Below are 72,089 nucleotides of genomic sequence, written 5' to 3'. Positions count from 1 at the left end.
TGTCCAGTGTGCAATGTGAGTCAGTACAAGAGGAATGATGATTGTGAGGACGAAGATGCTTCCGCCAACGTGAAGAAGAAGAAGAGTAATGCTGGTCGTGACGAAGAAGACACTTCTTCCAACGCGGAGAAGAAGAGAAGAAGTCATGCGATGGTAATGTCGTACCTACCAGTGATCTCCCGCTTGCAGCGTTTGTACTCGAACCCTAGGGACTCTGAACTGATGCGTTGGCATTTTGATAGGTGCAAGAAGGATGGAACTAAGCTTTGACACCTCGCTGATGCTAGCCAATGGAGAAAGTTCGATGCCATGTATCCAGAGTTCACTGAAGAACCAAGGAATGTAAGGTTCGTGTTGAGTACCGATGGAATGAATCCTTTCGGTGACATGAGCACCTCACATAGCAATTGGCCAGTGGTCCTCACCATCTACAACCTTCCTCCATGGCTATTCATGAAGTGGAATTACCTTATGCTGTCCATTCTTATCTATGGATCGAAGCAACCTGGCAATGATATAGATGTGTTTCTGGAACCATTGATGGAAGATATGGCGAAATATGGCACGAGGGGGTTCGGGTGTGGGATGAATTCAGACGATAGTACTTTACGCTGAGAGCCATGATTTTCGTTACCATTAATGATTATCCTGCCCTTTTTTCCCTATCAGAATAGGTTAAAGAGAAGCAAGGATGTGCAGTGTGCTTGAATGAAACCACGTCTGTGTACCTTCTGTACTCACAGAATGTAGTGTACACGCGACATCGACGGTTCTTACTTAGAACTCACAGATACCGCAAGATGAAGAAATATTTTGACAACACGGTTGAGGAAGATACTGGCCTGAAATCTCGCAGCAGGGCACTAGTGTTTCAAATGGTCAGTAGCATCAAGGTTGTTTTTTGGAAGCCGCCGAAGGGTAAAAAGAGGAAGAAATGTGAGACGCCGACCAGCATGCTGTGGGAGAAGATGCCGATTTTCTTTAAGTATTTGCCCTACTGGAAGGACTTGGACGTTCGTCACAGCATCAATGTCATTCACGTTGAGAAGAATGTGTGTGATAGCATCCTTGGACTCTTACTGGACATACCAGGCAAGACAAAGGATGGAATCAAGTCACATAAGGACTTGGTGTATTTTGAAATCAGGCTAGAGCTACACCCTGAAGACAGACCAAATGGGAAACATTATCTTCCCCAGGCTAGCTACTCTCTGACACCTGAGGAGAAAAAGGCACTGTGCAAGTGCTTACGTGGGGTGAGAGTCCCGACTGGCTACTCATCCAATATTAAGAACCTAGTCTCGATGAAAGATTTGAAGCTAATCGGCATGAAGTCTCACGATTGTCATGTGATGATGATGCAGATGCTCCCTATTGCAATCAGGGGTATCAAGCCAAGATACATAAAGGTGGTCATCACACAGTTGTGTCACTTCTTCAACGCAATTGCTCAGAAGGTGATCGATGCTGAAAAACTGGGTGCTCTACATAGTTACTTGGTAGAGACTCTATACCAACTTGAGATGTGCTTCCCTCCATCCTTTTTCGATATCATGGTACACCTCTTGGTTCACATCGTGAATGTGATAATTGCGTTGGGCCCTGTATTCTTGCATCAGATGTATGCGTTTGAGCGGTACATGGGCATTTTCAAGGGCTATGTACGGAATTGTGCTCACCCAAAGTGTTCCATGATCGAGGGCTACAGTACCGAGGAAGTCGTTGAGTGTTGCATTGATTACATAAAAGATTCTAATCCGATTGGTGTACCTGTATCTCAACGTGAGGGGAGGTTGTCTGGGAGAGAGACCAATGGAAAGAAAAGATTCATCGATCATGATTACAAAGCAGTGGAAGAAGCACATTTCACCATCTTGCAGCAGCTCCAGTTAGTGGCGTTGTACGTCGAGCAACACCTGGATGAGCAACACACAAAAAATCAAGACCGCTCATATGATTGGATCTTGAAAGAGCACAAGCGTCGCTTCACCACATGATTCAAGAACCAAAATCTTCCGGATGGTGAATCTGTAGATTAAAAAAATATAAAAATATTGGCTTGTGGCCCATCAAGTTTAGTTATGTCATGGCCAGCGTATGATATTAATGGGTACACATTTTATACCAAAGCAAAAGACAAGAAGAGCACGACCCAAGATAGCGGCGTTCGAACAAAAGCCTATAACACAACAGGGGAAAATGTCACCTACTATGGGTTCATAGATGAAATCTGGGAACTCAACTATGGAGTGAATCTGCAGATCCTCGTCTTTCGGTGCAAATGGGTCAAACACCCAAATGACGTGGCGGTGGACAACTACAGGTTCACAACTGTCGACCTCAGCCTTATAGGGCACAAAGATGACCTGTGGGTACTCGCTGATCACGTCGCACAGGTTTTCTATATAATCGACCCCGCGAATGAAAAGAAGCACATAGTTGTTGCCGGAAAATAAAGAATTGTCGGAGTCGAGAATGTGAAGGATGAGGAAGAATACAATCAGTTCGACGACGTACCATCTTTCGGAGATCCATAAAAGATCAAACTTGTAGAAGCAACCCTAGATAGATCTGTGATGCCCTACATACGTCTTGATGGTGTAGGGAAAATAGTTCAAGATAAATAGTGCGATGTTATGTAACTTATGAAAACTTTACTGTTTCTGAAAATGTCATTGTGGGCCTCCTTTGACCAAACAAGTTGATGTTTTGCGTTATTCTACTCGAAATGTATCCACAGTCAAGGACTTTGTATGCAATATGTAAGATTATGCTTTAATTTATTTCAAGTCATGTATGGAGTAAATAATATGCTTTAGGGCATATTAACAAGTTGGTGTTTTGCCAAAAATAAAAATAAAAAATCATTTTCACAGGCGGTTGACATAAATTTGCCCGTGCGCCGTTAAGCTGCCCTCTTCCCTCGCCGCGCTCCTCCGCGACTCCGGCCACGTGCTCTCCTCGACTCCAGCTGACTTCGCCGTCTCCCCGATGCCGCCACCCCCTCGCCGCCGCTCTCCACATCTGCGACGAAGAGGCGCCTCCCTGCGACGCCACCGCCCCTGACGAGGAGGTTCCACCCGTGACGCCTCACTGCGCTCCTCCCGACTTCGGCGACCTCCTCCCCGGCTCGCGCTCCCTCTTGACTCCGGCCACCTCCTCTCCGGCACGCGCTCCTCCCGACTCTGGCCGCATCCCCCCCCCCCCACGACGACGACCGCTACCAAAGCCGTACGTGGTGAGTAGCTCCATCCCACTCCCAGCCGAGCCGTCGTAGCCGGTGCTCTGGCCGGCTGTGTGATGCCCTTCTTCTCTTTGTGATGCCGGCCATCGTGTCGTTGTGATGCCGGGAGAGTAGGGTTGTAATGCCGGCCATCGTGATGAAGCAAATAGATTAAGAAGCTTTGTAAATTCAGTTGTGAATGCCATATGTTCGATGAAATGCCACATGCAAAACAAGTGGTCACCCAAGTGAAGTTTTGGTTAATACTGCATGTATGGAAGTTTTGGTTAATCAATGTATGTATGCTATTGCCATCCATATAGGAATAACTAGTTAACCAAAAGTATTATGGACATAAAATATCATGTATATAATACATATACACAAGAATAATATGTGCTGTTTAAGATACTGTAAATGCAATTGGCGTCAGATAAATGCATAACACCTCGCCAAAAAGGGGACAAATATATAGCACATAAAAAAAATTAGGATGAACTTACTTTAGTAGCCTTTGCCAAAAGCATCTTTTCCCTTGCAGTAGCAAACCAGGTTCGCTTTGGACGTGAATATATCTCTTCCTTATGAGCTATCATATTTTCTGCCTGATAGATTCAAATATGTAATGGCAAAGAAAGGTGTAAATATATATATAGCCATCCAGAATGTTTAAACTAATTTCTGATAAACTAAAATGGGACTTTTAGAAGATTAACCTTTGTGACTTCCATTTCAGCTTTCCGTATATCTCTTTCCTCCCTAAAATTCGAAGGATGTAAATTATTCACATAGTTCGAACAAAAGTCTACCACGAAACGGCTAGAAGCTAACCTTTCTTCTTGAATGATTGTAGAAATTTGATTTTCCAATTCTTCAATAAGTCTTGCACACTCAACCACAGGTTTCTCTGCAACAATGCGGCTTTTCAGCTGCGACCCAGCTTTCTTTGCTTGAAAGGTATTTCAGATAAAACCAATGAGCAAAAACCAAAATACTGCCAAAAAAACAGCATGTCTCAAGTAGAGTAATTCTCTATCTTTTTTGTTGCTGTACGCGTTGTTCTGTAATTTCAGTGCATGTAATCATGATTAATGATCCACTCTCATTGAGTTAGTGCGACGAATTAAAAGAATAAGAGTATTAGCACTCCTTGATTTGGTTCTCTTACATTGATATATATAGCTCTCACAAAATTATCTCTTGAACTATTTTGAAAATTATTTATGGTACCCATCTATTGTTATGTGTGTTTATTGTCTTAAGAACGGTGTGCAACAATAACTACCTCTGACATCATGTTTGTCATGCTTGATGGAAACTTCATGTTTGTGCAAACTTAAATCATTCTTCATTGAATTATTGCTTCAAAAATGTCATTAGAATTTATCAACAATTTGCTTAAAAAAATGTAGCCTAAGAAAAGCGAAATAGTTAGTTGAATTAAGTATGGCTCAATAATAATGCCACTTGATTCCTTTTCTTTCCTGTACAAAAGTTTAAAACACATACATTGATCCCTTTTCTTTCCACTAAAATAATATTATTGCATATTTCTATGTAACAATAATCCAGTTATCGAGTAAGTACCATAGAGCCTAAGAGGTCGCTCCCAGTAGAGGGTGCCCTGGCACAGAGACCGCTTCTAATAGAGGACACCCCGACACAAGATGGGGCGGATACAAGTAGGAGGTCAAATAGGAGCCCAAGCCCGCATCAGCCGCCCTCCTCCAACAGCAGCGAAAACTCGGGCTCATATCATAGCTCGAGCCCTGTTCCGTGCTATCAGAAGATCCGACGTCGGGAAAGTGACAACGACTAAGATCCCGCCGAAGAGGTATTTAGTTAAGTCAATGCATTTTATAATTCTTAAATGGAGGAATATCTTCTGTTCATGTCAACTCTCCTTTTTTTTCTCTAAAGGGTGAGGGTGCAAAGATCTTCGCATCAATCATCTGCGCCACAACCCACCGCTACCTATGTGCCCGAAACTTCAAGTCCCTCTAGGCCTACGCTGAAACGAAGAAGGGGCAAGTGTAGCAGAAATAAGTTGCCGTCTGACATTTATACAATAACACAGGTCGGTGTTGACGGGGAGCCTGTTACACCTCGCGAGGCCTGCGCCAAATTATAGTGATTGGGACGTACTTCATTCTGTGGCCCAGACGGAATATCATCTTCAGCCGTCAGAAGTCACAATCGCCAGCATCAATGCCGCCCCTGCGCCCCAGGGCCAAGCCTCTCCGCCTCAGGCATCTTCGCATCTTGGTTCACCGTCTGCGACTCTAGCACCTTTGCCTCCAGCGTCTGCGACTCCGGCATCTCCACCTCTAGCGTCTGCGCCTCCACCACATTCACCTCAGCATCGGAGAGTCCCTGTCATGGTTACCCCATACGAAAAGACTCTACCTGATCTGGTGAAGAGGTGGCTTCTGACCTCATCAAAAGCAAAGGCATCATCCACTTAGGAATCTCCAGCGAAGGGCGATCTCGCAAAAGAAATCGATAAAACATTAAGTACCTCTCAGATGGATTTCTTACTTACACTGGATATTCCTGAGAAATATGAGCATGGCAAGCCATTTCAGCCATCGTTTCAACTCCAAGAAGGTCCATGGGAGATGAGAAAATTCCATGAATGGTACATGAGGGAATGTCGCGCAGGGTTCTCCATAATCACTGCTTCTGTCCCTGCTAATGTTTATCTAAGCGGAGACTCCTATCTCATGGTGGATTTTAAGAACATGCACACTTTGTTGCACCATAAAAAATTCGACGTCAATTTCATAAGCGTTTGGTGCCTGTAAGTGCCTATAATCTATCCCTATGTTCATATATCTACCAATGTATGCTATAGAAGTAACGACTAGTGACTTGTTCTGTAGGATGCAATTTAGCCATGCGGAAAAGTTGAAGAGGCCCGTCGGATTCATTAACCCGCAATGAATTTCCTAGCCCAACATGGTCGTTATCGGAGGATTAACTCCAGTCGCAGGGATCCCGAGAGACTCCTTTTTAGAGATTCGGCCAGGGGGATGATCCTGAATAAGTTTGTCGGAGAAATAAATAGGAGTGAATGCAACGGCCGGTGGTGGGGGTGTTGACCTAGTGCAAGAAGAAGTAAATGCACCAGAATTTAGACAGGTTCGGGCCGCACGGGGGCATAATATCCTACTCCTGTATGGATGCTATAACTGTCCTGAGGAAGTCCCTCAAGGATGTTGCTAGTTACAAGAATATTGATCTATCTAAGAGCTTGGGGCTCCTTGCTCTTCGGCTGGAACTGGGCTCAGCCTTCCTCACGGTGTTCTCTTGCGCTGTGTTCTTCGTGTCTGCTCTTGGTCTCTGTTGGGCTATTCTTTGTCTCTTGTTCTGTCTCTCTTTTTTCGTCGCTCGTCCCTGCTTCTGTGCTGCCGGTTGTTTTAAGTACTCGCCGGCCGTGACATGCCCCGAATGGAAGGAGGGGGGCTCGAGTTCCGAGATGCCATAAATGGAAAAGGCGTCATCATTTCCACTGAACAAAGTGACCGGGGTGGAAAATACGTCGCACGCCCGGTCACCCGTCACCATAAATGCCCTGGCAACGGGCACCGTGGAGAGGGCCCACCGGGCAGTCGCAGAGCAACCCGGCGTGCTCGCCCTGTCTTGTTCCCCTGCCACAGCAGTGCGGCAGACCGAACGCCTTGATCCTTACGACGTTATCCCGAGACAAGCCGGATGGCACGGGACGGGACCCGTGCAATTAATGACCCCATGCCTCTCTGCCAAAACATGGCAGGGACTGACGCCGAGCGCGGCGGGAGCAGTTGGAGGCGTCAGGCCACGCACGCTCATTAAATGCAGCCTCGGGCCTTTGGCTGATCAACACCTCACCGGTAGGCCCCTTGGGGGTCTCTCTGGGTCGTCGGGGTACCGAGTACTTGGGGTACTGTTCACCTCCCCGAGCACTCTCTCGAGAGAATGCCTTTCCTTGTCCTCGGGGGACTGAGTGCTCAGGGGCACTGTTCACCTCCCCGAGCACTCTCTCCAGAGCACTCTTGTACGGACCTTCGGGGAACCGAGTGCTCGGGGGCTGCTGCACGCAGCCCCGAGCACTCTCTCCTAGCACTCTTGTACGGACCCTCGGGGAACCAAGTGGTCGGGGGCTGCTGCACGCAGCCCCGAGCGCCTTCTCCCAGGACTTAATCTTTTCTCATCTTGCAGGAGAGATCCCGCGGATGGCACCATGTGGCGGATGGATGGCTCGGCCTCGGGATTCGGGGACCCCCGGTTCCTGATACACCGACAGTAGCCCCCGGGCCCATCGGTAGGCAATGTTCCAGAGCTGTGGATGGGCCCTTCATCGCGAACGAGGCCGAAGCCGGCACGGACGCCACGTGGCGAGTCTTCAGAAGGTGGTCCTTTTGGTCCGGGCCTTCGGTACGGCCCAACGGGGAGCCGAATGGACGCGTGTCCACACAACTCCCGAAGGGTTTATTTTGATGATATCTTGATTTACAGCACATGTTTATCTAAACATCTTGATCATCTACGTGCTGTTTTTGATGCTTTGCGAGCCGCGCGCTTATTTGGTAACCTCGAGAAGTGCACCTTTTGCACCGAACGAGTCTCGTTTCTTGGCTATGTTGTGACTCCACAGGGCATTGAGGTGGATGAGGCCAAGGTGCATGCCATTCAGAGTTGGCCAACGCCTTCGACGGTGACACAAGTGCGGAGTTTCCTTGGACTTGCAGGATTTTATCGCCGTTTTGTGAAGGATTTCAGCACCATCGCTGCCCCTTTACATGAGCTAACCAAGAAGGGTGTTTCATTCCATTGGGGGCAGCCACATGAGGATTCTTTTGCTCTTTTGAAAGACAAGCTTACTCACGCGCCGCTACTCCAACTTCCTGATTTTGGTAAGACTTTTGAGCTTGAATGCGATGCAAGTGGAGTTGGCATTGGTGCTGTTTTGATGCAAGGAAGTAAACCCGTTGCTTACTTTAGTGAGAAATTGCATGGGCCTGTTCTTAATTATTCCACGTATGATAAAGAATTGTATGCTCTCATTCGTTCTTTAGAAACGTGGCAACATTATTTATGGCCTAAGGAATTTGTTATTCATTCGGATCATGAATCACTTAAACATCTTCGTTGCCAAACGAATCTGAATCGTAGACATGCTAAGTGGGTGGAATTTCTTGAATCGTTTCCCTACATCATTAAACACAAGAAGGGGAATGATAATGTGATTGCGGATGCTTTGTCTCGACGCTATGCCATGTTGTCTCAACTTGATTATCGTATTTTTGGACTTGAAACGATTAAGGGACAATATGCTCGAGATGATGATTTTAAAGATGTGCTTTTGAATTGCAAAGAGGGACGTACATGGAATAAATTTGTGCTTAATGATGGATACTTGTTTAGAGCTAACCGTCTATGCATTCCAGTTGGATCCGTTCGTCACTTGTTGTTGCAGGAAGCACATGGCGGTGGTTTGATGGGCCACTTTGGTGCTAAGAAGACGGAGGATGTGCTGTCCACACACTTCTTTTGGCCTAGGATGCGGCGTGATGTCGAGCGCTTTGTTTCTCGATGCACTACGTGTCAAAAGGCTAAGTCCCGATTGAATCCACAGGGTTTGTATATGCCTCTTCCTATTCCTTCGGTTCCGTGGGCTGATATTTCTATGGACTTTGTTTTGGGATTGCCTCGGACAAAGAGGGGGAGCGATAGTATTTTTGTTGTAGTCGATCGCTTTTCTAAGATGGCACATTTTCTTCCTTGTCATAAAACGGATGATGCCGTTCATATTGCTAACCTCTTCTTCAAAGAGATTGTTCGCTTGCATGGTATGCCTTCTACTATTGTTTCAGATCGTGATGCAAAATTCTTGAGTCACTTTTGGCGTACGCTATGGAACAAATTGGGTACAAAGCTGCTGTTTTCTACAACATGTCATCCACAAACTGATGGTCAGACAGAGGTTGTAAATAGAACATTGTCTACAATGCTGCGAGCGATATTGAAGCAAAATTTGAAGCTGTGGGAAGAGTGTTTACCTCATGTTGAGTTTGCATATAATCGGGCGGCTCACTCCACCACCAAGGTAAGTCCTTTTCAGGTAGTGTATGGCTTTAACCCTCGTGCTCCCATTGATCTTTTGCCTCTACCTACTTCTGAGCGAGTACATAGTGATGCTACGGAGCGTGCTGATTTTATTTTGAAATTGCATGCTTCAATTAAAGAGAACATAGAAAAGATGACTGAAAAGTATAGAATTGCTGGTAGTCAAGGTAGAAAGGAAGTTCAACTTGAACCAGGTGATTTAGTGTGGTTGCATTTGAGAAAAGATAGATTTCCAGATTTGCGAAAGTCTAAATTGATGCCACGTGCTGCTGGTCCATATAAAATTTTGGCAAAGCTTAATGACAATGCATATAAGCTTGAGTTGCCTCCCGAGTTTCGGGTTAGTCCCACTTTTAACATTTTAGATTTGAAGCCATATTTGGGAGAAGAAGATGAGCTTGAGTCGAGGACGACTCCTTTTCAAGAGGGGGAGGATGATGAGGACATCCCTCCTACGGATGCAAACAAAACTCCTCAAGTTGCTGTGCAAGGTCCAATTACTCGCGCTCGCGCTCGACTCTTAAATTTACAGGTGAACTCGTTCCTAAGCAATTCTTTTTGTGAGTTTGAGAATAAATTGCTACCTAATGATTTAATTGTACTTAGGAATACAGGAGAGGACCAGCAAGGGCGTGGAGAAGGCCTTCGAGGCGTGGAGGGCCAGCGCGGACGTCCGGTTCAAGATGGAGGCCCAAACCGATTCGATTTCGTTTCTGTTTCGGACTCCAGAAACAGCCCGCACTAAAACGGACGCCCAGGTTGCATACGGAGTCGGATTTGGGCGTACTATAGATGGATGGAAAGATAATTTCAAGACGCTTCCAATGGCACCAGTATCAGGCTCAAATTCATCTGGAGTTAACGGGAATCGTCCGAACAAGTTGACGTCCAGAATCTGTCTCGGCGATGCGACATCGTATTTTGTTCTTTGGGCCTTGTATCGTGTTGGAGCCCAATAGGGGCGCGTCCAGAGGGTCTTGCGCGACCCTAGAGTCTCCATAAACAGCCGTCGTGCCGTCATTTAGGGGTGGGTTTTGCTTAAGTTAATCTGTCAAGAACAGTTCGCCGCTAGATCGGTTTGTGAGACCCCAACTTGTGAGCTTAATCAATTCATCTGCAATTTTCCAGATTGTGTTCTTCTTGGTTCTTGCTTGTGTCTTCGATTCGCAGGCAAGGATTAGCCTTCATGGCGAGGTCAATCGCGCAGCGCACGGTTGATAACCCGAGGAGAAGTGGTGCTGCGATTGCGGGGTTCGAATCTTATTGATTGGAAGCCGGATCGTTTGTGTCAAATCTCCACCAAATCGATAGATATCCCCACCTGACGGAAGATCGGGACCCCCTGTTCCCATCAGGCGGCGCGATTGGTTCTACATCGACGTCGACCCCCACGACCGTCTCACCCTGCCGGAGGTGGCGGCGGAGCCCCAGAAGGCGACCTGGGAGGTACCTCCGCCGTCGGATGCGCGGCTGGAGCCGATCTTCGAGCGCATCGGGTTCCTGCGCGACGCCGGGCTCACCTCGGTGATGGTGGTGGCGGACTTCCTGCGCCGCCGCTGGGCGCCCCTGCGGGAGCGGGCCTGGCCCTGCTGGCTCTACACCGGGCTTGAGGACATCACCCGGACCCAGATCGGCGCGGACTGGGACCTGGGCACGCCGGATTTGAGGGGCATGCTCCGAGTGGTGACCAGGGTGGATGAGATGAGCCGGGCGGAGCTCCCGTGGAAAGAAATGGCGCCCTCCGCCAATCCTGAGTGGGTGGCGATCCAGGCGAAGCTGCCGGAGTTCGACGCCCAGGGGTTGGTCGACCGGCCGAGGAGCCAGAGTCCCGAGGCCGCTGAGATCCCCGGGTTGGATGAGGCGGCCGGTGAGGGGGCCGTAAGCGGTCCGGCGTGGACTGGTGGCCCGGGCGCCGCTAGCAGCGAGCCGTAGGCCAGCAGTGGGGCCGCTGCGGGCAGCAGCTGCCACACCGGAAGAGGAGGCACCACCGGCAGCGGAGCGGCTGCAGTGTCGGAGGACCGGGGAAGCACCCCCAGCTCTTCACTCCTATGCCGGAGTCCCCGCCGTCACCATCGGCGGGGGCGGCATTCCCGGTTCTGGAGCTGCGCCTTGTTCGGCTTGGGCCCGATCCGGCGCCCGGAGACCATGCGGCGGCCCCGCAGAACCCCCGGTGGAAAAGGAGGAGGGAGGATTCTGGGCCGGCGCCATCGAGCCCGGAGTTCAGGATTCCGGCAGCACGATGGCAGTACCGAAGACCCACAACCACGTAAGTCTTGTGCTTCATTCTTTCTTGGGCGTGCTTCGCCCGAACTAAGTTCTGGATTTCGATTTTGATCTTTGTCCTTCTCCTGCAGGCCGCCAACGGGTGCCGCTGAGGGCCAGGGGCGGCCGGAGGCACCGAGGCCGGCGCCAGCCCCCGAGCCGAGCGCGCCCAAGCCGAGCGCACCGGTGGAGCCAGGGCTGGCAAGCGCGGCGGCGGAGCCGGGGCCAGCGGACGCGGCGGCGGAGATAGGGCCGACGAACGCGACGGCGGTGCTAGGGCCGGCGGACGCGACGGCCGTGTTAGGGCCGGTGGACACGGCGACCGAGAGGGGGCCGGCAGACGCGGCGGCCAAGACAGAGACGCAGTCGCCGCCCGAGCATCTGGCGCCGTCCGAGCCCACCCCAAGCACGCCGAGCGCGGGCCTGGCGACCGCGTGGTAATTTTCGGGGACCCCGAGCCCCCCAGGGGAGGCTCGCAGGGGACCCAGCGCCGAGCCGCTGCCCAGCCAGCCCGCCGAACCTCTCCCGGTCGTGCTGGGGAGCTTCCGGGAGGTGATTGGGCGGCTGGAGGCGGCCGTGGCGGAGGAGATGGCGCGACGAGATGCGGAGCGCGCCGCTCTGGCCGCAGAAAGAGCGTGGCTCGCCGCGGCACGCGCCGCTAACGAGGACGAGCGGCGCGCCATGGAGGAGGGCTGGAAGGCCTTGGAGGAGGCCCGCGCGGAGGTCGCGTGGGAGCGGAAGGTTCTGGAGGACGCCAGCGCAGAGGTTGCGCTGGAGCGGGAAGACGCCACCTGCCTGGCCGAGGCATCGTGGCAGCAGGCTACCGAGGCCCTTGCCAGGGAGAGGCAGGCGCAGGAGCGGGAGGATGCGTTGCGGAACCGCGACAGGGCAGCGGAGGCCCTCCAGGCCGATCTAGCTCACCAGAAAAGCGAAGTCGACCAGACCCACGCCGAGCTCCAGCACTATGCGGTGGAACTCCAGGACGTCGATGGGGAGCTCCAACGCCGAGAGGAGGACATCGCGATCCAGGAGACCGACGCTGAGATAATGGTGGAGGAGTTGGGCGCCCGGGAGGATCTGCTGGCCCGCCGGGAGTCGGAGGCTGCCGAGGCAGCGGCGGCCACTGCTGCTAGGGAGGAGCGGATCGCCAAGTCCGAGGTGGAGCTGGCCGCCTGCGAGCAGGCCTTGTCCGTCCTGGCGGGGCAGGTAAAGCTGGCCGTCGGCCACGCACCCAGCGCCGGCTCTTCTGGCACGGTCGGGGGCCAGAGGCTCGAGGAACAGCTGCGGATCGCGAAGGACGAGCTCGAGGCCGCCTCGGTTGCGCGGTCCAGCCTGCAGCTGATGCTGGATGACATCCTCCGGCGGATGCAGCGGTCCGTGGTGGTGGCAGAACTCGGGCAACTTATCGTGGAGACGAAGGTGGGAGGCCCTGGCCGGTATGCCCTGGGCTTCCAACAGGTCTGCGAGCGCCTCGAGGCGCTGCCCTGGTCCGTCCAGGAACTCGCCGCCCGGGAGGGGCGTGGCTTGGCCTAGGCAGTGGCCGAACACGTCCTAGCTTGCTACCGGAGCCGAGACCCGAACTTCCCGCTGGAGCCGGCTCAGGAAGGGTTGGTTGAAGCCGAGGAGGAGGCCGCCTGGGAGGCAGTTCAGAGCACCGCCGCCGCGGTGGTGGCCGGTTTCAAGCGGGAGGTGCCGCCGCCCCTAGTCCCGAGGAGCGGCCACGAAGGCTCCAACTCCGACTTCGACTAGGCTTTTGTAGTAGCTTTTTCCTTCTTCTTTTCTTTTTGACTTGATGTAAACATAGGAGTGATCCCTCAGAAACGCTTGTCCTTCTTTTGTGAATATAATGGAAGCCTTTCTTTGGGTTCGCAACTCCGGTATTCTCCTGAGTGCTTGATGTTGTTTTTGATGTTTTCTATTGGTGCCCCGAGGAGTACTCAGTCGGACCGATCCCGACCTTTCCTTCCCCGAGAACGAAGTTGTCCCGATCGTCCTTCTCGGTGCGTTTAGCCCCCGAGCCCTCTCGAGTCCGCAACGGCTAAGTCAAAAGACAAAGGCACAAAGTTCCTTGCTCGGGAGATAGATCGATCTAGCACGGAGCACGCCGTGACCGGTAAACACTTTTCCACCTTGCGACCACTCAGCCGGCAGACTGGAGACACGCGCGAACGGGAATGCGACCAAGAGTCCCCACGGTTCGGTGGTGCCCGGGCTTAGGACGGACCAGACCGAGCACCAACAGCCCATCCCTAGGGCCTAGGCTCCGGACTACTCGAGCGGCTCGAGCGATAGGATTACCCAGGGCGCCTAGGGACTCGGTAGTGCTCGGGGCCCTAAAAGCGGACCGAACATCACGACCACCATGAAAGACTTCGATCGGACATCACCGCACGTACGGTACACCTTTCTACAAACTGTTCTGTCATTCTAGGAAAAAAGTGGACACGCGGCAGGGTTTTGTGCGCGAGGAGACCATCTTACCGGGCAGATTAGAATACGAGGCCCCCGAGGATGACTTGGGAACAAAATATTATTGAATGTAAATTCGTCTGAATTTAACCACTCACCGGACAGCTGTCAGCCTTTTGGCCAACCGATCCAGGAAGGGCATGCGCTCCGAGCTCGGGGTGCCCGGGAACTTGGTTCCCGCAGCCGGGGCGCCCGAGCACCAAGGGGCGCATGAGGAGCCCGGGGTCAGGCGATCTCGACCACTCAAGCCTGAGCGGTAGGACCACCCGAGGACCTTGAGGGCCGAGCAGCGACCTAGGCACCGAGGCCCTCGCGGTCGAGCTGCTTTTGCTTTTGATTGTCGATCTGTGACTTGAGAAAAAAATAGAGAAATTCTATGCTTGGTGCGCTCTGATAGTGTGGTACTCGTTATAGACTGCTCTCGTTTTTGATCCGAGACCTCTCGAATACCCAGACCGGCGGACAAGAGCTGGCAGAGGCATAACCCAGAAGTCCTATGGTTCGGTGGCGCCCGGGTATGACAGACCAGACCGAGCACCGACAGCCCACCCCTGGGGCCTAGGCTCCGGACTACTCGAGCAGCTCGGGCGATAGGATTACCTAGGGCGCCCAAGGACTCGGTAGTGCCCAGGAGCCTACCAAGACACCGAACACCACAGCCTACCACAACAGACGTAAGCCAGCGGCAACTGCCCGCGCGCATACCGATCAGGATTCTTTTGTCAGCGGGGAAAATGAGAGAGCGAACTTTTCTCGCACAATCGAGCATCTCACTAGACAGATTAAACATATGGAATCCAGAAAAATGAAATTTACACATGATTACACATTGATATACATACTGTATTGACAATTTTTTTACAAGGTTAGGTGACTTACCCAGTTAGTGGTAGCCCCCGGTCAACTTGGGCGGGGGGAAGCCCCTGGCCTGGTTGACCTGAGCTGCGAGCATGGCCATCTACGGGTACAACTTGTGCAGGTACTCGATGTTCCACAGGTTGGGGAGCGGTTGCCTGTCCTCTGCCGCCAACCGGAAAGAACCTTCTCGCGGGACAGCGATCACTGTGAAGGGACCTTCCCACATAGGGGACAGCTTCTTCCTTCCTTCGCGCGACTGGACGCGTCGGAGAACTAGATCCCCCACCTCGAGAGACCGGGCCCGGACGTGGCGCTAGTGGTAGCGCCGCAGGCTTTGCTGGTAGCGGGCTACTCGGACTGCGGCTCGCCGCCGGCGCTCTTCCAAGTAATCGACGTCATCGCGCCTCTGCTGCTCCTGCTCGCCCTCAGAGTAGGCATGCACCCGAGGGAAGCCTAGAGTGAGCTCGGAGGGGAGGACCGCCTCAGCACCGTACACGAGGAAGAAAAGAATCTCCCCGGTAGTGCGACTTAGCGTGGTTCGGTTGGCCCATAGCACGGCAGGTAACTCGTTGACCCATCCTTTCCCGTGCTTTGCGAGCACGTCGTAGGTCCGGGTTTTGAGCCCCTTCAGTATCTCCGCATTGGCACGCTCAACCTGCCCGTTACTCCGAGGATGAGCGACGGAGGCGAAGCAGAGCTTGATGCCGAGATCTTCGCAGTAGTCCCCGAACAGGGCACTTGTGAACTGAGTGCTGTTGTCGGTGATGATCCGGTTCAGGACACCAAAGCGACTGGTGATGCTGCGGATGAACTGGAGCGCCGTGTTCTTGGTTACCTTGACGACTGGGACCGCCTCCGGCCACTTGGTGAATTTGTCGATGGCAACGTAGAGGTACTCATAGCCCCCGACTACTCGGGGGAATGGACCCAGAATGTCCAGCCCCCAGACCGCGAAAGGCCATGATAGGGGGATGGTGTGGAGAGCCTGAGCTGGCTGGTGAATCTGCTTTGCGTGGAACTGGCACGCCCTGCAACGCCTAACCAGCTCGAAAGCATCCTGGAGGGCTGTAGGCCAGTAGAAACCTTGCCGGAAGGCCTTCCCGACCAGCGTGCGGAATGATGCATGGCCACCGCACTCGCCCTCGTGGATCTCAGCGAGAAGCTCACTGCTTTCTGCCCGGGTGATGCATTTCAGGAGGATGCCACCTGCGCTACGCCGTTAGAGATCCCCATCTACTATGGCATAGCGTTTGGACTGCCGAGCAACTCTTTCGGTAGACGCCTCATCCCCGGGAAGTGACTTTTCCTTCAAGTACCCTCGGATGTCGTCCATCCACGAGGCATCTTGAGAACAATCAGCAAGCGCAGCGCACTCACCGGACGGTGGCACCCTGATGAGGCTTCCCACTGAGGGCGCCGCCAGGGTCCCCTGAATTGAGTTAGAGGTTTCCCCTTCGTCCTGTTCGACAGGCAGGATGGAAAGGCCGTGTGAGTCTTTCTTCAAAGACTCTAGCAGGGACGCGCGCACGGGAGGAGGTCAGGCGGGAGAGGTCGTCGGCCAGAGCGTTGTCACAGCGCAGGATGTACCGCAGCTCCAGGCCATCGAAGCGCTTCTCCAGCTTCCTAACTGCCGCCACGTACGCCGCCATTTGAGGATCCGTAAACTGGTACTCTTTGGATACCTGGTTGACTACCAGCTGGGACTCTCCCTTGACTAGGAGGTGACGAATCCCGAGGCCCACTGTGGCTCGGAGGCCAGCGATGAGACCCTCATATTCCGCCATGTTGTTGGATGCGCGGAACTGTAGCTGCACGACGTACCGGAGTTCTTCACCTGTTGGGGAGGTGAGAACCACTCCGGCCCCCGCGCCTTTCAGTGAGAGGGAACAGTCGAAATGCATGATCCAGTACCCGAGCACATCGTGCCCGGGGTATGAAGTAATCTCTTATGGGACGACCTCAGGGACGGGTGTCCACTCTGCCACGAAGTCAGAGAGTGCCTGGCTTTTGATCGCCTGGCGGCTGACAAAGTGTAGGTCGAACTCCGCGAGCTCCAGCACCCACTTGACTACACGCCCAGTGCCTTCTCGGTTCCAGAGGATAGGTCCCAGTGGGTACGTGGTAACCACCGAGACCTTGTGCGCTTGGAAGTAGTGGCGCAGCTTCCGGGAAGCGACAAGCACGGTGTAGAGCAGCTTCTGAGCCTGGGGGTACCTTGTTTTTGCCTCACGGAGGACTTCGCTGATGAAGTACACCAGTCACTGTACCCGGTGGGCCCGGATTGCGGCCTCACCTGAGGGCCTGCTACAGCCCCCAGGCTTGGCGACGTGGTCGAGGCCAACCGGGTGCTCGGGCTCGACTCCGTGCTCGGGAGGAGCCAAGTGCTCGGGCTCAACCCCCTGCTCAGGGGGAGCGAAGTGCTCGGGCTCAACCCCCTGCTCAGGGGGAGCCGCGAGGACTGGGCAGTGCTCGGGGGCGGCTGGGAGTTGGGACCCAGCACCTAACCCCGTGCACTCATCGCGCTCCACCACCAGTACCATGCTTACGACCTGAGGGGTGGCCGATACGTAGAGTAGCAGTGGCTCGCCTTCGGACGGGGCCACCAGCACGGGTGGTGAGGTGAGATACTTCTTCAGATCGCGGAAGGCCTGCTCGGCCTTCGACATCCAGTCGAAACAACCAGTCTTCTTCAGAAGCTTGAAGAGGGGGAGCCCCCGCTCTCCAAGTTTGGAGATGAAGCGCCCGAGGGACGCCATGCAGCCAGCGAGACGCTGAACCTCCTTGAGCCGAGCCGGGGGTCGCATCTGCTCAATGGCCCGGATCTTCTCTGGATTGGCCTTAATTCCTCGGCTGGAAACCAAGAAACCGAGGAGCTTGCCCACGGGTACCCCAAAGACACACTTCTCATGGTTTTGCTTTAGGCGGGTAGTGCGGAGACTGTTGAAAGTCTCGGCAAGGTCTTCGAGCAGGGTGGCACGGTCTCAGGATTTGACCACGAGATCATCGATGTAGGCCTCGACGTTGCGGCCAACCTGCGAATCAAGGGTGATGCGCATAGCGCGCTGGAAAGAAGACCCAGCGTTGCGCAAACCAAAAGGCATCGACATATAACAATAAGTCCCCACCGGGGTGGTGAAAGTAGTTTTTTCTTCATCCTCTACGGCCATGCGAATCTAGTGATAACCAGAGTTTGCATCTAAAAAACACAGAAGATCACATCCCACGGTTGCATCTATAATTTGATCTATGTGGGGCAAAGGAAAAGGATCTTTAGGGCAAGCCTTGTTTAGATCGGTGTAGTCCACACACATGCGGAGCTTGCCGTTGGCCTTCGGGACGATAACTGGATTCGCCAGCCACTCGGGGTGGAGGACTTCTCGGATGAATCCAGCGTCAAGGAGTTTACTGACTTGCTCCCGGATGAACTCCTGGCGCTCAAGGGCCTGCCGTCGGACCTTCTGCTTCACCGGGCGTGCGTCCGAGCGCATAGCCAAGTGGTGCTCAATCACCTCCCTAGGGATCTCGGGCATGTCGGATGGCTGCCATGCAAACAAGTAGGCGTTAGCCCGGAGGAAGGTGACGAGCGCGCTTTCCTATTTGCCATCCAAGTCACCGTAGATTCGGATGACCTGGGAGGCGTCTTCGCCCACCACGACCTCCTTCGTAGGAACGGAGGTGTCGGCGGCGAGTCGGGGTTTGGATGAAGAGGGTCCCGGGCCCCCTTGGCAGCCTTCAACCTCGGCCTGAGCTGAGACCAAGGCCAGGTATGACTGCTCAGCACAGGAGACGGCACCGTCGGAGTCGGCGGTTACGAAGATGGGGCCTGCTGGGCCCAGCATCTTGACCGTGAGATACGCATAGTGTGCAGCCATCATGAACTTTGCGAGCCCTGGACGCCCAAGAATGGCGTTATAGGGGAGGGGGAGCTCCACGACGTCGAAGAGGACATTCTCCGTGTGGAAGTTATCCCAACTCCCGAAGGTCACGGGTAGCTCGACTTGCCCGTGGGGCAGGGAGTGCCCGGGTGTCACTCCGTAGAACGGAAGCAATGGCTTTAGGCGCCTGGAGGGCACCTGCAGCTTCTCGAAGGCCTCCTTGGAGAGGAGGTTGAGGCATGTGCCCCCGTCGATCAGTACCCTGCCGACCCTTACATTGCAGATGGTGGGGGACACTACCAAGGGTAGTCGCCCCACACCTGCAGTACTGGCGGGGTGATCGGCTATACTGAACGTGATCGGGGCGTCCGACCATCTCAGGGGCCTGGTGGCCTCTTCGCTCGGGGTTGCCGAGCATACTTCGCGCCGCATGGTCTGTATGCCGCGGCGCGAGGAAGGCGTGTAGGCGCCTCCGTCGATGAAGGCGACGGTATGCTCGGGTTCCTGAAAGCCGAGCTCTGTGTTGCCGGGGGCGGCCTCAGCGTCGCCTCTCCCGCGGGACTCGTCGCAATCCCTTTGGCGCTGCTCGACGAGGCCCTTGACCGTACAACACTCCGTGAGGTCATGCCATCTGGTCTGGTGGATTGGGCACCATTTGCCTGGCTCGGGCCCCGCAGGAGCGGGGGCCCTTGCTGGAGCGGGAGCCCGGGCGAGGGTCGAAGCCCTTGCGGGAGCCGGAGCCCTAGGAGGGGCCCTGGCCGGGGCTCTCGCAGGCGCAGGCCGTCTGTCAGCGGCCACCCGGCGTTCTTGCAGGCGGTCGGGCTCTTGGGCTAGCCTATGGGCGGGGCCCTGGGCCGGCTCGACAGGGGCGGCCTCGCGCCTCCTCCTCTTTTTCTTTTCCCGCCTGTCAGAGCGGGAAGAACTGGGTTGATCGGCGGCGGGGCGCTCGGGGCGCGGAGCATGCCAAGCCCGAGCTTCCTCCACCTTGGCGCACTTGTCGGCCAGCGCGAAAAGTTTCGCAGTGGTCTCGACCTCGTGCGTACCTAGCTTCTCGAGCATCCGCTCATCGCGGACGCCCTACCGGAAAGCAACGATGACAGCGTGGGGGGTTATCCGCGGGATGGTGTTGCGGATCTGGCTGAAGCGCTGGATAATGCGCCGCAGCGTCTCCCCCTCCTGTTGCTTGACGGCGTGGAGGTCGCACTCCAAGCCGGGGCGCGTGAACGTGCCCTGAAAATTAGCCACGAACTGGTGGCAAAGATCATCCCAGGAGCTAATGGATCCTGGGGGTAAGTTCATGAGCCAAGAACGGGCAGAGCCCCTCAAGGCAACATGAAAATAATTAGCCATCACCTTTTCGCTACCACCAGCCGCCTGGACAGCAGTGGTGTATATCTGGAGGAACTCGACGGGGTCGATGGACCCGTCGTACTTCTCCGGCAGCTTGGGGCAGAACTTGGAGGGCCATTTGACCCGGCGGAGCTCACTAGTAAAGGCACGGCAGCCGGTGTCTTACCCTGAGGCGCGGTTGGCGTTCTTGGGCAATGAACGCCGGGGAGTTGGGGAGCCACGGCGATCATAGGCCGGCAATGAGGAGGCCTGGTCCTCAGCTTCAGCCTCCTGCCGGATCTCCCGTTGGCGCTCGAGAGTGAAGCGGGCGTCTTCGAGGCCCCTCCGCTCGTTGAGATGCAAGCGGAGGTCTTGGGCTCCGGACGCGGCCGGGGGGGCGGCGCTCCGCCTGGATGCCCCCCCGGCCAGTGCGAACGTTACCCGTCGATGGGCCGGTTCTGGCGGCGCCACACTGGGTGGTGGCGCGAGAACTCTCGGCCAGCACCTAGCGGCGAGCAGTGCCGACCAGGGCGGCGACTTCTTGGAGCCAGCGGCCCTCCGGGGTTTCCGCCGTCACCTGGACAGGCGGATGCCTGAGGAGAGCGTGCGCCGCAAGCAGCGTGATCCCGGGGCTGGCCTCGCCGAAGGCGAGCCTACGCCGGAGAGGCGCCCGGCGCTGTCCAGATGCGGATCTGGCGGTAGGAGTTTCGACCACCGGCTGGGGGTCAGATGGTGCACCGGCGGAGGCGGCGGCAGCCCGGCTGGGCCCAGCATCCTGGTCCTCTTGGGAGGGGAACGCCGCGCGTGCAGATCGCGGCTGCTGCTGGGACGCAGCAGCGGCTGGGGCCTCCTGTGCGAGGGGTTGCATTTCCCCGCTGGAACTGAAGCTGGAACGCTGGAGGCAGTGACCACCGGCCATTTTTCCTGTGGAAGAAAACAAAACAAATGGATTCAGGGATGCTTCCCCCCTACCTGGCACGCCAGCTGTCGGAGGATTAACTCCAATCGCAGGGATCCCGAGAGACCCCTTTTTAGAGATTCGGCCGGGGGGATGATCCTGAATAAGTTCGTCGGAGAAATAAATGGGAGTGAATGCAACAGCCGGTGGTGAGGGTGTTGACCTAGTGCAAGAAGAAGTAAATGCACCAGAATTTAGACAGGTTCGGGCCGCACGGGGGCGTAATACCCTACTCCTGTATGGATGCTATAACTGTCCTAAGGAAGTCCCTCAAGGATGTTGCTAGTTACAAGAATATTGATATATCTAAGAGCTTGGGGCTCCTTGCTCTTCGGCTAGAACTGGGCTCAGCCTTCCTCACGGTGTTCTCTTGCGCTGTGTTCTTCGTGTCTGCTCTTGGTCTTTGTTGGGCTATTCTTTGTCTCTTGTTCTGTCTCTCTTTTTTCGTCGCTCATCCCTCCGTCCCTGCTTCTGTGCCGCCGGCTGTTTTAAGTACTCGCCGGCCGTGACATGCCCCGAACGGAAGGGGGGGGGGGCTCGAGTTCCGAGATGCCATAAATGGAAAAGGCGTCATCATTTCCTCTGAACGAAGTGACCGGGGTGGAAAATGCGTCGCACGCCCGGTCACCCGTCGCCATAAATGCCTTGGCAACGGGCGCCGTGGAGAGGGCCCACCGGGCAGCCGCAGAGCAACCCGGCATGCTCGCCCTGTCTTGTTCCCCTGCCACAGCAGTGCGGCAGACCGAACGCCTTGATCCTTACGACGTTATCCCGAGACAAGCCGGATGGCACGGGACGGGACCCGTGCAATTAATGACCCCATGCCTCTCTGCCAAAACATGGCAGGGACTGACACCGAGCGCGGCGGGAGCAGTTGGAGGCGTCAGGCCACGCACGCTCATTAAATGCAGCCTCGGGCCTTTGGCTGGTCGACACCTCACCGGTAGGCCCCTCGGGGGTCTCTCTGGGTCGTCGGGGTACCGAGTGCTTGGGGGTACTATTCACCTCCCTGAGCACTCTCTCCCGAGAATGCCTTTCCTTGTCCTCGGGGGACCGAGTGCTCGGGGGCACTGTTCACCTCCCTGAGCACTCTCTCCCGAGCACTCTCTCCGAGCACTCTTGTACGGACCCTCGGGGAACCGAGTGCTCGAGGGTTGCCGCACGCAGCCCCGAGCACTCTCTCCCGGAACTTATCTCTTCTGGTCGTCGGGATACTAGGATGCTCAGGGGTGACCGTACACCTCTCCGAGCACTTTTTTCCCGGTACTTGGATTCCGTGGATCATCGGGGAACTAGGGTGCTCGGGGACCACCGACTATGGCCTCGAGCGCCTTCTCCCGGGACTTAATCTTTTCTCATCTTGCCGGAGAGATCCCGCGGATGGCGCCATGTGGAGGATGGCTAGCTCGGCCTCGGGATTCGGGGACCCCCGGTTCCTGATACACCGACAGTCGTGAACTTGAGGACCGATGACCCCAAGATTAAGGGGAAGAGTAACAAGGAGAAAACAAGGGTCATAAGAGATTTGACCAAAATAAAAAGGTTCGAAATGTCACTCTACATAGGAAGGGCTATGCTAAAAATGTAGGACAAGGACTGCATCTTAGCTCCCTGTAACTTTAAGTAAGTGTGATATGTCATGAACCTAACATAAGTATTCAACTTAATTGATCGATCAAGAGTCTAACATAAGTATTCATGTAGCGACAACTATATTTGTATAATGCTGATACCGAAGTCAAGCAAAATTATGGTCCTTGACTCAGCCGATCTTCAACAAAAATCCTACCAAGATTTCATTGACGTTATACAGGGGTAAAGGAAATCTTCATACATAAAATTCTTATAAATCATTTACGAATTGATAATTACTTATTGGCATTCGAATAGGGCCTTCAAGTGGTACGTAATGAAAGGTGGGATACACGATACAGACAAGCCGGATGCGATGACAGTCCGTACACACTTTCCGGTAATAACACACTTCTAATGCTTGTATCTCATTATTTATGACGAAGAGTCTTATTGAACTAATGAATATGTTGCATTTCTATTTGTAGTGCCACAAGCAAGGTTTCAATAGCGTTCTTTGTGGATACTATGTTTGCCAATTTCTTAGGGTAAACGGGAGGTACACAATAAACCCTGAGGACTTAAGTCATCATTGCGCGTGCACATTCTTATTTGGTTATGTTTCTGTTGTCAGTAGTGTTTTAACTCTTTTAGTTGTGTTTCCATTCCAGGCACGGATGATCCAATATACCAACCAATCTCTCACAGACGAAGATATCCAAAACGTCCAACATGACATGTGCCGATTTATTATGCACAAAGTCATCCACAAGAGTGGCAGATTCTTTGGTCACGGAGGCGAATTAGCTAGCCATCCGAAGCTTTGTGAGTGGGAGAGGAAAGACTCTTAGCAATATAGGCTTGTGATGTTGTGAATATTATTGTATTTGTGTTAAATATTGAATTTTGTGAAATCTTTGATGCTATTGAAATCTGTGATGTTGAAATGTGTATTGAAACTGTGTAAAATCTGGAGGGAATAAAATATATGCTTATTATTTTTTTTGAAAGAAATACATACCACAGGTGGTTTCTTACGGAACCGCCTGTGGAAATCTTTATATCTATAGGCGGCAGCTAAAGTGGGCCGCCTGGGAAATCCATGTCCACAGGAAGTTGGCTTAAGGAACCACTTGTGAAAATGGATTTTCACAGGCGGTTTGTTTTGCGCCTATGGAAATCGTTCATTTCCACAGGCTTTCGATCCCAAGCGGATGCGCTAAATGCCTGTGAAAAGGTGTTACCACCCGCCTGTGATGACATTTTGTGTAGTAGTGATATTTGGATCCCAATGTGGACTTATTAAAATGGATCCTCTAGGTTAGAAAATGGATCCTTTAGGTCGGCATCAAGGTATGTGGCATTGGCTGTGTGCATGCAGAGGCTAGGAGTGTTCTCAGTCCGATTGTATCAACTCGATGTAATTGATTGAGTTCAATAAAAACTTTATCTAAAAAATGTGGTATTGAGCTTTAGCGTCTCAGCCCAATGGTGTTTGGTGCCGAGGTCTTTATCTCGTAAACACACCCGTGTGATAGGTACCTCGGCGTTAACATCGCTGGCTTTGAGATGTTAAAGCTCGGACCATACAATAAAATGACGATGAGGTAAAGGGTCCATTTTTCAAAATGTATAAAATGAAAAAAAAACTAAAATGTAAAATTGCACTCTTGTCCACTAGGATGGAGCCAAAGCACTGTTATGCAGCCAACCTGATGGCAACGGATGTGAGCATGGGTGACATGGTTAGCGCTTGTCGACAGTCTAGGTATAGACTAGAGTTGCTAAGAAGTTTAGTTAATTTGTTGATGTGAAGTTTTTGTTAGGTGAATGGCAAACAAGGAGATCAATGCCGTTTCGTGCCTTATCGATGTGCTTTCATCTGCCTGCCATTCTTCCTTCAAGTATGCCATCCCATCCTTAATGCTCCTATCCTTCACTTTTTAGCTTGTTTACAGTACGATGATATATGAGCCTATCGTTTCATTAGATCCAAAAGCCTCGATTCGTTCTAATTTTTATGTACTCCAAATAGTATTGTATATATTAATTTAGTAGCATCTAATTAGGATAAAATTGTAAGTTTGCACGCTTATTGTGAAGGGAACGGTTGGATATTACAGTAATTTGCTCCAAGGCTACATGGAGATATCACGTATCAGGTCGGATGCGGCAGCCATCATGCTCGTCCTCCCCCTCCCCCCACCCCATGCACATTGCTCTTTATTGCTTCCCTCGCCGCCGGTGGCATGGCCACCACCACGAGCCCGGCCCGTCCGTTGCTCCCGCTGAGATAGCCATGTGAGTCCAGCGTCGAGCGATGGAGTGCCGCCCAGTGCCAGGCAAATCCTGGACTTCCTCATCACCTTCCATGTTTAATGGTTGTCTAGTCGTATGCATCTGGAGCAACCGTTCAACATTCAATGTATAAAATCTGAAGTTGTTTTGTTAACCTATAAAGTAAAATCACTTCTCTGAAAGATATTTAGTGTCGGACCCGATCTCCAGTTCCCCTATACCCTATATCAGTCTCTGGATCAAATAACTGATATACACAGAAATCAACAGAATAATATTAAATACACATATCACAACAATTATTTACCTGGACAACCAAACAATGGTCTCATGAATTGGATTTTCATGATTGATCGGCCAGGCAGAAGGGCTACAACGGAATAAAGCGAGGCAACTCAATGCCACGACCAACTTAGGTACGGACACGACCTTAGACTTGCACTCTCGATCTCCATTCGGGTCGAGTTGAACTCCATCACTTAACTGAAAGTAGCAAGGTTGAGTATGAAAGGTACTCCACAAATCCTAGTACTACTTTAAGGCGTTGATAGATGCATAAGAAGAGTAATCAAGGATAAAGCCATAGGGCTATAGTTTGACGCAAAACCAATTTTATATGCAGTATGAATTAAGGTGCAACGCTCAGTTTAAAATAGTTAAAAAAGTCAGGTTTGATTAATTAATTAAGAGTTGTTAGCCCTAGAGGAGAAAGCAACCCATCCCTATTGTTCCCATCTTTTAGCTAGAGGACATATAGTCCTAACCGGTTCAACGGCATACAACCGATTTTCTCCAAAACATGAGCATACTGCCCACTACATATTAAGAGATACTCACACCATAAAGCTAATCTTGTGAGGTTATTGCTTTGCATATCTATGACCGTGAAGACAGCTATTCGAATAGATTTACATTATGCAGAGCGGTACAACTTTGTCTACACAATATGCTCAGCCTCCAATCATTGTAAGCGGAGGGGCGATTCATACTGAGACACTTAATCCACCCTCCTTTGCCGGACACCTATCGCAAGACATCTCAAGTACCATAGGCCTCATACTAGGAGGTCAGTCCCCTTTTAGCACTAGCATTTGGTTTCTATAACATCCGAGTGATGAATGCCAATCCCCTTTTAGCCTGACCTCTGGTTTCTGTAACATCCGAGTTGAGAGCTAGCTAGTCATTTGGATCCTCGTTGCTCCCAGCCCTCCTAGTAGGGTGCCCAGCTTGGTCGGAGAAATGAGATGTTAAGTCTTGTCCATTCAGGACGTGTGGTTGCACTAGGGTGGCTTAGTATAACAACGTAATGATTTAGTCATTATAGGGCCGAGTCATGCATCTTCAACATTGGCAGCGAGTACCATACAGGTTACTCGAGCCCCCAAGAGCATCCTCACCTGAGGACTACTCTACCTACCACCAAAACAATTTTCACCCGACTTATACACCACATCATTTTCCACCACACACCATAAATCACCTCAACATATTACACCCATTTACAAAGCATGTGATCATAATAAAAAGTGATTAAGAGCTCTTCGAGGAGAGATTAAGTATCTCCAAAGAGAGCAGAATAACCAGTCCTAAGCATACTAGTTAACAAGGTTTCACTCAGCATTATTATATCAGGTGTTGGGAGTAATCTAAGGTTACTATTTGATTATTGTGAGTAGTGATTGTAGTATGGCTCAGTAAATGAGCTATAAGTAACGCAAGCATTTAAAGAGAAACTATGATATAGCATGTATGTATAATTATCATATTTTAGAGTTGAGTGCCCTTGCGTTACAACGGTTCCAAAGTACAATGCAAAAATACATCCATCTAAGTTTACATACTTTGCATCATCATTTGTTGTTATGGTACGTATGTGCAAAAATACATTAACTCATGCTTAATAGAAGAATAGAAAGCATGTGCATTGCACATTAACTTCATGGGTTGTTACTCTTACCCTTACCCTTACTCTGTTCATTATATCAATTGGGTATCTCCTACAAGTGAGCCTGTGCAAACAAAAAAAAATTATTAGATGCATCACATCAAAGATAAACGAAGTATAGCCAGTAGCCACAAATCGATAAATAAGTAATAACATACCTCGACTATGGTGTGAGGACCTCTCTATAAACGATATTCTTAGTGTATGTCCCATGCTAAAAACAATAATTGTACGATAATATCAACCTGGATCCTCATTATTATTACCACACGCCGCACGAGCCACCCTAACCGCATCCATGGATATGCCAACCTTTGGGATATTGGGATGCCAGCCAATTTCGCCTCTTTGCAAGAAGAAGGGTATGACAGGGGGTCATAGCACGCATGATATGGCCGGATGCCATACATCTCATTGTTTTTCCCATACAGGATAACGCTACAATCAAAGTTTTTCTATTGCTCGCTGCCCTCGACCCACACGGCTACCACCTCTGAAGTGAGTGATACGTTATACGTCCTCTGGTCAAGCCTATTATCAATATTTAGTGTCACACGGTAGTCCTGAACTGCTGAGAGTATGGGTTGTCACGAAATATGCCAACCAGCCTCGTGATTACTTCTTGGTCTTGCCGGTATTGCTTCTCGTGACATCACCGATACCCGTGCTCTAGACTTGGGTCATAATCATAGAAGTACATCTCTAAACGCTGAGGTCCAAGCCATTAGTTCAAAATGAATGTATATTATGGTGCATTTGACCGTAGACTCGAAACGTGTAGATACCACTACTTGCCATGTCGGTGGTCTTGCTGTCAAGGCGACAATAAAGAGAAGTGAATGAGAAATTACCATTGAAGAACGTAATGTTGTCCTGAAAATGCTTGGCGTCCGAATCTGCGCTTGACCCCTTAGGCTCATACTCAAACTTCTTCGCACCATAGAATTCACAGTTTGGTTGGGGCTTAAGCACGTGTGCACTTTGTGGTATGTTACTATACACGTGGTCGTACGGATCGGAGATGCTTGAGGCAACGACAATGGAATCGTTAGCTTCATCAAATTCAACATCCTCATTAGTATCCCCATCTAAAGAGATTTAGCATCAAAGGGTTAGAGGAGGCTTAGTATGATACTAACAAGGGATGCGACCGGTGCAAAAATTACCTTGACCAACAAACATGTAGTCCTCCTCGTCCGTGTCCTCTTTCAATATGGCTTCATCATCACCTGTGGAACATTACGATAAATAGTGGTTCCTTTTGTATTGTATTTCGAAAGTAAACAAATACAACCAAGAACTTTACCGTCTTTATTAATAAATGGACGTGTTGATGATGTTATGATGTTGGTAGGTTGAGAGGTTGAAGAGGGGTCATCTGTCAAATGAACATGAGTTCACATATGTGAGGGTAGATTTTGCATTGGAAATACGAGGGAAAATATACACAACTGAGGGAATTACCGTTCTTCGCAATGTCTGGCTGTGTTAAAGGGTCCACACAACTTGTGTCCTATGTTTCTACTGTAGGATTTTCTTCAGATGCAACAAAAGCTCCCGTGTCTTGTCTAGCTGCGAAGGCCGCATTATGACAGGCAAGCAAGGTTTGCCTTTCTCTTGGTGTTACATGTTGTATGTGATCTTTGATAGTCATTTATATCTCGGATCTCCACTTCTACAGGGAAACCTTCAACACTAGGTGTGGGACAGTCGCCAGAGACTGCGCAACCATCAGGGGTGGAGGCACTAATCGTAAGGGGCACATTTGTTAGGTTGTATAAAGGGTTCTCCATTGCAATTGAATCTTTACTTGTGGTGTTACGTCGTACAGCGCGGAGCGCGTTTTTGTGAACTATCTTTGCCTGTTTCTACTCTGGTATCATATTTGTATAGCGTGCCCTATCACTTGCACGCCTTGATTCAACTTGCTCGGTTGTTAATTTTGGTCTACGAACATGTTTCTTTCCTATGTTATTACAATTTTACAAAGATTAGCATTAAACCACCTAGAAGATTTAGACACTAATCCACTAAGAACTGATAACTACACCTAAATCTCTACTATATGCATTCAAGTACTAAATGGCAAAGACATCACAAGACAAAAAGAACTGATAACTACACCTAAATCTCTACTATATGCATTCAAGTACTAAATGGCAAAGACATCACAAGACAAAAAGAAAGATTGCAAAATAATATGTACAATACTTAAGGGGGGAAAATGGTAGTAGCATACAACATATAATTATACACGGTACCTGGCAATTGAACGGGGCAATTGTGTGACTGAGTAATGTTCACGACACTCTTTTGATCTTGATTCAGAATGGGAACTTGTTTAATCTCAAAGGCATCATTTCTATGAAGCCAATCGACATTTCCGCCAGGAGAATTATTTTCCTCGTTGCATCCAGGGACTCCCTCTGAAAGAGAACACTTCATCGTAAAAAAAACAGGAGAGAAGGACTGCTCTAGAACATTAGAGACGCCTGTAGAAATTGTGACATTGATACATTGAATTAAAATCAGTAAGTTTATTTAATATTAGATGTCATATGGGGATTACGTGTAAGAGACAACTTTCACAGTTGGTGTGTTTTGTAGTTCAGTCAACGCAGATTGTCTTGTTCCCATTTGGGCTATCTGAGACTATTTTATTATGGTTCTTGATGTTGCCTTGGGTAATGATGCTTTCTTTTTTTGACATGCTTTTTTTAGTAATTCATCTTTATTCTAGGCATACTGCCCCCTTTCCCTTTCCCTCTTACGTTCTTTGGGATCTACGACTAGTGGCTGCACATAGGATTGTATAGACGCGCCATATGTTGTAACGTTGAGACCATCTAAAGGAAATACAACATCTATTCAGTTGTTTAGTATCAGAATGGACCTTTAAACAATAGTAGTCAATATAAACTTTACTGCTAGTGGTGTTGGTTATGTCTTTAAATAAAGTGTGAGCCCCGGTTCGTTTCGAAGATGCCATCTGCGATGAAAACACTAAATAAGACCAGGACAACCATCTCTATGAATTTGGGGTTACATCTAAAATTAGGTCACCTCTTTAGCTCATATTTAATCAAAGTAATAAAGTTAACAAAGATAATGGAAGGAGTGAGCTAATTAGCCAGCAAACTAATTATCTAGTAAACTAATTACCCAAGGTCAGTCTACCATGCAAACTATATATCCAACAACTAATTATCTCAGTTGATTGTGCAGGTATATCTAACATGAATAGTAAATTATGAAATTAGCTTTTTTTAGATAAAACAGTAGGATTGTCCCCTACTAGTTATATATTAAAAAAGAAAGAAACGGTACAAAATCAAATTACCAACCAAAAAGAGCCCTAACAAAGTTATTCTAAAGAAGCAAGCCATTGAGACATATCATCCTTTCTAGAATATTTAGCTCGATTAATAATACGAGCGAAATCTCTCTTGAAGAAGCTCCAAACAGCTTGAACAGTTGGAGTCGAATCATTGAAAACCCAGTCATTTCATATTCCCTAGATGCTCCAGCACATGATTGTGATAATTTCCATTGCAAACGGAACGACAAGTCTTCTCTTGAAGACCTTGAAGTTTTGAAGCATACTAACATTAAGATTAGTGCGAAGATTAAGCAATCTCCAACAGTTTCTCGCAAAGTTGCACGAAAGGAAAAGATGATATCTGCTTTCTTCGATCTGCCAGAGACAAAGGTCACAAGTGTAGGATGGAAGGTTCATATTTTTTCGCCAAAGAAGTTCCCTTGTATTAAGTATATCCTTCAAAAGCAGCCAAAAGAACACCTTATGTTTCATTTGACAACAAGTTCTCCAATTCCATTCGAAAGCTGGGTGAATAAATCGATGACCCATAAGGAATTGATAAGCTCTGCTAGCAGAGAAGGATGCACTCCCCCAAATATAGGTCCAAGAGTCATTATGATGTTCAAAATTAACCTAGGAGATTTGGTCTTCAAGAATTTGAACCTGCTAAAAGGCTTGAATAGACAGAGGCAGGTGAAAGGCTTCAGCAAGATTGCTTAACTGAGAGACCTCATGAAGAGTAATTCTATCATTCTTCGCAAATGAGAAAAGTTCTGGGAAGGCATGAAAAGGTACAAAACCATTCCAAATATCTATCCAAAGAAGAATAGAAGTTCCATTTCCAACAATTGGAGAGGCTATACCTTTGAAAGTATCAAGGAGCTTAATTATATCTCTCCACCAAAAAGAACCTCTTCTTGGAGAAGAATGCAGTGTGCCAGTTGTGTAGTAATTATCCCAGACTAAATGAACCCAGGGCAAATCTTTCTTATTAAAAAATTTATCAAGATTCTTAAGGAGCACGGCATCATTATGAATTCTCAACTTTATAATTCCCAGGTCACCTTCCTGTTTTAGTCTACAGACCATTTTCCATGATGCAAGAGCAGGCTTCTTACTATTCATGTCTGATCCTCTCCAAAGACAATGCCTTCTATAATTATCAATCTGTTTAATGACCGCAGAAGGGAGCCTGAGGGTGCACATATAGAAAGTGGGAAAAGAAGATAACACAGTGTTAACCATTTCAAGGCGACCAGCTTGAGATAGAAAGGTGGAAGTACAAATGAGCCTTCTCTCAGCCCTAGTAATAAGAGGAAGGAAATCTCCCAGATTTGGCTTAACAAGACCCAAAGGCAGACTGAAATAAGTAAAAGGGAGAGACCCTTTTTGATAATTGAAAGTCCTAGCCAAAATTTCCATTTTCTCATCAAAGACATTAATTGAAACCATTACAGATTTTGAGTAATTAACCCTAAGGCCTGTTGAGTCAGCAAAGGTATTAAGCAAAGCCTTAAGCACCACCAGTTGTCTAGAGCAAGCTGGTAACACAAGTAATGTATCATCTGCATATTGGACTACAAGAAAGTCCTGATCAAGACCAGTTTGAATAGGAAGGTGAATTAGACCCTGCTCCTTGGCTTTATTAAGAATGCTTTGAAGGTGGTCTGCAACCAAAACAAAGAGGAGAGGGGAAAGAGGATCCCCTGTCTTACTCCTCTTCTACAATGAAATTTTTTTGAAGGAACCCCATTTAGAAAAAGGGAAAATTGCAAAAAACCCCCCCAAAGAGCCACTTGGATTTTGACTTTCCCCCCCAAAAGTTGTTTTGTTGCAAAAAGCCCCCCAAAAGTTTGACTTTGTTGCAAAAAACCCCCTAAAAATTCAAAAAAATAAAAAAACCATTAAAAAAATTCTAAAAAAAACTAGAGACAATTCTAAGACCTTCTGTGAAATTTGTTTTCAAAAATAATATTCTTTGCATCATATTTCATGGAGAGGAAGTTTGGAAAAAAAAGAAAAATGTGCAGCTCATTTATTAACTCATGTTATTTTAACTTTGTCATGTCTACCATTATTTTTCCTACACAAATAATTGTTTAAGTAAACTAATAAAAGTGGTTTCACTAATTTTGGGGGTGTTATGGATTAGTTATGAATTAATCTATCTGCAACCCATTTACTGAATCCTGCACGTTACAATAACTATTTCAAGATTTCATGTATTTTTACAAGATAGAGGATCATGTAAGAAGACTAAAAAATTTTGTTTCATGATTTTTGGATTAGTAAATAATTAACTATGCATTTAACTCGAATTAATAAATGAGTTGCACGTTTTTCTTTTTTTTTCAAACTTACTCTCCATGAAATATGATGCAAAGGATATTATTTTTGAAAACAAATTTCACAAAAGGTCTTATAATTGTCTCTAGTTTTTTTTTAGAATTTGTTGTGATTTGTTTTAAATTGTTTTGAATTTTTGGGGGTGTTTTTGCAACAAAATCAAACCTTTGGGGGGTTTTTTGCAACAAAACAACTTTTGGGGGGGAAAGTCAAAATCCAAGTGACTTTTGGGGGGTTTTTGCATTTATCCCTTAGAAAAACTACAAAGGTGCCAGAGTGAAGAATATTTGAGATCCAGGAGATCCAACGCTGACCAAAACCCTTGTACAAGAGGATATACAAGATAACCTGATGTTCGACCTTATCAAAAGCCTTTTCAAAATCCAATTTTAGGAGAACACTTTCTTTTTTAAGAGTGACAAAGGTGAAGATATTCAAAGGACTAGGCCAAACAATCTTGAATTGATCTCTCCTTAATGAATCCATATTGATTCTTGTGTATGAGAGGAATAATAACCTTTTGTAATCTATCTACCAATATTTTTGTAATTAGCTTAATGGAGGAATTAAGCAAAGAGATAGGCCTAAAATCCCCCACAAGACTTGGATTATCTTTCTTCGGTACTAAAGTAATAAAGAAACTATTGATGCTTTGAAAATTTATACTTCTGTCCCAAAACCCTTGACAAAGATCATAAAAATCTTGTGCAATGACAACCCAACACTTTTTTAAGAAAACTCCATTAAAATTCCATTAAAACCATCTGGACCTGGAGACTTATTTGAGGGGAGGACAACAATTATCTTGTCTATTTCTTCCCTAAAGAAGCAAAGCTCCAACCAATCAAGGTCATTTGAAGGATTGAGCAAACTAGACAAGTCAAAGTGCATTTCAGTAAACTCCGAAGTGCTGAGACGATCCCTGTAAGCTTCCCATAACAAAACAGCCTTCTGATCATGAGATGTATGAAAGTTCCCCATAGCATCTGTCAATGACATAATCTATGCTTAATTGTGGCATTTGCATGGAAAAATTGAGTACATTCATCCCCAAACTTGATCCAATTTAAACTGCCCCTTTGTTTCCAATAAATCCTCTGCTGATGAAGTAAATGGGCAAGATGATGCTGAAGAATATCCCTAAAATTCCATTCAAGAAGAGTAAGTTCTCTAAAATCCTCTAAAGTGTCAATCCAGAGAACGATAGCTTTGGTATTGGAAATTAAAGCAGCAAGACTTGAAAGATTTTTGTGCCAGTGCCTAAAGACTCTTCTCAAATTTTTGAATTTGGCCACAGTGCTCTTTGCTTTATCAGATTGATTAATTGTGATTGCCCAACCATGCTGCAGAATATGAATGAAGTGCTCATGCTCAATCCAGTAATTTTCAAATTTGAATATTTTGGCACTAGGAATTTCAGTGCCAATGGTCACAAGACATGGAACATGATCTGAAGTTTCTTTAGAGAGAGCAGTGGCAGAGGTGTTTGGATAGGTTGAAGTCCAAGCACAAGAGGAAAAAAACCAACCAAGTCTGACTTGGAGGGGAGAGAGCTTGTTATTGGACCAAGTAAAAGATCTCCCTTTGATAGGGAGTTCCACAAGACGAAGTTGACTAATGGCATTGTTGAAACTGAGCATATCCCTGATATTCCCACCCGGTTTATTTCTATCAGAAGGTGCTCTACACAGATTAAAATCGTCTATAATAAGCCAGTCTTCCTCATCAGATATGTCCACATTCCTGAACCAATCTAAGAACTGAACTTTCCCCTAAGCTGTGCAAGGCGCATAAATATTTGTAAGGAACCACTGGGCTCCCCAGTGAACAGAACAAAATTCCACAATGAGACATTGCTAATGGATCTGTGTCCCAAAAATCTAGAGGTTTTCCAAACAATTAGAATTCCCCCAGAGGAACCATCCGAAGGATGGTACTCAAAGCCATCAAAATCTCGTGGACAAAAATTCTTGATATAGGAAAGATAAAAAAGTTCCCTCTTTGTTTCCTGAATACAAAGAATGTCACAACCAGTTTTAGAGATCTTGCTTTTAATAGCATTCCATTTTCCATCAGCATTAATTCCTCTGATGTTCCAGCACAAAATATTCCATTTTCTATTGAGGATCTTGTTTGCTGATTCACTGATATTAAGAGGTTAAAACTTGAGACTATAGCCCACATGAACATCATGCAGATAGTTACCATTAATATGCTTTAGCATACACATAGATTCCAAATATAAATAAACAGAACAGAAGTTCAAAAGAGGCACATCTCTAGGATGGCAAAACACTAAAATAACTAAACTTTTAGCTTCATTTCTTGTTCTTCTTTCTTGATGCTCCATCACAGGCTTGTTTACTCTTCTTGTTCCCCTCAGCCCTCAAGGAACTGGCTTCAGCAAAGGAAGTCTCATTTGAGGAGGCCCTGGAGGTCCCAACTGGTTGGTTCAAATCTTTTTTCTTGCCAAGATGTTCATCAGTCAATTTTGATGGATCAATCTTATAGAAAGATTCCCCCAGGCTTCTGATCACCCTAGAAGAAATATTAGGAGGCTTGATAGGGCATGCAAAACAATTTTTATCAGCACAAGAATTCCTTTTGAACCCATCATTCAAAGATCTAATATGATTGTTTCTTCTCACCTCAGTTTCAACAATAGGACCAGCAAGCACCCTTGAGCATCTTTTTCTTTCTGGAGTGAAAGATTCACCCAAGTCTTTGCTCGATCTGCAATTCTGCTCCTTACATGCTAGTTCTTCAATCTACGTGTTTCCATGGCAGGATGAGGTGTGCCATTGCCGCGTTCTGACTGGACAATGCAGGGGGTCGTTTAGGATCTTGTGCTCACGCCCCTGTCACGCGTCGAAAGGAGTCTGGGTTATTAATGTGATGGGATGTCTGCGCGAGCAAACAAGGCATTCGTCGTGGAACGTTGCCACGCATAGGCGGAACGATCGGGGTATAGCCACGGTCCCCTTAGGCATTCAATGGGGGACATCGCTGCGTCGGTTCCACTTCATCTTCCGAGCTTACGTGGCTGCTTGGCCCGGGTATAAATCTGGGGTCACCCGGCTGGATTCTCCGTGGCCCTATGAGTGAGCAGTTAACCTTGTTTTGAGTATGGCGTTGTCTTCCTCCTTATCCTCTTCAGAGATGTTGATGATCTCAATGACTTCTTCAGGAGCCGGACTGTTTCGGTCGTCGACGGAGGCACCGGTGGCCACGTCGCTTCCATCTCTATAGGGGAGGTGGCTGCCCACCGCTCTGGCCTGACCCTTGGCTTGGGAGGCCACGCCCGCCAAGATCATCGATATCTCCGACGATGATGAGGAGACCAACTGGGATCTCCTGTAGAGGGAGAGCAATGAGGAGAAGCAGGCGTCTACGGAGACGATGGTGACTTTGACGGTGAAGGAGGAGGCTGGGAAGGCGAGAGAGATGGCCTCGTCGGGGACCTCCTCGTACTCTTCTTCGTCCTCTGATAGCTCAGGAGCCGGCTACTGTATCAGCTTCCGCAGCGGTAGGCTGCAGATGAGGCGCATACACCGCTCCATGCGTGGCCCCTGCTAGGACCGATAGGAGGTGGAGGCGGTCTTCTGGAGGGAGCTCTTGGTGAAGTTGTGAGGCATTCATGTCTCACGGTCGACCATGGCCTTGCTGTGGGCCCATGACTTGACTTAGTCACCCTGTACTCTTTCTCACCCTGGTTTGCTCTGTCGGGGTCTATCTTCTTCGTAGCAATCTTTGTACTGTCTCTTTTGCATGTGTCCTCTTGATGTACTAATTGTTTAATAATATAATATGGAAGCTCTTCATTTTCTCTGGAGGTTTTGCAAAGCTCTCCGTTGTGCGGAGGTTTGGTAAAGCTCTCCGTTTTTGCCGGAGGTTTTGTAAAACTCTCTGTTGTGAGGAGGTTTTTGGAAGTCTCTCCGTTTTGGCGGAGGTTTGGTAAACTCTCTCTGGTGTAGAGGTTTGGTAAAGCTCTCTGTTTTTTTGAGGTTTTATAAAGCTCTTTGTTGTGCGGAAGTTTGGTAAAGCTCTCCGTCTTTGCCGGAGGTTTTGTAAAACTCTCCGTTGTGTTGAGGTTTGGTAAAGCTCTCCATTTTTGCCAGAGGTTTGGTAAAACTCTCCGTTGTGCGAAGGTTTTTCGAAGTCTCTCTGTTTTGCCGAAGGTTTTCTAAGACTCTCCGGTTTTGCTGGAGGTTTTGTAAGGCTCTCCGTTTTTGTCGGAGGTTTTCTAAGACTCCTTGGCATGTATTAATGCCAAAGGCCCTATACACTATCGGAGTTACGCAATACCTTCCAGGAAACCTAGGCAGTCTTGCCTTCCAAGTGATCTTAGTATGCTACGCCCGCAGTGTGTAGGCTTGTCATGCTCACAAGGAAACGCCCGGGGTGCACCGCAACACTGTCCACCAAGGATGTGCCCTGGCGTGTGGCATTTATACGACCGAAGCTATGCAATACCTTCCCAGAAACCTAGGCTTGATGCCTTAGCGATGACCTAGGCATGCTGCGCCCACAGTATATAAGCATGTCGTGCAAGGAGGATTCCTTGCGATACCATTCCTCAGAGCACCGCATCCTCACATCAAGGCCATCCCCTGATATGCGGCATCCACACACTATCGAGGCTACATAATACCTTCTAGAAAACCTAGACAGTCTTGCATTCCAGGTGACCTAGGCATGCTACACCCACAGTGTGTGGGCTCCACTGCCTACCAGGGCAAAGCCTATCCTCCGAGAAATCTTTTCAGGTGACCTTGGGTTTAGGCAAGCAGTGCTTACTGGTGTGTGGCCCTGTCATGCCTCCGAAGAAATTCCTCAGGGGCACCACAACTACATTATCAAGGAAGTCCCTTGGTAACCGGCATCTACACACTATTGAGGCTACACAATACCTTCCAGGAAACCTAGGTAATCTTCCATTCCAGGTGATCTAGGCATGCTACGCCTGCGGTGTATAAGCATGTCGTGAAACGAGGATTCCTTACAACAGCATTCCTCAGAGCACCGCATCTCCGCCACCGAGGACATCCCTCGAGGTGTGGCTTCGACACCCGAGGCTATGCAAATTCCTTCCAGGGCACCCTAGGCATAATCTGCCTTCCAGGTGACCTAGGCATAAGCGGTGCCCGCGGTGTGTGGGCCTCACTGTCTATCGAGACCACGCAATGCCTTCCAGGAAATCTAGGCAGTCTTGCCTTCCAGGTGACCTAGGCATGCTATGTCCGCGGTACGTGGGCTTGTCACGCCACCCGAAGATGTCCTATGGGTGGCGCTGCAACACGGTCTATCAAGGAAATCCCTTGATACGTGGCAATTACACTTCCGAGACCACACAATGCCTTCCAGGAAACCTGGGCAAACCCGCCCCCAGGCGACCTAGGTACGATGCATCTGCGTGAGTGTAGGGATTTTTCATGGTTATACTAGCTAAGTTTTGCATTCTACTGTTGGAAATAAGAAGCTGGTTGTAGTATAAACATAGCTAGGTTATATAATTATTCATGCTAAATGAGGATGTAACTTAAGTTCTACTACTTCCACCTAGTGGCTATCTATTGCAAAAGACTTCTAGCAATAAGGTTGGAGGCCTCCAACGTACTCTAACCTTGCTCTATGAAAGATAGATCAGTAGGTAAACTACTAATAGTTAATAGTGGGCGTACCTTTGTAGAAATAAGGCCTCTATTGCGAGACTTGGAGGCCTCAAAACCTATGGCTAGGCTGGGAGAGGTGGTGCTTGACCCCCTTAGCCCTAAGCCATTGCCCAGCTCTGGAGGTAATCTGTCCGGAGCTTAGCGATGGCATGTTGGAGGCGTAGTCAAAGGCTAGTCTGGAGAGGCAGTCCTCGACCGCCTCGGCCCTTAGCCATTGCCCGGCTTCGGAGGTAATCCGTCTGGAGTCTGGCGATGGCATGTCCTCAAATCAGTTCTCGTTGCTAGATATAGTACCGTTGGTAGTAGGGTTGGTAGTGACGGTACAGGGTTGAGGGGCCGGGGATTTGCCCGGGAATTTGCCCCAGGCCTCCGAACCCTGCGTCATCCTTCGCTGGTCCTTCTGCGGCCAGGTATCCTGCTTGTCTTCCAAGGTATTCCTCCCACAAGGTCATGAGGGTGCGGTAGTTGTTGCTATTATGGCCGCGCACTGGTCCGTGCAGGATGCACCCGTGTGCCCCCAGGGGTACCGGAGCTTGGAGTTGTCGTTGGGGTCATTGCCGAAGGCGGTGTGTCCCGGAGTCTGTGGTTTCCCCAGGGTCTCCTTCCCGTTTGGGAGACCATCGAGGCTACCTGGTGAACCAGCTTTTGGAGCCGAAGTGGATCTGACCATGCCTCCCTGGACGAGGTGGGCTTGGGGTTCCCTGCGTACGGTTGGCGTTGCGAGGGCGGTGTCGGAGGCGCTGGCGAGGTCTGCACACCCCGGAGCCCTGCGTCTCCTTGGAACCCTCTTTCGCCTGAGGGGCCCAAGGAGGATGCTGGGTGGACAGACTCTCCGAAGATGTTGGCTCGTTCGGGGTATCCCAGGTGTTGTCGAAGGGGATACTTTGGGACCAAAACCCAAGCGGGAACACTCTTGGGTTGGACCGCCCAGAACCACAGGAAGGCGGCCTGCTTGGTTGTGGCTTTGGCCGCGTCCTCTCCTAAGGCGGTGAGGTCTTCGTCGTGCAGAGGCTAGAAGGCCTCCACGCCATCTGGAGTTCCTGTACCGACCCAAGGTTCTGGATTGGCCATGGTCGGAGGAACGCTATCTCACACGGCAGCGGGGCTGGAGCATGCATACGGTGTGCATGGCTGAGACAGCCATGCATATGGTTGCATGCTTGCAACGGTGGGTATGGCGGTTTTGGCTAGCACTTTGGTGGTTTTCCTGGTGGATTCCTACCTCTCTTAGCACTTCTGTGTTCGAGTCCTCACGGACGGCACACTGTTGGAGCAAGAGTTCGTCTTACCCCAGCAAGAACGGCGAGAGTTTCTATTGCTGCACGATAACGCGTGGTTTGGAGCTATCCTGGCTAACATGTCGTGTGGGTGTGCCGGGCTAATTTGTTGTACGAGAGGAATCATTTGTTTTGCTTTTTTTTTAGAGGAATCATTTGTTTTGCTTAGTAGCGAAGTATTGCTGTAGTACATCGTTGTCGTTACTTTTGGGAAAAAATAAAAAACCCTCAAAAGTCACTTGTATTTTGACTTTTCTCCCCAAAAGTTGTTTTGTTGCAAAAACACCTCAAAAATTCAAAATATTTAAAAAAATCAAAAAAATTCTAAAACAAAACTAGAGATAATTCTAAGACCTTTTGTGAATTTTTTTTTTCAAAAATAATATCCTTTTGTATCATATTTCATGAAGAGGAAATTAAAAAAAAAGAAAAATGTACAGCTCATTTATTACAAGTCATAAGTGACGGGGTACAATTATGACCCATCACCAATGTTAATTTTACAATAGATATAAAAACCAGTTGACTCGGAGTGACTTCGATTAAATGGCCATAATTTTTGCATACGGACTCTGATTTCGAAGTTTTTCTACTCTACGGACATCTACAAAAAAAGTTACGTCCGTTTCTTCCCGCCTTTGCTGGATTTGGTGAATTTTTTTAGGCCTAAAATGGCTTGAAAGATTGAGTTCTCGCATCCGAAAGTTTCTGCACCGTTTTCAGAACGAGCGTTTGTGTCCATAACCGTTACCCCTTACATCAAACTTGAGCAGAAATGTACAATAGTTCATATTCTAGTGCTTCTGAAGTGAGAAAAAATAAGAGAAAAATAAAATAAAAATAATTTTTTTTAATGTTTGGATCATTTTCTGTATTTATGAATAATGTCATTAGTGATGGGCTATAACTTGACCCGTCACTTATGATAGGCCTATGAGACCCGTCACCAATGACTGGCCTATAATGACCTATGAGTGATGAGTCGTCATTAGTGACGGATCAAGTTTTCACCGGTCACCAATGACTGGCATTAGTGACGAGTCATAACTACGACCCGCCACTTTTATTATAAGTGATGGTGAACAATATAACGTCTCATTTATTTGTTTTTCACGTAGTGATGGTGAACAAGGCAAGCGTGGTGGCCGCAGGGCTCAGCCTCGTCGAGGGCGCCAGGGCCTACTTCCTCTGGCCCGCGGCGGCCGGGGCGGCCGCCGTCATGAAGGCGTCCGGGGGCGCCGGCTTCCTCATCTCCCGTGCGGCGTTCTTAGTGAACCCACAACTATATTTCCAGATCCTCCTCACCGCCGACACCGCGGCGACTGCCGCAGCTTTCGCTCTGTAGCGAGTGAAGGAAACGTACGTACGTCTGCAAGAGTGTCGTTCCTATGTTTGCCATGTTGCATACATCGCTAATAATGGATCTATCGATATTATCTAGTTTTTGAGAGTGTTTAACAAGTGTGGATCTAAGTAATGTAAGTATCTTGTATTATCTGTTTGGTGTCACAGTACTCGTGTTTGTCCTGTTGTCGAGTACATCGAAGTATGCTAATCTGTTCAAGAACTTTCTGCTTACTAGATTATTGTTACACCTATGCTTGTTTGCGATGCTTCAGCCACCTATTCTTTATATATTTGACTGACTAGCTGAAATGCCTGTTCGTTAATACGAAAATTTTTAAACACAACGTGCCTATTGTTTCAAACAGAAGTTCTGAAAAACAAATTCATTAACAGAGTTTGCCATGCAAGCAGGCGTTCCTGGCAAAAGAACACATGAAGGTAAGTTGTTAAGGATTACGAACGCTTTAGGGGAAATAGAACATTCAATTCAATATATGAAGACACATTTGTTACAGCAAATTACGCCAATTAATCATTCATGCAGATTGCAAGGTAGTACGACATTAGGAATTTTGAGAAGAAATACAGTGCAAGAAGAATGTATAAGCATCATCATAAGGCAACATCTATGTACGTACAACCTATACATAAAGAGTTACATCCGCTGTCTTCACTCGCTGGATAGTGAACATAACTCTCTCTAGTCAACAACCATGACCACTACTATCGATCTCGTCGGAGAAAAGAATGCTTTCTAACACAGAATCTATATATATATTCCCGGCCAACTTCTCGGCCTCCCAGACGGTACATGTCGCTCGTTTTTCTTTTGTCGTCCGATCGATCCATCGCTCGGTCCTCCTTGCATTTCGGGCGTAGTTAGGTACCGACTGGAGATTTTTGCCGCGGCTCTTTAGTGTTGCACGCACGGTTCACAACTCTCCCAGTGCCATCCACGCGTTCCTTAGCGATTGGAGAGGAGGAAAATATCCCACCTAACCCGAGCGTTATCTCCCCCCACTCCGTGCTGTCACCTCCATGCCGTCGCCTCCGCGTCGCCCCGCAACCCCTCCACCTCTACACAGGAACCAGGGGTCCCCGAGTCCCGAGGCCAGATCAGCAATTTGCCACGTGACGCCCTCCCGTGGGGATCATCTCCTCGCGGTGCGAGAGGACTAAGTCCCGGGAGAGGGTGCTCGGGGCCATGAACAGTGGTCCCCGAGTTCCCCGATGACCCAGGGAGACCAAGTGCTGGAAAGAGAGTGCTCGGGGCTGTGAACAGTGACCCCCGGGCACTCAAGTCCCCCGACGACCAGAAAAGCCAAGTACCGGGAAGGGAGTCCCCGGAGAAGACAAGCCGAGTTAGAGGACAATAGCTAGGACGAGTCGAAGATAGCAGGAAAAGACAAGCACAGAAGCTCAGATCACCGAAGAACAAGGAGCCCGAAGCTCTAGACTAGACAAATATTCTTGTAGCCAGCAACATCTCTGAGAGACATTCTCAGAGCATTTACAACATACACACAGGAGTAGGGTGTTACGCTTAGTGCGGCCCGAACCTGTCTAAAAACCTCCTGTGCATTTACTACTTCTGCATCCGATCATTCCATTCCACCTGCATCGCATTTACGCCCATTTACTTCACCCGCAAAACAGATTCAGAATTATCCCCCGGTCGAATCTTAAAGGGGTCTCTCCGAATCCCTGCTTCAGAAGTTCACCCTCCGATAACTTCATTTCTCAGTACTTTCTTGGCCATGTGAAGTGGGTATTGTGAATGTACAATTTTTATGATTTTTTTTAGGTTGTTTGCTCCTTTGGTATTGGGGACTAAGAGCATATTGAGATGCAAGTAGGCCTTATCTATGAAGAGTGATACTAACGATGCTAACTAGGCTATTTGGCTTACCATACTATGCTATAATGATACTGCTAGCATTGATGTAATATACCTTCCTCTCATATGTTCTTTGTATCCATGTGGATTAAATATTTGTGTTGCAGAACTTATTTAAATTTTTGGTTTTCTTCAGCTGTTTCTTTTATTATTTAAGTATTATTATAAATTTAATTAGTAAAGTACACATACATTACCTATATTTTTTCAAAACCCCTTTTGCAGGCGGCGCGAGGGCACGCAGGTCTCCACTAGTTACCTTTCCATTGCTGCACGATAACACGTAGTCTGGTGCTATGCTGGCTAACATGTCGTGTGGGTGTGTGCCGGGCTAATTTGTTGTACGAGCTTAGCAAGGAAATGGTAGTCAACATAAACTCTCCAGTCAATTAACAACCCATGACCACTATCGATCTCGCCGAGAAAAAATGCTTTCTAACACAGAATTGCCTCTCCATTGATGCACGATAACACGTAGTCCGGCGCTATGCTGGCTAACATGCCGTTTGGGTGTGCTGGGCTAATTTGTTATACAAGTATGGCAGGAATTAATCCCCGGTCTGGTAGCAGTGATTCTACTCCAGTAACAATGCTACCACGCAGTTGGCTATGTTCTACAAAGGGAACATACAATATTTGAATCCTGGTACAATCGGCTAGTCCAACTGTCAAACCAATGAACCAGTGTAGGCTGAGCGCGGTTCGATCACCGGTCTGACTTTTTTACTATGGTATTAGCCATAGTGTAGGCTAACCAATCAATGGAAAGCTAGCTCAGCAGGGTGGGATGGTGGTGTAGAAGGGACCACCACCCATCACCAACTGCAGTTAGAAGTATGAGGCGGTGCTGTATCGACGGCCTCCGAGCATACCCGCGTTAGGCTCCTTTCCTGCCCCGTGTGATTATTTGCATGCATGGTTCAGATGATCAAGCCGTCATTTTATTACTACCAGCAGCTCTATGACATGTCATGCCAGCCATCCACAACAGTGTAGAGAGACCAATCAAGCCTTGTGTGGCAGTAAACAACAATGATGTGTCATGTGATCAGCGTTATTTTACCTCACATTAATTTTAGTCTATTTATAATTTGTAGTATTCTTGCTGACACTGTATGTCTAAGTAATGCTTCGCTTGCCTATATAAGCATGTTGTTGCTTTCATTCCATCGCACCCCTTCACAAGTACTTGCCTTTGTATGCTTGATATAATGTCTACTTAATTAGGATACACCTTTAGAGGGTTGTAAAGATGTGAGGTTCCCTGATTTCAGCAGTACCCTACCCTTCTTGTCGTTGCATGTTATGAGCAATCATTCTTTACGTAAACATTCAAGTTAGTAAAATCTTATATAAAAGAAGCTATGTTCCTTTTATGCGTCTGAGCATTATAGATTGGTAGAAATTATTATATTTTATATGAGAATTATTATAATGAAAAATGAAGTTAATGAACGCTTATGGACTGAAAGACATGTTTTGTGGTGGGCCTGTTGGTAGTTGCACCCTGATCTACTCTTATTTTTTTATTTATTTTCCTTTTTATTGAGAGGAATCATTTGTTTTGCTTAGTAGTGAAGTAACACGCTACTACATCGTTACCGTTCCTTTCGGGGCTATTAATAGAAGAAAATTTTATTAGTTCTGGTCTCACAGAAAGAACTATTTTTGTGTATGTCAGATGTCTCCTTCCTTTCTATCAGCTGCACGTGCCAACCGTTGTATCAGTGAAGGATATCATATATTAGAATCTTGTAGAAATCTTTTGGTTAAAGATGTTATAGAATTTGCTTTCGCTGTTTAATCTTTGGACTAGAATAGATTCGGTAAAATCGCTTTGGGACTAGAATACCGTAGACGTTTTGGGACTTGGGCCCGACCACAATGATTGATCAAAGGAGTCTGGGCCGAGTCATCATCGTACGGACTGCCGATGGACATGAACCAAACGCGTGTAATGGAATGACTTACCGTCCGTAATTAAATTATGTTACAAAACAATAAACTAAACACCCCCTTAAGTAAGTATCTAGTACTATCTGCTTTGTGTCAGGGTACTCGTTTGTCCAGTTGTCGAGCACATCAAAGTATGTTAATCTGTTCAAGAACCTTGTGCTTACTAGATTTATTACACTTATATATACTTTTTTGCGGTGATTCAGCTGCCTATTCTTTATATATTTGACTGACTAGCTGAAATGCCTGTGCGTTAATATGAATTTTTTTAAACAAAACGTGCCTATTGTTTCAAACAGAAGTTCTAAAAAACAAATTTATTAACAGAATGCCATGCAAGCAGGCGTTCCTGGCAAAAGAACACATGAAGGCAAGTTGTTAAGGATTACGAATGCTTTAGGGGAAAGAGAACACATTCAATTCAATATATGAAGACTAATTTGTTAGAGCAAATTACGACAATTAATCATTCATGCAGATTACAAGGTAGTACGACATCAGTAATTTTGAGAAGAAATAGAGTGCAAGAAGAACGTATAAGCATCATCATAAGGCAACGTCTATGTACGTACAGCCTATACATAAAGAGTTACATCAGCTGTCTTCACTCACTGGATAGTGAACATAAACTAACTCCAGTCAACAGCCATGACCACTACTATCGATCTCGCCGGAGAAAAAATGCCTTCTAACACAGAATTGTCTTTCCATTGCTGCACGATAACGCGTGGTCTGGAGCTATCCTGGCTAACATGTCGTGTGGGTGTGCCGGGCTAATTTGTTGTACGAGAGGAATCATTTGTTTTGTTTTTTTTAGAGGAATCATTTGTTTTGCTTAGTAGTGAAGTATTGCTGTAGTACATCGTTGTCGTTCCTTTTGGGGCTTGTCAATCGCTTTGGGACTAGAATAGTGTGGACGCTGTTAAAGGAGCCTGGACCGAGTCATCATCGTACGGACTGCCGATGGACATGAACCATGGTGCGCTCACTCTCTTCGTGACCACATGCCCTCCTCCTCTACATAAACAGACCCAAGCTAGCTCTTTCCTCTCGCTAACAACACTTGTCCCAGTGACCGAGTCGTCCTTCTTCTTAAACCGTGTTGCAGGCAAAGCTGGCTGAGCTCCACCAGAAGCTAGCCATGGTCAACAACGCAAGCGTGGTGGCCGCAGGGCTCAGCCTCGTCGGGGGCGCCATTGGGGCCTACTTCTTCTGGCCCGCGGCGGCTGGTGTGGCCGGGGTGGCCGCCGCCATGAAGGCGCCCGGCGCCGCCGGATTCCTCATCTCCCGTGCGGCGTTCCTGGCAAACCCGCAGCTGTATTTCCAGATCCTTCGCACGGCCGGCGCCGCGGCGGCTGCCGCAGCTTTCGCCCTGTAGCGAGTACGCACGTCTGCATGAGTACCGTTCCTGTGTTCGCCGCGTTGCATACAACGCTAATAATGGATCTATCAATATTATCTAGTTTTTGAGAGTGTTTAAGAGGTGTGGATCTAAGTAATGTAACTATCTAGTACTATCTGCTTGGTGTCACGGTACTCGTGTTTGTCCTGTTGTCGAGTACATCTAAGTATGCTAATTAATCTGTTCAATAACCTTCTGCTTACTAGATTATTGTTACACCTATGCTTGTTTGCCATCATTCAGCCACCTATTCTTTATATATTTTAGTGACTAGCTGAATTGCCTATGCGTTAATACGAAAATTTTTATACACAACGTGCCTATGGTTTCAAACAGAAGTTCTGAAAAATAAATTTATTAATAGAGTTTACAATGCAAGCAGGCGTTCTTGGCAAAAGAACACATGAGGGCAAGTTGTTAAGGATTACGAACGCTTTAGGGGAAATAGAACATTCAATTCAATATATGAAGACTAATTTGTTAGAGCAAATTACGCCAATTAATCATTCATGCAGATTGCAAGGTAGTACGACATCAGTAATTTTGAGAAGAAATAGAGTGCAAGAAGAATGTATAAGCATCATCATAAGGCAACATCTATGTACGTACAGCCTATACATAAAGAGTTACTTCCGCTGTCTTCACTCGCTGGATAGTGAACATATATAAACTCTCTCTAGTCAACAACCATGACCACTACTATCGATCTCGTCGGAGAAAAAATGCTTTCTAACACAGAATTGCATTTCCATTGCTGCACGATGTGGTCTGGCGCTATGCTGGTTAACTTACATGTCGTGTGGGTGTGTGCCGGGCTAATTTGTTGTACGAGCTTAGCAAGGAAATGGTAGTCAACATAAACTCTCCAGTCAATTAACAACCCATGACCACTATCGATCTCGCCGAGAAAAAATGCTTTCTAACACAGAATTGCCTCTCCATTGATGCACGATAACACGTAGTCCGGCGCTATGCTGGCTAACATGCCGTTTGGGTGTGCTGGGCTAATTTGTTATACAAGTATGGCAGGAATTAATCCCCGGTCTGGTAGCAGTGATTCTACTCCAGTAACAATGCTACCACGCAGTTGGCTATGTTCTACAAAGGGAACATACAATATTTGAATCCTGGTACAATCGGCTAGTCCAACTGTCAAACCAATGAACCAGTGTAGGCTGAGCGCGGTTCGATCACCGGTCTGACTTTTTTACTATGGTATTAGCCATAGTGTAGGCTAACCAATCAATGGAAAGCTAGCTCAGCAGGGTGGGATGGTGGTGTAGAAGGGACCACCACCCATCACCAACTGCAGTTAGAAGTATGAGGCGGTGCTGTATCGACGGCCTCCGAGCATACCCGCGTTAGGCTCCTTTCCTGCCCCGTGTGATTATTTGCATGCATGGTTCAGATGATCAAGCCGTCATTTTATTACTACCAGCAGCTCTATGACATGTCATGCCAGCCATCCACAACAGTGTAGAGAGACCAATCAAGCCTTGTGTGGCAGTAAACAACAATGATGTGTCATGTGATCAGCGTTATTTTACCTCACATTAATTTTAGTCTATTTATAATTTGTAGTATTCTTGCTGACACTGTATGTCTAAGTAATGCTTCGCTTGCCTATATAAGCATGTTGTTGCTTTCATTCCATCGCACCCCTTCACAAGTACTTGCCTTTGTATGCTTGATATAATGTCTACTTAATTAGGATACACCTTTAGAGGGTTGTAAAGATGTGAGGTTCCCTGATTTCAGCAGTACCCTACCCTTCTTGTCGTTGCATGTTATGAGCAATCATTCTTTACGTAAACATTCAAGTTAGTAAAATCTTATATAAAAGAAGCTATGTTCCTTTTATGCGTCTGAGCATTATAGATTGGTAGAAATTATTATATTTTATATGAGAATTATTATAATGAAAAATGAAGTTAATGAACGCTTATGGACTGAAAGACATGTTTTGTGGTGGGCCTGTTGGTAGTTGCACCCTGATCTACTCTTATTTTTTATTTATTTTCCTTTTTATTGAGAGGAATCATTTGTTTTGCTTAGTAGTGAAGTAACACGCTACTACATCGTTACCGTTCCTTTCGGGACTATTAATAGAAGAAAATTTTATTAGTTCTGGTCTCACAGAAAGAACTATTTTTGTGTATGTCAGATGTCTCCTTCCTTTCTATCAGCTGCACGTGCCAACCGTTGTATCAGTGAAGGATATCATATATTAGAATCTTGTAGAAATCTTTTGGTTAAAGATGTTATAGAATTTGCTTTCGCTGTTTAATCTTTGGACTAGAATAGATTCGGTAAAATCGCTTTGGGACTAGAATACAGTAGACGTTTTGGGACTTGGGCCCGACCACAATGACTGATCAAAGGAGTCTGGGCCAAGTCATCATCGTACGGACTGCCGATGGACATGAACCAAACGCGTGTAATGGAATGACTTACCGTCCGTAATTAAATTATGTTACAAAACAATAAACTAAACACCCCCTTAAGTAAGTATCTAGTACTATCTGCTTTGTGTCAGGGTACTCGTTTGTCCAGTTGTCGAGCACATCAAAGTATGTTAATCTGTTCAAGAACCTTGTGCTTACTAGATTTATTACACTTATATATACTTTTTTGCGGTGATTCAGCCGCCTATTCTTTATATATTTGACTGATTAGCTGAAATGCCTGTGCGTTAATATGATTTTTTTTAAACAAAGCGTGCCTATTGTTTCAAACAGAAGTTCAAAAAACAAATTTATTAACAGAATGCCATGCAAGCAGGCCTTTCTGGCAAAAGAATACATGAAGGCAAATTGTTAAGGATTACGAATGCTTTAGGGGAAAGAGAACACATTCAATTCAATATATGAAGACTAATTTGTTAGAGCAAATTACGACAATTAATCATTCATGCAGATTACAAGGTAGTACGACATCAGTAATTTTGAGAAGAAATAGAGTGCAAGAAGAACGTATAAGCATCATCATAAGGCAACGTCTATGTACGTACAGCCTATACATAAAGAGTTACATCAGCTGTCTTCACTCACTGGATAGTGAACATAAACTCACTCCAGTCAACAGCCATGACCACTACTATCGATCTCGCCGGAGAAAAAATGCCTTCTAACACAGAATTGTCTTTCCATTGCTGCACGATAACGCGTGGTCTGGAGCTATCCTGGCTAACATGTCGTGCGGGTGTGCCGGGCTAATTTGTTGTACGAGAGGAATCATTTCTTTTGTTTTTTTTAGAGGAATCATTTGTTTTGCTTAGTAGTGAAGTATTGCTGTAGTACATCGTTGTCGTTCCTTTTGGGGCTTGTCAATCGCTTTGGGACTAGAATAGTGTGGACGCTGTCAAAGGAGCCTGGGCCGAGTCATCATCGTACGGACTGCCGATGGACATGAACCATGGTGCGCTCACTCTCTTCGTGACCACATGCCCTCCTCTACATAAACAGACCCAAGCTAGCTCTTCCCTCTCGCTAACAACACTTGTCCCAGTGACCGAGTCGTCCTTCTTCTTAAACCTTGTTGCAGGCAAAGCTGGCTGAGCTCCACCAGAAGCTAGCCATGGTAAGCGTGGTGACCGCAGGGCTCACCCTCGTCGGGGGCGCCATTGGGGCCTACTTCTTCTGGCCCGCGGCGGCTGGGGTGGCCGCGGCGGGCGCCGCCATGAAGGCGCCCGGAGCAGCCGGATTTCTCATCTCCCGTGCGGCGTTCCTGGCGAACCCACAGTTATATTTCCAGATCCTCCGCAACGCCGGCGCCGCGGCAGCTGCCGCAGCTTTCGCGCTGTAGCGAGTACGTACGTCTGCATGAGTGTCGTTCCTGTGTTCGCCGCGTTGCATACAACGCTAATAATGGATCTATCAATATTATCTAGTTTTTGAGAGTGTTTAAGAAGTGTGGATCTAAGTAATGTAACTATCTAGTACTATCTGTTTAGTGTCACGGTACTCGTGTTTGTCCTGTTGTTGAGTACATCTAAGTATGCTAATTAATCTGTTCAAGAACCTTCTGCTTACTAGATTAGTGTTACACCTATGCTTGTTTGCCATGATTCAGCCACCAATTCTTTATATATTTGAGTGACTAGCTGAATTGCCTCTGCGTTAATATGAAAGTTTTTATACACAACGTGCCTATGGTTTCAAACAGAAGTTCTGAAAAATAAATTTATTAACAGAGTTTACCATGCAAGCAGGCGTTCCTGGCAAAAGAACATATGAGGGCAAGTTGTTAAGGATTACGAACGCTTTAGGGGAAATAGAACATTCAATTCAATATATGAAGACTGATTTGTTAGAGCAAATTACGCCAATTAATCATTCATGCAGATTGCAAGGTAGTACGACATCGGTAATTTTGAGAAGAAATAGAGTAAAAGAAGAATGTATATTGACTGTTGTTTGTTATACACAAACTTTGGTGACAATGATCTATTGACTGTTGTGTTTGTTTGTTGTACTCAAACTTTGGTTCCTGTGCTGCTCCTGGATGGTTCTTTGGTAGGAAATGCAAATCTGCACTTGCTTTCATCTGACCTATTGTCAACAGTTCAACACCACTCTTTTGCACTTTGAGGTTAATTCCAAAATACATTTGTCTTATTAAATATGTCTTGTCATTTATCTTATCATATACTTATGTAGATTGTAGTCATGTCACCTGTGATTTAATTAAATTTATCATATGAGATGCATATTTTGTGGGTTACAGTTTGGTGTTTTCGTTAAGAATTATCAATTCCCGATTGAAATCAATATATTACTGATCCGACAATGTTGTTTTCAATTTTCCAATACAGTCGATGCCATATTCATTTTCGGTATTATCGCTTCCAATTTTGTTTCTAAGAACAATATGAAACTAAAAATGATTTTAATATTTTCTCATCGTTTCAGACCTTTTTAACCCCTAAATAGACCCCATCAAGCTCTTCCCCAACATGCGTCGGTGCCTTGGAAATTAAGCATAGGCAGTAGTAAGGTCTAAACTGCTCCCACGGAAAACAATTCATCACTTAGTAACGTTAACAAAATTGATGCATATATTGTACAAAATTGATGCATATATTAGTAGACGAAGTTGCGGGCAGATTGGATACAATATATGCATCCATAACTAACTCGAATCACATAGGAATCAATAATATCGAGAGTTGTGTTCCTGACATTATTGAATGTCTTAATAAACTGCCGAAGAGTTTTACTGCTCTCCTGGCGAAGACGGTGCATATCATCTTCTTTCGCGGGATGCTCATAAGGTCCCTAGAAGTTGGCCAAGAAAAGGTCACACCAGTGTTCTCACTAGTAGACTGGTTCTACTGGCAAATGGGTCAACCATGAATGGGAGGACCCTTCAAGCGTGGTAGGGATGTAATTTTCCATCACTTTCTCATTCCGTCCAATCGCTTGAATAGTTGTTGCATAGATCTGGTGGAATTCTAATGGATTAGAGCTTCCATCGTACTTCTCTAATGTGCCAGGTCAGAATCTATCTAGCCAGCATACTATTAGGAGATTGGGTGTGAAAGCCCAACACCCTATAACCATCACGGTGCTTATTCGATAGTCGTATTGGCTTAATTCCCAGAACTTGGCCTAGCCCTTCTGGGAGATCTATCTTGATGTTCCACTATGTTGTGATGTTCGTCAATGTCGTGGTGTAGATCTTGCATAGGGTGATCTTTGGGAGGCATTGTACGGCATGCACGACAGTCATGGGCATGCATCCTTTCATAGGCTTGTCTAGCCTCTCTCCATCGACCTAGGGAAACTTGGTTGTAACTATTTCGGCATGAGTTACTCACCCGAGTGGTAGATCTCGTCAAGCTGGAGGCTTCTGCCCAGTGCTGTGCATAGGTGATAATCCCATCAACATCCTTCAGCCACTGTGCCCATTTGCAGTATTCAACATCCCTTGAGGCAGATTGGAGAGTAGGGTTTTTGCCCCTTGCAAGTATTGGGCAATATAGGAAATAAACTGGCCTCCGTTACCTTGTTGGTCCAATGAGCCAAAAATCATTCAACCATGTGGCATTTGGCGATTCCCATGATGTTTGTGCTCATGTAGAACATATGCTATTGTGGAGTGTCTTGATGGAATCCACTCTTGCCATGCCCCGTCATCACTGTTATTTGTAACGGGGCTCTCATGGCTAGGATTAACCACCGCCAGGTCCTCCTGCTGATCAGTAGAGTGTGCATCGACCCCATAGTCTTGCATGTCTTCTCCGTCTGTAGATGCTTCAAAATCCAAGAAGCGAGGTTCATCCTCCGGAATCTTCTTCTTTATTTGGCAACTATTCGGTGGAAAAAACCACCGGAAACTGAGGCCGTAGCCATAGTTGGGTTTTCCGATCTACTAGCTGTATGATCACGTGAGTAATTTATCTTGATCTTCGAGCTCCAGGGTTTGATGGCTGAAATTTGTCATCAAAGATCGACGAACCTCTATCAACTCATCAGACTTCACATATATAAATGAGAAGATCAAAGTGCCATAAATATCACTCAAAATGTCATTCCTTCCCTCTTTCCCTCGATTGTTTGATGGGGAAGATAGACTTGCTAGCATGCAGTCAAAGTCGAGGAAGCGTGTAATCCCCTGCTTTAGGTAATTAGAAAAACTTTTCTTTCCCTGTTAAGGTAAAATTCTAAGAAATCAAATAGATTATCTTACTGTCAAGCATTGCTTAAAGAACAACCTCACCTGACTTGTGCCCGTGTTTACTCAGAACAAGATTAAAGGACATCAAGTAGTATATAATCTGTATTTTATCTTAACTTGATGAAGATCTACCGAGTAAGAAATTATCTTGACTTTGAGTTTCACAGGATGATTATAAAAAAAAATGTTCAATGAAGCAAAGACCTCAGATAGTCATACAAGATAAATTATTCTAGAAAATTCATAAAATAGAACTGATCCTGGTTTTGAATTTTTCTTAAAAACTAGATCCTCGACATCAAGGTTTTGACCCCGAACCTTTTGGTTGTGGTAGTGGTGGAGTGCCTGTTGAAATTTTGTTGACCTTATCAAGACCTGATCCCTCATTTCCTCAAGGAAATCGATATTGTTCACTCGTCGTAGAGTCTAACTTTGTTTCGTAACAGCTTCCACTCGTGGAGATCCAATATTTAGTTCACAAGGAAGCATCGCCTTTGCTCCATAACTAGAAAGAAACAAGTCTCAATAGTCGCCCGACTGGCAGTGGTTTGAACGGAATAGCACCAAAGAAAGTTCTTGGACACAAACCCTATTGGCCAACATAAACCATGCCTAAAGGCCTTTTCGACTGGAGTTCGGAAGGAAACATAAGCTCCATAAATCCCTCCATGGATTTCATCAAGTAATCTCTTACCCTACGTCTGAGAGATGCACTTCATCAAGACTCTGTTGGCTCCTCTTCGATGGAGGATACCATCGGCTGGAGTACACATTCTAGCTTTTCGAGCAATTCTTTCTGATTTAGCATCATCATCAGGTACAGCTCGATTCGCATTCATGGATGGTATCCATCCACATTTCTTCATACTCGAGTGGTGCAATGATGCTTTGTGTTACCCCAAGCGAGATGGCAGTTCTTTATGACATCTCGGGTGAAATATTGACTCTTTGAGGTACCTCGAGTGCTATGTCCTTATTAGGGACAACCACTCCCTCCACTGCCTTGACTCTTTGTGATACAAACAGCATCGAGAGTTTTTATACAAAACCCCCCAAAGGTGCTAGAGATTGTGAGGAAGCTAGCCTTACCAGTCTATCGGCTAGAAAATTATCCCTTCTCGGGATGTATTGTACTTCTAATCCGATGAAATGCCGCTCAAGCTTCCTGACCTCTAAACGGTATGCGACCATGGTTAGGTCAAAAGATTTATATTCCTTTTCGACCTGATTCATGACTAAGTATGAACCTCTCTTCACAAGAAGTCATCGAATTCCGAGCGAAATAGCTACTCAGAGACTAGCTAGGAATCCTTCACATTCTGCCATGTTGTTCATGGAAGGAAAATCAATCTAAAGGGCATATATCAAGGTTTTCCCTATTGGAAATATTAGAGTTACCTTAGCCGTTGAACCATGAAGTGTCAATGAGCCTTCAAAATACATTGTCCACATTTTTCGGACTTCATGCTCGTGTTCACTATTAGACACAGGGTTTAACCATTCGATCCACAAAGTCAACTTGTACTTGGGGTTTAATAGCTGTTCGGGAAACAAAATGGATGTCGAACTCCCTATGTTCTACTGACCGCGTGGCCATTCGCCCGATTGCTTCTCGATTATGGAGAATGTCTCCTAGCCATGAACTTGGCTAGAGTTGGCTGACCGAAAATAACATTGTATGCCATCTCAAAATATGCCACGTCAAACATAATCTTTTATGTTCGAAACTTCTTAGGCGTCCCAAAAATGATCGGGAGGGAGACTCGGAGGCTGAAGAGCCTGGGATTATAATGTGAAAAGCATGCTTCACAGGCTCAATCTTGGTTCTAGGTACCTGCATAGCATCCAATGTACCAAGAAACAAGATATTCAAAGAACTTGCACCATCGACAAGAACTCGATTTACCTTACAGTTGTTGATGATAGCCTTGACCCTGATCAAGTAACGATCAGGGTGGTTGATTGAGTCAAAACAATTGTTCTTTCAAACTTGATTGGGACGTTAGACCACCTGAGGACCTTTGGCACCAAAGGAGTTGTGGCACAAATCTTCTACTTGATACACTTGTACTGTCACTTTGACTTGTAGGTGGCAGATCCCCTAAACATGTGGTTGATGGTATGCTCACCACTCTAAAATAGCATATTATCATCCTCGTCATCTTCTTCATGCTGTTGGGGTTTAGAGTCAGAAGGCCTACTTGAGAATTTTGTTTCGAAGTTCTTTTCTACCTATTTAACCATCATACATTAAGTAGCCAAGTCATGTGTATCTAATTTGTGAATAGGACACCACTTTTTTGTGACCTTCTCCAATGAGGGTTTCTTACCCTTGTCGGGAAAACGACGAGACTTGAAGTCCTTATCTCAAATCATAGCCATAATGTTTGGCGCCTCAATCTTCTTCTTCTTCCTAGCATTATCGACTTTCTTCTTAAGCTCGTGCTTGTCAGTCGATTTGGAGGTCTCGCTCTCCAGGCTAGGCTAAGGCATCCTTCCCCCCTTATCAAGGTAACGGCTCTATTCTACTGCTTCTACTACTACAGCATAGCAGTCAGCCATATCCAATAGTTCCTTAACACTTTGAGGCGGACACATGGCCATATCTTTAGTTAGCCTCCTATTCCGCACTCCTTGTCGGAAAGCTCAAATTATAGAAGAGTCAGTGATTTCATGAATTATATTCTTGATGTTACTGAACCTCTTGATGAATTGCCATAGAGTCTCATCATTCTCCCTTGGAGAAGGCAATGCAAGTCATCTTTCTTCCCAGGACGATCATAGGTCCCCTAGAAATTGGCTAGAAAAAGGTCACACTAGTGTTCCCAAGAGTAGATCGATTATGCTGGCAAATTGATCACCATGAATGAGCAAACCCTTCAAGTGCCATGGAGAGGTAATGGGCCACAAGCTTCTCATCTTCTGCGACTGCTTGGATAGCTGTTGTATAGATCTGGAGGAATTATAATGGATTAGAACTTCTATAGTTCTTCACCAATGTGCTGAGTCGGAATCTATCTAGCCAGCGTACTTCTCAGAGATCTAGTGCCAAAGCTCGACAGCCGGTAATCACTGCAGTGCCTCTCCGGTAGTTGGAGTCATAGCCTTGACCCTCAGGAATCACATTATTAGCATGATTCCCGGAACTTAGTTAGGTCCTTCTGGGAAACCTATCTCGGTTTTTGACTCTATCGTGACTTTCAATGATGTTGTAACATAGATCTCGATCAGACGGTCTCTGGAAGGTATCGCATGATGTACTTTTCGGTCTTGGGAGCACACCCTTTCGTAAGCTAGTTTAGCTTCTCTCTCCTCCGAGTTGGAGAAACTGGGTTGGAGCCATTTAATAGTGTGCTACCGGTCTGAGTGGTAGATCTTGTCGATCATGAGGCTTCTGCCCGTTGCTATGCATCAGTGATAATCCCAGCAATGTCTTCCAACCACCGCACCCCTTCTAGAGTATTTAACCCTCCTTGAGGCAGATTGGAGAGTATAGCCCTCACGTCTTGCAGGTACCGAGCAGCACCATCATCACTTTTATTTGCAATGGGGCTCTTAGCTCAGGACTAACATCTGCATGGTCTCCCTGATGATCAATAGAGAGTGCATTGACACCATAATCTTCCATGTCTTCTTGGTCTGTAGATACATCGGATTTCGATAAGCGAGGTTCATCCTCTAGAATCTCCTTCCAGATATTGGTGACTACTCGGTAGCAAGAGTTACCGAATGTTGAGACCATAGATGCAGTTGGGCTTTTTGACCTACTAGAGATATAATCACATACGTAAGTGATCATCTTGACCATCGAACCCTGAGGCTTGATGGTCAAAATTTGCCATTAGAGATCGAGGAACCTCCATCAATTCGTCGGGCTTCACGTAGATGTCAGGTCTGAAGTCATCGTAAAACCTGTCATCGGAGTTGTCCATTACTAGGGACTTGATGCCCTTAGTTTATAAAACATGTCTTGTCGTAGCTCCACATACTTGGTCATCAAATGTGCATATCGAAAAGGAGGATACAAGATTTTATATGGATTTAGGCCTCACTTCGGATAATAGCCCTACATCCTATTCCACCTTGATTATTCTCAGAAAAATACAATTACAAAGGGGATGTGTCTATATCTAATCCAAAGGATCTCGGCGAGTTCTCTCGCATTTTAAATCCTGAATCCCTTGTCAGATGTATCTAATCATGGCATGAGTCTATTGTAGATCTCAAAATATTGTTTCTACTCCTATCCAATCTCAATAGGTTGTTTCTACTCCTATCTAAATAGGCTTGCTTTATATTGCTTGTCTGACATAGAGTATTCAACATCCCTTGAGGCGGATTAGAGAGTAGGGTTTTTTGTGCCTTGCAAGTATAGGTACTACCAGAATTAAACTGGCCTTTGTTACCTTGATGGCCCAATGAGCCGAAAAATCATTCGGCCAGGCGACGGTTTGCAATTCCTGCGACGTTCTTGCTCATCTCGAACGTATGCTGGCGTGGGGTGTCTTGGTGGACTTGACTCTTCCTGTCATGCCCCGTCATCACTATTACTTGCGATATTAACCGCCTCTAGGTCCTCCTGGTGATCAGTAGAGAGCGTATTGACACTGTAGTCTTGCATGTCTCCTTCATCTATAGATGCGTCGAAATCTGAGAAGCGAGGTTCATCATCCAAAAACTCCGTCTCTATTTTGGTGACTACTCAGTGGCAAAAGCCACCAGATACTGAGGCCACCATTGTAGTCAGGTTTTCTGATTTACCAGCCGTATGATCACGTGAGTAATCATCTTGACCTTCAAGCTCTAGGGATCAATGGCCAAAATTCGCCATCACATATCGAGGAACCTCCGTCAACTTATCAGGCTTCAAGTAGATGTCGGGTCTGAAGTTTTTGTAGAACCCGTCATCAGAGTAGCCCATTGCTGGAAACTTGATGTGCTTAGTTGATGAAGTATGTCTGTCGTATTCTTATGGACGGTGCCACCTGTTGATAATTATTAAAGTTAAGTATGCAAATACTTATTTAAAGTAGGGATACCTATTCACCAACGGTGTATATCGAAGAGGAGGACACAAGATTTTATACAGATTCAGGCCTTCTTTAGGATAATAGTCCTACGTCATGTGCTCACTTGATTAATCTTAGGAGAAGATAATTACAACAGGGTGTGTTTAGATCTACTCCTATGAATCTCAGCGAGTTCTCTCGTGTTCTAGATCTTGAAGCTCTTGTCAGTTGAATCTGATCGTGGCTTGAATCCACTATTGATCTCAATGGGTAGTTTCTGCTTCTATCTGACCTCCACATTTGATGTACCCTCTCCCCTGTTATATAGTCAGGTCAGACAAATGTATCATACTCGGAGTCTCTGAGCATAACCTTCCTAAATTGCATTCCTTCCGAATATCTAGATGACTCATTCCTAATCCCGGGATGGTTTCCGTATAGGACAAGAAAATTCCCACACATGCTTTATTTACCTCATAGCGGTTATCAAATCTATCGTATTGGATGAAAGACACGTATATGGAGGTTATCCCATCCATAGGATGTATCATAATTCTAGTAATCCCTAATTATTAATTGTCAATTCCTCATTAGGACGGTTCACTCTTAATAATTTGTAGAAGGACCGTATGTCATGCCACCACAGCCGAGAGCCCTCTATATTGTTTGAAGCTTATACTAATTATTTAGATACTGAAGACTTAGAATGAGAAAACTTGTAATAAAAAAGTTGTAGGTCTTATCAAAATCTATAATTTTTATATAATAATCATCTCCATCCAATTTTATATGGAAAAATTATGATTTTTCAAAGCGAGAAGAAATGTTGTCACGCCACTAGGACTGGCATGACAAGATAATGATTGAATGACGTGACAAAACTGCCACGTATGACCCTCGCTGACAGACCTTTACGGCATGCTCCAAACACCCTGCCACACCATTGCATGGAAAATGTAGTCTAGGACGGATTAGTAATGAAATATTAGTTTAAAAAAGTTAAAAAAATCTAATGTAGTGGGCGAGAGACCATCTTCCTAGTGCACACTGCCATCGCACCTTCTAGGAAGCTTCCTCACACTTCTTTTCCTCTCCTTGACCACCAGTCTTTGTGGCTTAGTGCTAAATATATGTTTTTTCATACAGTGCTAATCCTCGTGTGCCCAAACAAAGCCTCGAGAAGTGCTAACACAAACAAACTGGTACATGCATGAAGCACACAGCAATTACTCCTTTTCAGTATAAAAAAATAATTACTTTTTTTCTGCATATATTTTGCCGCAGTTTCTAGGTGAATGTGAAAAGACAAAATGTGTCAGTGTGGTTTTGTACCTTAGCAGTGTATCTATGTGTCATTCTTCATTGTGCTCCCTCTAATAGAGAATGCTAGTCGTTTAAGACATCGACATAGTATACAAGATAATATTATAACTATCAATTTTTATAAAACTATGATATTTCAAATAAAAATAATTTCATGTTATGAAAGTATTTTATATTATAATCTTAGTTTGTCAATCTATGTATTTCTTTATATATTGATAGTCATAACGACTTACATTTTTTATACCTTACCTTGTCAATGTCCTTTTCCTTTTTATTTGTTTTGCTTTGTATGGTGAAGTAGTAATACTGCAATACATCACATCGTTTCGTTTCTCTTCAGCCTAGTACTTATTTTGGAGTGGAAAAGATTCTGAAAAATCCCTTTCGGACTTCAGATCTACCGCAACCAAGGAGACTGGGCCGAGTCTTCGTACCGTCTCGCTGAATTCTTTTCCACCTCTACGAAAAAAGACATATGCCACCTCTTTGGCCTGCTGTTTGTTTTCTTTGCTACGCACTTAAAGCTTCATATATTAGCTTACAATAAGCTACCCAATTGGCCAGTTATACTTTTTGATGCAACAGCTGAAGGTGACATCTACACCACCTACCCGGAATACATGTTATTGTCAGACAATGTGAGTGGAGTACTCCTTTTCTCCTTTTCTTTTGTTAAAGTTCCACCTTTCCTTTTGATTACTATACTGGAGTAATTCAATGAATGTTACCTTTCCTTTTCCGTCGAGGGAGTAGCACTCATGAAAAAAGATTCAACGAAAAATCAATCACCGATTAAATTAAGGAGACTGCACTTTGCCGAGTCTTCGTACGGATTCGAGAGCCGAATGCTTTCTTTACCAGCGTTCAGCCGTTCACTCACTCATCGTCGCCACATGCCCAACTTCTCTACATGCAGAAACAAACACCAGATATGGTAACATTTTTCTAGATTAGATGGTACAACAAGTCTAGATTAGATGGTAAACTAATGTTGTGTAGCGAAGAGATGCATGCATCTTCTTGCAACCAGTGCCTTCTAAAAAATAATCCTATGAGACTCGATATCACGTATTTGAGTGCTATATTCAATTCACGGTATAACTGATAATACAAAGTGATGAATAAATTAGAAGAAGTCATGGTGAGAAAAATAAAGGAGGAATGGAATGCCACGTGTCAAATCATGAATTAGATCTTGTCCTCAAATATGAGAGGCCATGTGCCATAGGATTAATTTACTTGCCATCGCACCCGTCTCTCGGTCCTGAAAGTAGGAAGCTTCTTAGTACTTTCGTTTCTTAGTGAGTTCCTAGTTGAGTGACATCTTTTAAGTTTTGGTAAATAAATTTTACACACTACTACAAAAGCTATTTTCTAAGACACATAGACGAACCCACTAGTACAGAACGATAATGTACAGGTGGGTGGAAACACCTTTTTACAGGCGTTTGGCGCACCTGCCTGCGACAGAAGGCCTGTGGAAATCGATTTCCACAGGCGGTTCCTAATGTCAACCGCCTGTGGAAATCGATTTCCACAGGCGGTTCCTAATATGGACCGCCTGTGAAAATAGATTTCCACAGGCGGTTGTCTTAATAAACCGCCTGTGGAAATAATTTTCCACAGGCGGTTCTTTATGTCAACCGCCTGTGGAAATCAATTTCCACAAGCGGTCCACATTAGCTGCCGCCTTAGATATAAAGATTTCCACAGGCGGTTCCGTATGAGAACCACCTGTGGTATGTATTTATTTCAAAAAAATAATTAGAATATATTTTATTCCATCCAGATTTCACACAGTTTCAATAACAATATGAATAGCATCACATATTTTAACATTTAACACAAGTACAACAATATTTACAACATCACAAGCCTATATAGCTAAGAGTCGCTCTCCCAAACACAAAGTCTCGGATGGCTAGCTAATTCGCCTCCGCGATCAAAGAATCTACCGTTCTTGTGGATGACTTCGTGCATAATAAACCGGCACATGTCACGTTGGACGTTTTGGATTTCTTTGTCGGTGAGAGCTTGGTTGGCACATTGGATCATCCTTGCCTGGTTTGGAAACACAACTAAAAGAGTTAAAACACTATTGACAACGGAAACATAACCAAATAAGAATGTGCAGGCGCAATGATGACTTACGTCCTCAGGGTTCGTTGTGTACCTCCCGTTTATCCTAAGAAATTCGCAAACATAGTATCCACAAAGAACGGTATTGAAACCTTGCTTGTGGCACTACAAATAAAAACGCAACGTATTCGTTAGTTCAATAAAACTCTTCGTCATTAATAGTGGGATACAAGAATTAGAAGTTGTGTTATTACCGGAAAATATGTACGGACCGTCATCGCATCCGGCTTGTCCGTATTGTGTATCCCACCTTTCGTTACGTACCACTTTTAGGCCCTATTCGAATGCCAACAAGTAATTGTCAATTCATAAATAATGTATAAGAATTTTAAGTATGGGGGATTTCCTTTACCTCTGTATAACGTCAATGAAATCTTGGTAGGATTTTTGTTGGAAATCGGCAGAGTCAAGGACCATGAGTCTGCTCGACTTCGGCATCAGCATTATACAAATATAGTGATCGCTACATGAATACTTATATTAGATTCTTGATCGATCAACTAAGTTGAACACTTATGTTAGATTCATAACGTATCACACTTACTTAAAGTTGTAGGGAGCGAAGATGCAGTCCTTGTCCTGCATTTCTAACATAGCCCTTCCTATGTAGGTTGACATTTTGAGTCTTTTTGTTTTGGTTGCTTCTTTTATGACCCGTGCTTTATCCTTTTTACTCTTCCCCTTAATCCTAGGGTCATCAGTCCTTATGTTCACGACTATGTTGGGCTGGGAAATTCGTTGCGGATCAATGAATCCGACAGGCCTCTTCAACTTATCCGCATCGTTAAATTGCATCCTACAGAACAAGTCAATAGTCATTAGCTTCTATAGCATATATTGGTACATATATGAACGTAGGGGTAGATTGTTGGCACTTACAGGCACCACACGCTTATGAGATTGACGTCAAATTTGTCAAGGCGGAACAAAGCGTGCATGTCCTTGAAATCCAACATAAGGTAGTTGTCTCCGCTTAGATAAACGATAGCGGGGACAGAAGTAGTGATTATGGAGAGCCCCGCACGACATGCCCTCATGTACCATTCGTGGAATTTCTTCATCTCCAACGGACCTTCCTGGAGTTGAAATGATGGCAGAAATGGCTTGCCATGCTCATATTTTTCGGGAACATCCAGTGTAGGCACGAAATCTATCTGTGAGGTACTTAATGCTTTGACGATCTCTTTCGTGAGATCGCCCTTCGCTGGAGATTCCTGAGTGGATGATGCCTTTGGTTTTGACGAGGACAGAAGCCACCTCTTCATCGGATCAGGTAGATCAATCTTCTCATATGGGGTAATCATTGTAGGAACTCTCCGATGCTCAGGTGATGGATGTGCCGAAGGCGGAGACGCCGGAGTCAGAGACGCTGGAGGCGGAGGTGCCTGAGTTGTAGACGGTGAAGCACGATGCGAAGTTGCCTGCGGCGGAGATACCGGGCGCGGGGGCGATGGTGCCTGAGGCGAAGAGGGTTGGCACGGGGGCTGAGGTGCCTGAGGCGGAGTGGGTTGGCTCTGGGGCTGAGGTGCCTGAGGCGGAGTGGGTTGGCTCTGGGGCAGAGGTGCCTGAGGCGGAGTGGGGCTCTGGGCAGAGGTGCCTGAGGCAGAGATGCTGGGCGCTGGGACAGGCGTGACGCTGGCGATTGTGACTTCTGACAGCTCAATATGATATCCCGTCTGGGCCACAGAATGAAGTTTCTAACAGCCTCATCGAGAATCTCAATACCCTCAGGTGTGCTGATTTCAAGCTTGTACTTCATGAAAATCGGCTGCACCGAGTCCACTTGTACCTTGGCGTAACCGGCCGGAATATCTTGACTGTGAAACACACGGCCTGAAATGGCCTGGCCAGTGGCAGCCTCGACAGTGAAGTCTCCCTTGCCGACCGAAACATAAAGAATGCAAGGGGTAGCCTCTTTGATTTCATCCACTGGATATCTCTGGCTATCGAAATGTGTGGACCTAGCGCTGCTCCGAAATCCTAGGCTGGTTGGTTGCTCTATCAGCATTAATGCCGCCCTTTCCTTCTCTTTTTCATTCCACATCTTCATGAATTCGACCTTAACCTGTTCTTGTATCTGTTCCTCTAGGGTCTTCTTATATCTATTACGTGTCTTGTACTGGCCCGCATCGTTTGGGAACCCATGCTTCCAGCCCACTTTTGATCCGATACCTCGAGTGCGACCCGGGTGTTTCTTGTTCCCCAGGGCCTTGGTAAGCAGGTCATTCTCCCTGTCGGGCTCTAGAGACCCTTCCTTAACAAGCCCTTGGATGGTCTGGGTCACCTCCATAGTCTCGGGGCTATTGAAGGCTAAGTCCCCAAACTCGGTTCGTTGTGATCGAGCGTAGACTCAGTTCCTGCTTCGCTCGTCACAATTTTCTAAAGGGTTGGGTTTCCCAGCCCGGACAACCTCTTCTTCTTGCCTCCTCCACTCAGGAATTTTGGGGGCGTACCCAGATGAGCCCAGGTGATGGTGGTGCTTATTCTTCTTCGCAAGGTGCTTGAACGATTCACCCAGTTTGATGGCATCAGGTGTGGTCTTCTGCCTAACAAACTCTGCCCATTGCTCTGGTGTAATCTTTCCGTATTTATTAAAGGGTACCAGATTCTTCTTCACGAATTCCTTGTTGAGCTCACTCTTCCGCCCTGGAAGCTTTTTCCCATAGTTTTCAATGCATTCTGTTTGGCTGCTTCTTCTGTTCCCTAGGAGAATCGGATGGTTCTCTGCAATGTTGCCCATAGGAACTCCTTCGTCTCATCCGACACCAACCGCCAATCAGTTACAGTGATTGGGACGTACTCCTTGACAAGGAATCCGCAACCGTTGCGGAATTTGGCGCAGGCCTCACGAGGTGCAATAGGCTCCCCTTCAACACTGACCTGTGTTATTGTATAAATGCCGGACGACAACTTGTTTCTGCTACACTCGCCCCTTCTTCGTTTCAGCGTCGGCCCAGAGGGACCCGAAGTTTCGGGCATAGATATAGCGGTGGGTTGTGGCGCAGAATGTTGTGGCGCAGATGATTGACGTGAAGATCTTTGCACCCTCACCCTCTAGAGAGAAAAAAGGAGAGTTGACATCAACAGAAGATATTCCTCCATTTAATAAGTATAAAATGCATTGACTCAACTAAATACCTCTTCAGCGGGATCATACTCGTTGTCACTTTCCCGACATCGGATCTCCCGATCGCACGAAACAGGGCTCGGGCTGTGATACGAGCCCGAGCTTTTGCTGCTGTCGGAGGAGGACGGCTGGTGAGGGCTTGGGTCCCTATCCAACCTCTGTGCCGGGGAGGCCTCTATTGCGAGCGTCCTCTGTGCCGGGGAGGCCTCTATTGTGAGCGTCCTCTGTGCCGGGGAGGCCTCTATTGCAACATCCGACATCCTTCTTACTTCTGGTTTCTTAGAGGTTACTGTCCTCTTCTGCCCCATAGTACTTAATCGACCGCTGGATTATTTTTGCCTAGAAAAAACTAACAAGTATGCTAGTTTAAAAAAAGGGGAATTTAGTAGTAGTGTAAAATGCAAAATAGAGTATCATACAACACAAGAAAAGCATAGAAATTAGAGAGCAGATAATGACAATATTGGATTATTCCACGAGGTTGGTCTCAAATTAGAACATAAATTATCCTAGCTACACTATACATGTGGCAATTCTTGAGATCTTTTTGCTGGATAGGTTTAATGGATGGGTTGGGATGAGCTGGCGGTTGGTTTGAATCATTGAGTTGTACAGTAGATCCAGCACTTATAACCAGTCTTCCAAATCTTGTGGTCCAGTATTTGGCCTGTTCTTTGCTTCCACTTAACTTTTCTAATTAGCTACTTTGTTTCTCATTGAGTAATATGAATGTAGTCCATCCCCATAGTATAGCTTTTATCCTAGTTTATCATTTCTGGGGTAAGGAACACTTATGCTGATATAGAGGCTGCTTATATGTGTCTTATAGAAACTTATGGAGCCTGTGAGGAAAACATCATTCTGTATGGTCAAACAGCAAATTTTTCTAATGATTTTTAACTCCATGTGCGCACATGCAAGTGTGTTTATATTATTCTTCTGTATATCGGATATATCAAGTATAAGTGATTTTTGAAAAAAAATACAAATCTATGCTTCAATAATAGTCATTAATTCATATTGAATCATTTCTGGCATGGAAATCTACTTGATGCTCATATTCATTCCTTTAGTTATGCGTCCTCAAGGCAATATATAGCTTTCATTATGATAAATTAGTTAGTTCAAGGCCTGCATAGTGGGAAATGAACACAAAATAGACACATTTCCACTAAGTATCCTAACTAATTCTTAGACATCAGAGAAATGCCCCTCTTTGAGCATGCAATACATCAAGTACAAATAATCTAAGAAAAATATTTCTTATTGTAAAGAAAAATATTGTGAAGTTCAGAAAAAAAAGAAAGTTTATAGCTATCTCGTACACTGATACTCGTTACCTCCGCTCACATGCAGCTGCATGCAATCAGTTCCTATTTATTAGCATAACTCATATACGATCGAAATGACATATACCACTGAATATTATTACTATACGGTTGTACTACATACGAACACACATCCATATTCATGTATATACCACATCTTCATGATAGTTAGAAAAGAACTCTCCAGCATTTGATTCCTTACTAACAAAGTATTTATTGGTACACTTGAAAGGTACCCCAGAAAATCAAAGCAAGAGTTTGTTAATTGGTTTATACGTGTCGTGTATCCTCGATTGATGTGGCCTCAGATGCTTCAATTCTGAATGACCAAAGCAGCAGCAGCATTTTGTATTCTGTTCTTTCATTACTCTGAATAAGGTCAGATAAATTATAAACATTTATGGACCACCTCTGCAGGTATCAATGGGTGCTCTCTGAAGACTACTGAAAATCTTGAGGTTCTACGAGGCATTCCTGTAGGGAGGTTAATGATAGAGACAGATTCTCCATATTGTGAGATCAGAAATACTCATGCTGGAATCCAGTTTGTAAAATCGGTTTGGGCATCCAAGAAGAAAGAAAAGTATGAGCCAGATTCAACAGTTAAAAATCGCAATGAGCCTTGTTTAGTCAGGTAAGTCAAGACAGCTTTGCATGATTTCCATTAACTCCAAGTTTCCTGATTCAGTTAGTATTTAGACCGGTTCCCGAGTTTCAACTGAGAAATGCACTTCAACACGTGTAGGGATTATTTGTTACTCATGCACCTTGTACCCCATTCTCTTTTTTTTTTTCTAAAGAGGCCAGCCAAAACTTATGCTCTTCTCTGTAAAAACATTAAAGAAGTAAACTTGCCTTTAAATGGAAATTTGGAATTCTCTCTTGATCAATGAAGTTCTGAGCATTGTTAATTAAGGGATATGAAACCTGTTTCATTAGCCTCGTGCTCCGAGATGCAAAAGCAAATTTATTCTTCTTCTTTTTTCTTTTTTTTGCTGCTTCCTTGTAATTCTCAAAGCATTTCATTGTCATGACTATCCAACTGTCGTTGGACTGCAAGTTGAATTCATCAGCCTTGTCTTTTATCCATATTTATGTATGGACATCACTTTTGCCTCTGAAAAATTCTTGTAACTAGACAATTATCAATTTCAGGCAAGTCCTTGAGGTAGTGGCTGGATGTAAAGGAATCACCGACATAGAAGGTTTAAGTAAAACTATCTACCACAACACATGCAGGTAAACTAACTGTGTCTCATGCTGAGATGATCTCACTGGATGTCACTAAAAAGAAATAAGCCTTGCCCCATCACACGGCCGGCCGGAGAACCGACTACGACGGCTCGGCCGGGAGGGGGATATGGAGCTACTCACCGGCGGCGCTGCACCACGGCACGATGGCCCGCATCACAGAGAAGAGAGGGGGGGGGGGCATCACACAGCCGGCCGGAGAACCGACTACGACGGCTCGACCGGGAGGGGGATATGGACCTACTCACCGGCGGCGGCGGCTCCTCCTCGGCGTTGTCGACCTCGGCGGCGGCGGCTCCTCCTCGGCATGGTCACACTCAGCGGAAAGGGAGAGCGCGGGAATGGCCGATGGTTTGTGAAAGCACTAGGGTTTTCGGGGCAACACGTGGTTATATAAATAGAAACGATTTCCACAGGCGGTTGACTTAAGGAACCGCCTGTGGAAATGGATTTCCACAGGCGGTTCATTAGGTGAACCGCCTGTGGAAATACATTTCCACAGGCGGTTCTTTAAGTCAACCGCCTGTGGAAACCTGTGAAATGTTTTTTTGCTTGTTTAGGAAATACTATTCTATTACATATTAAAGCATCTTAAATATTCTATTGCATATTAAAGCATCTTAAATATTCTATTACATATTAAAGCATCTTAAATGCATACAAATCCTTAATACAAATTAAAGCTTATCGTAATTGTATACAAATTTCAGGGTTCTATCACATTGGAAAATAATTCGCATAACATCGTACTATTTGCCTTGAACTGTTTTCCCTATACCATCCAGACGCATGTACGGCATCACAGATCTATCGAGGGTTGTTTCTACAAGTTTGATCTTTTCTGGATCTCCAAAAGGCGGCACGTCGTCGAACTGATTGTATTCTTTCGCATCCTCCACATTCTCAACTCCGACATGGCGTACCACTTTTTGGAGATCCATAAAAGATTAAACTTGTAGAAGCAACCCTAGATAGATCTGTGATGCCCTACATGCACCTTGATGGTGTAGGAAAAACAGTTCAAGACAAATAGTGCGATGTTATGTAACTTATGAAAACTTTACTGTTTCTGAAAATTTCATTGTGGGACTCCTTTGACCAAACAAGTTGATGTTTTGCGTTATTCTATTCGAAATGTATCCACAGTCAAGGACTTTGTATGCAATATGTAAGATTATGCTTTAATTTATTTCAAGGGCATGTATGGAGTAAATAATATGCTTTAGGGCATGTATTAACATGTTGGTGTTTTGCCAAAAAAAATAAAAAATTATTTTCACAGGCGGTTGCTTACGTCAACCGCCTGTGGAAATTAATTCTATATAAATTACTCGCCGAGGCCCCTGAAATCGTATCTCTTTGACGAAATTTGCCCGTGCGTCGTCAGGCTGCCCTCTTCCCTCTCCGCGCTCCTCCGCGACTCCGGCCACGTGCTCTCCTCGACTCCAGCTGACTTCGCTGTCTCCCCGATGCCGCCACCCCCCCCCCCCGCTGCCGCTCTCCTCATCTGCGATGAAGAGGCGCCTCCCCGCGACGCCACCGCCCCCGACGAGGAGGTTCCACCTGTGACGCCTCGTTGCGCTCCTCCCGACTTCGGCCACCTCCTCCCCGGCTCACGCTCCCTCCTGACTCCGGCCACCTCCTCTCCGGCACGCGCTCCTCCCGACTCCGGCCGCATCCCCCCCCCCCCCCCACGACGACGACCGCCACCGAAGCCATACGTGGTGAGTAGCTCCATCCCCCTCCCTGCCGAGCCGTCGTAGCCGGTGCTCTGGCTGGCCGTGTGATGCCCTTCTTCTCTTTGTGATGCCGGCCATCGTGTCGTTGTGATGCCAGGAGAGTAGGGTTGTAATGCCGGCCATCGTGATGAAGCAAATAGATTAAGAAGCTTTGTAAATTCAGTTGTGCATGCCATATGTTCGATGAAATGCCACATGCAAAACAAGTGGTCACCCAAGTGAAGTTTTGGTTAATACTGCATGTATGGAAGTTTTGGTTAATCAATGTATGTATGCTATTGCCATCCATATAGGAATAACCAGTTAACCAAAAGTATTATGGACATAAAATATCATGCATATAATACATATACACAAGAATAATATGTGCTGTTTAAGATACTGTAAATGCAATTGGCGTCAGATAAATGCATAACACCTCGCCAAAAAAAGGGATAAATATATAGCACATAAAAAAATTAGGATGAACTTACTTTAGTAGCCTTTGCCAAAAGCATCTTTTCCCTTGCAGTAGCAAACCAGGTTCGCTTTGGACGTGAATATATCTCTTCCTTATGAGCTATCATATTTTCTGCCTGATATATTCAAATATGTAATGGCAAAGAAAGGTGTAAATATATATATAGCCATCCAGAATGTTTAAACTAATTTCTGATAAACTAATTGGCATTTAAAGGCAACAAAAAAAGACTTTGTTATTTATTGAGAATAAAATGGGACTTTTAGAAGATTAACCTTTGTGACTTCCATTTCAGCTTTCCGTATAGCTCTTTCCTCCCTAAAATTCGAAGGATGTAAATTATTCACATAGTTCGAACAAAAGTCTACCACGAAACGGCTAGAAGCTAACCTTTCTTCTTGAATGATTGTAGAAATTTGATTTTCCAATTCTTCAATAAGTCTTGCACACTCAACCACAGGTTTCTCTGCAACAATGTGGCTTTTCAGCTGCGACCCAGCTTTCTTTGCCTGAAAGGTATTTCAGATAAAAGCAATGAGCAAAAACCAAAATAGTGCGAAAAAAACAGCATGTCTCAAGTAGAGTCATTCTCTATCTTTTTTGTTGCTGTACACGTTGTTCTGTAATTTCAGTGCGTGTAATCATGATTAATGATCCACTCTCATTGAGTTAGTGCGACGAATTAAAAGAATAAGAGTATTAGCACTCCTTGATTTGGTTCTCTTACATTGATATATATATCTCTCACAAAATTATCTCTTGAACTATTTTGAAAATTATTTATGGTGCCCATCTATTGTTATGTGTGTTTATAGTCTTAAGAACGGTGTGCAACAAGAACTACCTCTGACATCATGTTTGTCATGCTTGATGGAAACTTCATGTTTGTGCAAACTTAAATCATTCTTCGTTGAATAATTGCTTCAAAAATGTCATTAGAATTTATCAACAATTTGCTTCAAAAAAATGTAGCCTAAGAAAAGCGAAGTAGTTAGTTGAATTAAGTATGGCTCAATAATAATGCCACTTGATTCCTTTTCTTTCCTGTACAAAAGTTTAAAACACATACTTTGATCCCTTTTCTTTCCTCTAAAATAATATTATTGCATATTTCTATGTAACAATAATCCAGTTGTCGAGTAAGTACCATGAAGCCTAAGAGGCTACTCCCAATAGAGGGTGCCCCGGCACAGAGGCCGCTTCTAATAGAGGACACCCCGACACAAGATGGGCTGGATGCAAGCAGGAGGTCAGATAGGAGCCCAAGCCCGCATCAGCCGTCCTCCTTCAATAGCAGCAAAAGCTCGGGCTCGTATCATAGCTCGAGCCCTGTTCCGTGCTATCAGGAGATCCAACATCGGGAAAGTGACAACGACTAAGATCCCGCCGAAGAGGTATTTAGTTAAGTCAATGCATTTTATACTTCTTAAATGGAGGAATATCTTCTGTTCATGTCAACTCTCCTTTTTTTCTCTAAAGGGTGAGGGTGCAAAAATCTTCGCGTCGATCATCTGCGCCACAACCCACTGCTACCTCTGTGCCCGAAACTTCAGGTCCCTCTAGGCCTACGCTGAAACGAAGAAGGGGCAAGTGTAGCAGAAATAACTTGCCGTCCGGCATTTATACAATAACACAGGTTGGTGTTGAAGGGGAGCCTGTTGCACCTCGCGAGGCCTGCGCCAAATTCTGCAACAGTTGCTGATTTCTTGTCAAGGAGTACGTCCCAATCACTATAATTGATTGGCGGTTGCTGCCGGATGAGACGAAGGAGTTCCTATGGGCAACATTGCAGAGAACCATCCGATTCCCCTCGGGAACAGAGGAAGCCGCCAAACAAAATGCATTGAAAACTATGGGAAAGAGCTTTCGGGGCTGGAAGAGGGAGCTGAATAAGGACTTCGTGAAGAAGAACCTGGTACCCTTTAATAAATACAAAAAGAATACGCCAGACCAATGGGCAGAGTTTGTTAGGCAGAAGACCACTCCTGAGGCCATCAAACTGGGTGAATCGTTCAAGCACCTTGCGAAGAAGAACAAGCACCACCATCACCTGGGCTCGTCTGGGTATGCCCCCAAAATTCCTGAGTGGAGGAGGCAAATAGAAGATGTTGCACGGGCTGGGAAACCGAACCCTTTGGAAAATTGTGATGAGTGAAGCAGGAACTGGGTCTACGCTCGGTCACAACGAATCAAGTCTAGGGACTTAGCCTTCAATAGCCCCGACACCATGGAGATTACCCAGGCCATTCAAGGGATTGCTAAGGAAGGGTCTTTAGAGCCCGACAGGGAGAATGACCTGCTTACCAAGACCCTGGGGAACAAGGAACACCCGGGTCGCACTTGAGGCATCGGATCAAAAGTGGCTTGGAAGCATGGGTTCCCAGATGCCGCGGGCCAGTACAAGACCTGTAATAGATATAAGAAGACCCTAGAGAAACTGATACAAGAACAGGTCAAGGTCCAATTCATGAAGATGTGGAATGAAAAGGAGAAGGAAAGGGCGGCATTAATGCTGATAGAACAACCAACCAGCCCAGGCTTTCGGTGCAGCGTTAGGTCCATGCAGGCTGATAACCAGAGATGTCCTGTGGATGATAACACAGAGGCTACCCCTACATGCTACATGTTCCGGTCGGTAAGAGAGACTTTACTGTTGAGGATTCCATGGGCCAGGACATTCCAGGCCATATGTTTCACAATCAAGACATTCCGGTCGGTTACACCAAGGTACAAGTGGACTCGGTACAGCCGCTTTTCATGAAGTGCAAGCTAGACATCAGCACACCTGAGGGTATCGAGCTTCTCGATGAGGCTGTTGGCAACTTCATTCTGTGGCCCAGACGGGATATCATCTTCAGCCGTCAGAAGTCACAATCGCCAGCGTCATTCCCGCCTCTACGCCCCAGGGCCAAGCCTCTC

The 72,089-nt window shown here is 46.3% G+C and overlaps 2 protein-coding genes across 2 annotated transcripts; both read left to right on the top strand.

Annotated features, from left to right (window-relative positions):
* The first annotated feature begins 45,752 nt into the window (after positions 1-45,752).
* Positions 45,753-46,229, top strand: LOC133888281 (protein EGG APPARATUS-1-like). The gene has a single exon (XM_062328470.1). The coding sequence runs from the start codon at positions 45,853-45,855 to the stop codon at positions 46,087-46,089; it is 237 nt and encodes a 78-aa protein (XP_062184454.1). The 5' UTR covers positions 45,753-45,852; the 3' UTR covers positions 46,090-46,229.
* Positions 46,230-49,506: 3,277 nt separating this feature from the next.
* On the top strand, positions 49,507-50,220 carry LOC133888275 (protein EGG APPARATUS-1-like). The gene has a single exon (XM_062328458.1). It carries the CDS (start codon positions 49,690-49,692, stop codon positions 49,915-49,917), a length of 228 nt encoding a protein of 75 aa, XP_062184442.1. The 5' UTR covers positions 49,507-49,689; the 3' UTR covers positions 49,918-50,220.
* The last annotated feature ends 21,869 nt before the right edge of the window (positions 50,221-72,089 follow it).

The sequence above is a fragment of the Phragmites australis genome, chromosome 1 (assembly GCF_958298935.1).
Source record: "Phragmites australis chromosome 1, lpPhrAust1.1, whole genome shotgun sequence".
Classification (NCBI taxonomy): domain Eukaryota; kingdom Viridiplantae; phylum Streptophyta; class Magnoliopsida; order Poales; family Poaceae; genus Phragmites; species Phragmites australis.
This window is presented reverse-complemented; position numbering and strand designations above follow the sequence as displayed.

Excerpts from the sequence above, each read along its gene's own strand:
- LOC133888281 (XM_062328470.1), top strand. The coding sequence starts at position 45,853 with ATGGTCAACAACGCAAGCGTGGTGGCCGCAGGGCTCAGCCTCGTCGGG.
- LOC133888275 (XM_062328458.1), top strand. The coding sequence starts at position 49,690 with ATGGTAAGCGTGGTGACCGCAGGGCTCACCCTCGTCGGGGGCGCCATT.